The sequence below is a fragment of the Orcinus orca genome, chromosome 20 (assembly GCF_937001465.1).
Source record: "Orcinus orca chromosome 20, mOrcOrc1.1, whole genome shotgun sequence".
Taxonomy (NCBI): Eukaryota; Metazoa; Chordata; class Mammalia; order Artiodactyla; family Delphinidae; genus Orcinus; species Orcinus orca.
The window spans coordinates 14,811,405-14,880,902 of record NC_064578.1 but is presented as its reverse complement, the minus strand read 5'-3'; the positions used below and the strand labels follow the sequence as shown (position 1 = coordinate 14,880,902).

The 69,498-nt window shown below is 43.7% G+C and overlaps 4 protein-coding genes, 2 long non-coding RNA genes and 1 pseudogene across 12 annotated transcripts in view; 3 read left to right on the top strand and 4 right to left on the bottom strand.

Moving 5' to 3' along the window:
* Positions 1-4,367, bottom strand: part of DHX38 (DEAH-box helicase 38) — an 18,182-nt gene extending 13,815 nt beyond the window's left edge. For 2 of the 4 annotated variants that reach the window (XM_033434287.2, XM_049703931.1), the window contains exons 1-4: positions 4,080-4,366; positions 1,703-2,044; positions 1,155-1,342; positions 382-486 (exon numbers count right to left, since the gene is read on the bottom strand). In XM_033434287.2, coding sequence (XP_033290178.1) covers positions 382-486; positions 1,155-1,342; positions 1,703-2,025 — 616 coding nt within the window. In that variant the 5' untranslated portion in view covers positions 2,026-2,044; positions 4,080-4,366. Of the gene's footprint in view, positions 1-381; positions 487-1,154; positions 1,343-1,702; positions 2,045-4,079 lie in introns of all 4 variants that reach the window. The other 2 variants (XM_004273222.3, XM_033434286.2) reach the window with 2 other exon arrangements.
* Positions 4,368-4,512: 145 nt separating this feature from the next.
* On the top strand, positions 4,513-13,453 carry TXNL4B (thioredoxin like 4B). Of its 2 annotated transcripts, none has more exons than XM_004273223.4 (4): positions 4,513-4,748; positions 7,868-8,036; positions 9,871-10,022; positions 11,845-13,453. In XM_004273223.4, exons 2-4 carry the CDS (start codon positions 7,905-7,907, stop codon positions 12,008-12,010), a joined length of 450 nt encoding a protein of 149 aa, XP_004273271.1. In that variant the 5' UTR covers positions 4,513-4,748; positions 7,868-7,904; the 3' UTR covers positions 12,011-13,453. The 2 variants fall into 2 exon arrangements, with proteins under 2 accessions (XP_004273271.1, XP_049559892.1); XM_049703935.1 differs by lacking the exon at positions 4,513-4,748 and adding an exon at positions 4,757-7,574.
* Positions 13,454-15,239: 1,786 nt separating this feature from the next.
* On the bottom strand, positions 15,240-20,258 carry LOC101281414 (haptoglobin). Its single transcript, XM_012534297.3, has 5 exons — positions 20,205-20,258; positions 18,437-18,516; positions 18,034-18,132; positions 17,114-17,188; positions 15,240-16,158 (listed from the first exon to the last, which is right to left on the bottom strand). Exons 1-5 carry the CDS (start codon positions 20,207-20,209, stop codon positions 15,380-15,382), a joined length of 1,038 nt encoding a protein of 345 aa, XP_012389751.1. The 5' UTR covers positions 20,210-20,258; the 3' UTR covers positions 15,240-15,379.
* A 10,427-nt stretch (positions 20,259-30,685) lies between these two features.
* Positions 30,686-31,437, bottom strand: LOC125962772 (uncharacterized). The gene is made up of 2 exons (XR_007474497.1): positions 31,107-31,437; positions 30,686-30,883 (listed from the first exon to the last, which is right to left on the bottom strand). It is a non-coding gene; the product is annotated as an uncharacterized LOC125962772 (long non-coding RNA).
* A 9,512-nt stretch (positions 31,438-40,949) lies between these two features.
* DHODH (dihydroorotate dehydrogenase (quinone)) lies at positions 40,950-54,175 on the bottom strand. 3 transcript variants are annotated; one of them, XM_004273224.3, is made up of 9 exons: positions 54,106-54,152; positions 51,477-51,689; positions 49,374-49,573; positions 46,971-47,053; positions 44,014-44,201; positions 43,292-43,405; positions 42,119-42,272; positions 41,784-41,943; positions 40,950-41,301 (listed from the first exon to the last, which is right to left on the bottom strand). In XM_004273224.3, exons 1-9 carry the CDS (start codon positions 54,124-54,126, stop codon positions 41,247-41,249), a joined length of 1,188 nt encoding a protein of 395 aa, XP_004273272.1. In that variant the 5' UTR covers positions 54,127-54,152; the 3' UTR covers positions 40,950-41,246. The 3 variants fall into 3 exon arrangements, with proteins under 3 accessions (XP_004273272.1, XP_033290181.1, XP_033290182.1); XM_033434291.2 differs by having other exon boundaries at positions 41,161-41,301; positions 42,237-42,272; positions 54,106-54,175; XM_033434290.2 differs by lacking the exon at positions 41,784-41,943 and having other exon boundaries at positions 54,106-54,175.
* LOC125962771 (uncharacterized) lies at positions 41,937-52,215 on the top strand. The gene is made up of 3 exons (XR_007474495.1): positions 41,937-42,123; positions 43,540-51,296; positions 51,458-52,215. It is a non-coding gene; the product is annotated as an uncharacterized LOC125962771 (long non-coding RNA).
* Positions 54,176-68,498: 14,323 nt separating the features above from the next.
* Positions 68,499-68,654, top strand: LOC117202656 (uncharacterized; annotated as a pseudogene).
* Positions 68,655-69,498: the final 844 nt, after the last annotated feature.

Here is a 69,498-nt window from a genome sequence, read left to right as displayed (position 1 = left end):
GTTTTCATCTGTGCTCATAACAACATTTTAAGGAATATCCAATTTATCTCTGCAAGCACATCCCTCTTGAATGTACATATTTCTTTGTATTAAAACTTTCTTCTGCCCCTACTCCACCCACCCCCAGCTCCCTATTCTTTCCTACCATTTGGAAAACTGGCCACTCAGCAAACTGGCAAATCATGTTAAGGGAGCATATCTGTGTCCACAGAGAAGTCCACAGCCTTCCCAACTGAATCAACTGACTCAGAACCAAGTATTCCCAGAAATTCATGGTGAAATCAGGAATTCCAACCCAGTTCCAATGAGGATGAGAGTCACTCACCCTGCCTCTCATACACTTGGCTCTCTCAAACCACCACAAGCAACAGCTCAGACTACCTTTAGGCCGGTGTCGGGGGCTCTCAGGTTCGTTTCTTCTGCCGCTGCGCTCTGACCCTCCATCTCGCTCCGACCTGCTGCTGTGCCTGTTTCTATCCCGCTCATCTGTGAGAAGTCACCGGCAGAGCTTAGAAAACAGGTGTCCCATCCTAACTTCCACCCATCTTCACCCTAGAGAAAGGACAGGCCTCCCCACTCACTCACAGGTGCAACCTCACTGCTCTAATGCGATCCATGGGCTCCTGAAACTCACATATCCCCATTCTTTCAAGGGCAAAAATTAGTTACTGGCTAGAAAGTTTCAAACTCACAGTAAGTTATTTTCCTGCAAGAATTCAAAAAAGAGTAGTTACAAGTCTATAATGAATAGTTATTTAATAGTTACAAGCCTACAAGCTACAGAAATCAAACAACACTGAGGAAAGCCAGTATTGGATTTTACGTCTAGCTTTGATCCACAGCACCGTCCTTTTTCTCTCACCAACACTAGTGTCAACTGATTTCTCAAACATATTACCCATTTTCACCTTTATCACCAATTTTCAGGATAAAATGAGGACCACACACTCAAGCAAAGCAGCTATGTTGCAAGTAACAGCTCTTTTCTTAAACTGCCTGCTAATCCCAATACCAACAGGGTCAAAACCAACCAGGCTGACATGAAAATGGAGTTCCCTAATTAACGGGTGTTATAAAAACTCCCACAACAGGAAAAGGCCGACATGTTAATTCAGGTGCTTATCAGGCACTAGGAACTCTGCTGGGCAGTTTACCTCTGTCTCTCTTGCGGTCACAGTCTCGATCCCTCGACCTCTCCTTCTTCCGATCCTTTTCTTCTTTGGACGAGGCGTAGACACCATGTTCCCGCCACTCCCGCTCTCTCTGCCGACTGCGTTCCCAAAACTCTTCACTCACACCACCAGGATGGGATGGAGTCTCTACCCGAGCAGATCGATAATGTCTGAAACAGGGAGGGCAGCTGGTAAAGGGCTTATCCATGGAAGAAAAACCTGCCCCAAACCTTTGGCCAGGCCAAATATGTGATCTGGCCTTTTACACTTTATCTCCCTGGTACGGCAGGTTTGCATATGGCAACAACCGTAAGTGCTTCTAACCTCCATCATCTACTCTTTAGGTGCCTTTGAATCTTCCCCCAGATCTGAAGAAAATACCAATTCTTATCTAGCCTCAATGTTATAGAATCACAGTAAAATCATAAAGTCCTAAATGTCCAACAAGAAAACTGAGAGATAAACATGAGATGCTATTTTCTGGCCTCCGTTTTCATTCCCTTTGGGGCAGTCCACCCGAAGGCTCTTACCTGTCTTTCCGGCTACTGTGGCCAGCCTGGTCACTGCCCTCCTCCTCAGCATCCTTCTGGTCATCCTTGCTCTCTTCCCAGTCCTTATAGGAAGAGATTCTGGACTTCTTCTTGTCCTCCCCATCATCCTTCTCCTCTCTCTCCCTCCTTTTCAGGGAAGCCAACAAGTCTAGTCCCAGCAATGAAGGGCGGGGAGCAGGGGCCTTGAAGACATGCTGCTCACTAGATGCACTTTTGGTCTTGAAAATAAGACCGCCAACCTGGGAGTCCACATCAGTGCCTTCCAATCGATGGATCGAGGCATCCTCGCTGGTGTCCTCCATGACAGGCTCTGGGATTTCTCTGGAAGGAAAACAAACCATTTGATATCAGACATAAGAAGGGAAAAGGCTTGGCTCTGCTACATCCCAGAATAACCGTAGGTATATGGATCTCTGGGGGGTTGACCTCCCCCTCAAGATCAGAACTCCTTTAGTTACCTCTTACCAAGACCTGTCCATCGAGTCATCGACAATCTCAAAAGATCTTCCTACTTCCACCCCAACTCACGTCAGAAACAGATACACACACACACACACACACACACACACACTCACACACACCAGGATCCAAGAGGGTATCATCCAGGCAAGAACAGACTTCACTAAGGGACACTTACTAGAGCATTATGGCATCTATAAAGGGAGTTTAGGGAAAACACCACTAGATTTTAAATCAGAAACCTCAATTAGAACCCAGGCTCTTGACATTTTCTACCTGCATGATTGTAAGCAAATAACTTAATCTTTGGTTAGGCATAATTTCTACACCTGCAAAATGGAAGTACTTTTTGCTCTATCTAATCCATGGAGTTATTGTGAGAATCAAATATGAAAGTGTATGTGAAAGCACTCTGTAACCATAAAAAGTTACATAAATGTCATCGTTACATTATTTCACTTGCTGTGCTCCAAGGTATTGATTTGGGTCCCTCACCATTTTTTTACACAAGTTCTTCGTCCTCTCCCTTCCTTTAAACTACAGATATAGCAGAGTTGTTGACGTATAAGACTACCATCCATGTGATCCATACTTTAATGAATTGTGTTTTGTAGAAAACACTTCTCTCACAGCAGTCTAAATCTATTTAGCAACATTCAAGTTCACCAAAAAAAAAAAAAAAAATTAATGAGAATCACGAGGCTAGTAAATGGTATTTCTGAAAAGTAGGTAACTGTAGGATTTTCTGGCATTCAACTTATAACAAATTCCTCTTTACCTCCCACTATACACAATCTACTTATTCTGAGTGCTTGAATAATTTCCCTCATTCCAACAAGCCAGTAAAGCAAAGAACTGTCAAGGGATAGGGTACCACCAGAATCCAGAATGTTTCACCCAGCTCTAATTAACATACACAGCTCTATAGAAGAATATTGTTAAACAGACTGAACATATAGTATGAACAACAGTTGCATTTTTAAAAATGCCATCAGGCAGAAGAGAAAAGGGAAAGCTACCTATTGGTGACATCTGTATTCATGTGAGGAAATCTAAACAGGAAGGTAGGATTTGCATGTTCTGCTCAGTAGTCTGAACTAGAAAATATACTTCTAGAATGTCATTTTATGCAGGAGAGAGAACCTTGTCTGTCTTGTTGACTGCTTTGCCCAGTGCCTAGCAAAATAAACGTTTGAGGAATAAATGAATGAATGAGTTTAAACTGATTAAAGGAAACAGGGAGCCAGAAATTTCTAGGGACAACAAAGAAAGATGCCAGCAGCACAGGAAAAGGAGTCTGACAAACAGGACAACTAACAGCTGAGAAAAGTAAATAAGAAGCTAAGTGTTGGCTTGTGAAGAATAATTAGTGGCAAAGAAGCCACAAGAGGTACAAGAAAAATAATGAAGAAAAAACTGGATACATTCATTCAACAATTACTGAGTGCTTTCTGTGAGCCGATCGCTGTTCTGGGCATTAGAGATAAAGAAGAGAACAAATCAGACAAAACTCCCGACCTTTTTGGAGCTGACATTCTAGTAAAAGATATCACCTGGTAGAGATACCACTGTGACAGAGAAGAGGAAGACAAAAGGAGCCCTGCTGGGCTCGGTGTCCGTCTGGGAGTGGACTAATAGGAAGTGAGCAGGGTGACCCCCCGGGCAGCATCCCTGGACTTCTGCGAGGCCAGGCCAGGAAGCTGGATCTGACCTGAGCAAGGAGAAAGGCCGGTCTTGCAGGACCTAGGCAGCATCCCTAAGGTGAGTAACGCAAGTTGGGTGACAGGGACAAGACTTTCCAAACCTGGGCCCGAACCTGAGCGAGGGGCCGATATCCGCCGCTTGGAGCCGCCACGATTGGCGAAGAAAAGGTCGGAAATGAAGAATGGACACTCACCTCACCAAGCCCGACTCCCGGGACCTTCTGTCCCGGATTCTGGGGCGCTGGCGCAGCCACTCCTCGCTCAGACCGCCTCAGAGAGCCAATATCCGCACCTTGAAAGCCGCCATTATTGTCCCATAAGACTTTGCGCGGCCCCCTCTATCCGTCCAAAGATACCATCGAGAGCAGCCCGGAAAACGTCCGTTCCTAGTGCGGGACAGAACGCTTACAAGGCTAGACTGTCTTTCTCTGCGGCTCTGATCAGAGGCACTTCCGAGTCTCCTGACCAATCACGCTTAGTCTAAGAGGCGACGCCCCGCCTCTAGGTGGAATGTGGGAAGGAGAAGTTAAAGAGATCGGTCATATTTATAAGGGCGGAAGTGACCCTAGGGCTTCCGGTCAGGGCCAGGGGAGGTGGGCGGTGACTAGAATAACCTCTTCCGCTTATTTGAGCTGGGCCTAATGCGAGTTCGTCACTGCGCCTGTGTGTCTTTTTCCGTTTCCGTCCCCTTAAAGTGGTCAGCCACAGTTGCTAGGCAGCTCTAGCCCGTGGGTTACTTAGGTTTGGGGTCGCAGCCGCGGTTGGGGGAGGTGGAAAGAGCCTCCCCAGTCGGCTTTTTGGAGAAAGGGTGAGGGTTGCCGACAACCTGAAGTGGAAGAGAGGGAGCTGACGTGTACAAATAAGTAAGTATCGTTTTCTCTGGCAGTTGTGGGCCAGGAGTAGCCCAACCACTGGCATCATTAAAAGTATGTTGGGGCTTCCCTGGTGGCGCAGTGGTTGAGAGTCCGCCTGCCGATGCAGGGTACACGGGTTCGTGCCCCGGTCCGGGAAGATCCCACATCCCACATGCCGCGGAGCGGCTGGGCCCGTGAGCCATGGCCGCTGAGCCTGTGCGTCCGGAGCCCGTGCTCCGCAACGGGAGAGGCCACAACAGTGAGAGGCCCGCGTACCGAAAAAAAAAAAAAAAAGTATGTCGTTCTTCCCTGGTGGCGCAGTGGTTAAGAATCCGCCAGCCAATGCAGGGGACAAGGGTTCAAGCCCTGGTCCGGGAAGATCCCACATGCGCGGAGCAACTAAGCCCGTGCGCCACAACTACTGAGCCTGCGCTCTAGAGCTCGTGCTCCGCAGCAAAAGAAGCCACCACGCCAAGAAGCCCACACACAGCAACGAAGAATAGCCCCTGCGCGCCACAGTTAGAGAAAGCCCGCTCGCAGCAACGAAGACCCAACGCAGCCAAAAATAAAAATTTTTAAAAAGTATGTATGTCGGATATTTGGGGAAAATAAAGACGCGCAGCCCAGTGTAAGTAAAAGTCACTCGTCTGTTCACACGCAGAGATAACATCTCTGATGGTCTTTGGGGATATTCATTTCTAGTTATTTTTCTATGTGAATATGTACATGTGTATTATAGTTAGATTTTGTACAAAAGTGGGATCACACTTTATATACTGTTGTTTTATAACTTTGTTTTCTTTATCACGAGGGTTTTTCAGTTATTCATCTCTAACACGGCATATAATGACAGTGTGCTAGTACGTTGCAGTGGCTATACTATCGTTTATTTCCTCATTCCCCTACTGATGGCTATTCAGGTTGTTTGCAGTTTTTCACCATTATAAATGTACGTTGATCTTTGTGCATATGTCTATTTATTTACTAGGAATAAATTCTCAGAAGTGGAATTGTTGGTCAAAGAGTATTCAGGTTTCTTTCTAGAAAAGTTTTGCTTCTCTGCATTCCAGCAGGGACTCTGAATGCCTGCCCCTTCACTCACACTCTTGCCGTTATCATTTAATCTTTGCCAAATTAATGGATTTGAAAATATATCGTTTAACTTGCTTTCCTTTACTTACTGGTAAAGCTTAACTTTCCCAGTATATTTGTCCATTTTTACCTCTTCTTTTGTGAATTTTCCATTGGTATCCTTTGCTGTGGACATTTTCTTAGGTGTGGTCTCAATTTCCCTCTCCTCTTTCCAACATTTATCCAGTCCCACCCTCTTACAGGTTTATCTCCCCACTCCCCGTTGACAGCTTTGCTCTCCCACCACTTCCTCTTCTTTATCAGTAACTTACAGAAGTTGCTGTTTGTTTGAATTCTAGTGGTGGGACAGATCCATCTTCTTTCTGACTTTCCCTTTCATCAGTAATTTGTTCTGCCACTCCGACTTGAAGAAGTCCCTTCTGGCAATCATCTTCTCTATTTAAAGTATGACCTTTTGGGACTTCGCTGGTGGTGCAGTGGTAACGAATCCACCTGCCAATGCAGAGGACACGGGTTTGAGCCCTGGTCTGGGAGGATTCCACATGCCGCAGAGCAACTAAGCCTGTGCGCCACAACTACTGAGCCTGTGCTCTAGAGCCCGCAAGCCACAACTGCTGGAGCCTGCAAACCTAGAACACGTGCTCCGCAACAAGAGAAGCCACCGCAATGAGAAGCCCGTGCACCACAACGAAGAGTAGCCCCTGCTCGCCTCAACTAGAGAAAGGCCACGTGCAGCAAGTGACCCAACACAGCCAAAAATTAATTAATTAATTTAAAAAAATAAAGTGTGACCTATTACTAGAACAATTTCATCTCCTATGTGAATTTTTAGTAATTCATATCTTAAAATGTGACTTGTCACCAAAAAAAAGAGAGAGAGAAAGAAATCCTCCCTTTTTGTAGCATAAGATACATTTGGGACTGAATTCAGAATATTAAATATCTTAATGGAGTCTCATGGATGGATCAAAAGTAAAGCTCCTTGATCATAGAGTTTCTCAATCATAAAAATAGGACTTGTAGTAGAAGGAACACTGGACTAGAAATTGGATGGCGTGGATTCTAGTTCTTTTTTTTGTAGCTAGAGGTGTAACTATGAGCAAACTAGTCTGAAAATGAGAGGCCCCTTCTATCTCAGTATTTTACTATTTGTTTTGTGTATGTGTGTTTGTGGTTTTTACACACTCTTAATTGATCTGTTTGCCATGTGATGAGGTATACTCAGTAAGACATACACCAAGGATCTTTAAACCAGACTCATGATAATAAAAATGTCCGTCAATAAAAGACTGTTTAAAAAAGGATGGAACGGGCATGAAATAGTGTGGCACTGTGACAAAAAATGTGTGAGTTTTCTACACAGAGATACGTGATGGTCTTCACATGTGAGGTAAAGTGCAAAGTGCAGAAGAGTGGGTAAAGTACGTGTGCTGGACGTCTGTCATTTGCTCCAGCAATCTCAGCCACACAGTTCTGGTAACTACTCCCTCCCATGGCTCCTTCAGGCCTGCGGGCGAGAACAGCGCCCTGTCCCACTGCTACTAGCCCAGGGTCCTGCACTACACCCTGCTGTTTTCCTATACGTTTCCTTAATGAAAGTCTTCAGATTACCAAATTTGAGGAAGTCACCTCTTTCCTGCTGGAACACTGACTGAAAGAATACACTCTCTTTTGAGTAAAAAAGGGAGAAAACTTTGGAACCCGTTTATATTTTCTTGTGAATGCATAACAAAACTCTGGAAGGTATGTGAGAAACTAATGAAGGTTGTTACCTTGTAACTACTTACAGGGCACTGGGAACTAAGCCAGTTGAGGGGAGACAATATACTTTTCTATATTGTTCCTTTTTAACTGGTGGGCTTACTTGCCGCCAGTTTGTGCATTTAGTGTGTTCCTTTTACTTTGTTGTTCCTGTGTTGTGTGAAACCTTTTTTCCTCTGGAAAAAAAATACATACACATTACCTACTACAAAAATTAAAAATGTTTTAAAATTAGGACTCATGCACTTAATGTCTTTAAACATTTCAACTTTCAGGACTGACAGTGAGGATTGATATTTGGATTATTTCAACATGAGCTTCCTGTTACCCAAGCTGAGTAGCAAAAAAGAAGTGGACCAGGCGATAAAAAGTACTGCAGAGAAGGTGCTGGTTCTCAGGTTCGGGAGAGACGAGGATCCTGTCTGTCTGCAACTAGATGATATTGTAAGTGAATTTTTTAAGTAAATCGTTTTTATTAAAAAGCTATACATTCTCACTTCCACATCTGCAAAATGAATGAAAGGGAGCAGGCAGGGCCCGGGGATATAGCTGTTCATTTGTTAGCACACTTTCACTAAGAGCCGATCGTGTGCCTGCCCTGAGCTGAACCCCCAAATCTGTGATTGTGCTGAATCTGCCCTGGATGCCCTTCCTCAGTAGCAGCTGCCGAAGCTCAGTTTCACCAGCAATTCAGTGGAAGACCAGGAACATTATTAACAAGAGTCTATGAACATTGTCTTACTCAGTGCTCACAGCATGGGGATAATTGCTATTACTGTTCCCAAGGGGGGCAGATGAATGCCAGGAAGGTCAGGTGACTTCCCACAGGCACAGCACCACTAAATTGCAGAGCTGGGATTTGAACTTTGTTTTCTCTGCCTGCAAATATGCTTTTCGAGTGTGCTGCCTCCAGTGTGTTCCTGATGATAATCTCTGATTTCACAACACATCTTCACAGTCTGATGAATAGGAAGGGGAGTATGGGACAGAGTAAGTTGATCCTTGTCTCTGTTTATTGTGGAGAGAGACTTACCCAGGACTGAGACCTCACCCACCATTTCTACTGCTGCCACCCTCAGTGTGGATACAGTGTAAGAAACCCCACTTCTGTGGTTAAAAATGAGGGTGTGGGGCTTCCCTGGTGGCGCAGTGGTTGAGAGTCTGCCTGCCGATGCAGGGGACACGGGTTTATGCCCCGGTCCGGGAAGATCTCACATGCCGCGGAGCGGCTAGGTCCGTGAGCCATGGCCGCTGAGCCTGCACGTCCGGAGCCTGTGCTCCGCAACGGGAGAGGCCACAACAGTGAGAGGCCCGCGTACAGCAAAAAAAAAAAAAAAAAAGGGTATGATGTGTTAATCTGGGGGGCAGGGGCCACAGCATTTTACCCTCAACTACAGAGGGTTTGGAATATCACAGAGGTCAAGAGTATAGACTCTGGGGCTTCCCTGGTGGCGCAGTGGTTGAGAGTCCGCCTGCCGATGCAGGGGACGCGGGTTCGTGCCCCGGTCTGGGAGGATCCCACATGCCGCACAGCAGCTGGGCCCGTGAGCCATGGCCGCTGAGTCTGTGCGTCCGGAGCCTGTGCTCCGCGGCGGGAGAGGCCACAACGGTGAGAGGCCCGCGTACCGCAAAAAAAAAAAAAAAAAAGAGTATAGACTCTGAAGCCAAGCTGTCCGAGTTCAAATCCTAACCTTACTGCGTACAGCCATGTGACCAGGGGCACATTACCTGCCCATACCTCGGTTTGCTCATCTGTGAAACGGTGACTGTAGCAGTGCATACCTCATAGGAATGTTGTAAGGATTAAAGGAGCCAACAAGTGTAAAGCACTTAGAACATGTAGCACATAACAAGTGCCATGTAAGTGTTTGCTATTTTTATCATAATTATCATCTATGGGGAGATTGGAAGGAAGAGATGTGGGGGAATTCCATTGTCTGTAGTACATATTTCTGAGTTGTTTTGTTTTTTATTTAAGCGAGTATGGATTTTATAAATCCATAAAAAGTTTATAAAAACTTTACAATCAAAAATAGAAGAAAAAAAAAGAAGCAGAAATATATTCACACAATTTGCCTAGGGCCCTTTCATTACCCTGCCAACAGTGATTCAGACTCTGAATGATAAGGTTACACTGTGTCTAATGTGGAACTCAAACAGGCTAGATTCTTGGCCCGGGAATTTTTTTCAAACAGAAAATTCTCTTCCAGTAAAAAGGTTCACAGAAGAAACGTTGCTGCCCTCAAGTTGTAACCCACATCTCTCTCTTCATTTGTAGCTTTCTAAGACCTCTCCTGACTTAAGTAAAATGGCTGCTATATATCTGGTAGACGTGGACCAAACCCCAGTTTATACACACTATTTTGACATCAGTTATATTCCATCTACCGTGTTTTTCTTCAATGGGCAGCATATGAAAGTGGATTATGGGTAAGTTATATTGACATGAAGTTATTATAGTCTTAAAAGTTTCTTTTATCCAGGCAGTTTCAGTAGCTCACCTATTTGCATGTGATGCGGGCTTTGTGAGTCTTATGCTGGTACTGTTTCCTGAGTTGATGCACTCTCTAATTTTTTTATGTGGAACTTTGGTACAAAATGAGAGTGTTTCCAGTATGAGTGGTGAATTTTAACTTAAGTGTGAGAGAATAGTACAGTTTGTGAAGCACTCGCCATCTTTCAGTGTAGAAATACAGAACAGCTTTTTCAAAAGTTTCCCAGGAATTTTATTTAGAACAAAGTAGGTCATTTGTTCTTAACCTTTTGAAACTCATAGACTGCATCTATAAAAGAAGTAATCCTTCAGCAAATTAAGACATGCTTTTGTCTTGCCAAATTTCCTGTCTTCTCTCACTCAGAGAATTTGAAGTCATTCTTCAACAAAGTCTGTCAAGAATAAGTAACATGAGGGACTGCCCTGGTGGTCCAGTGGTTAAGGCTTCACCTTCCAACACAGGGGGTGCAGGTTCGATCCCTGGTCAGGGAGCTAAGATCCCACATGCCTCGAGGCCAAAAAACCAAAACATAAAACAGAAGCAATATTGTAACAAATTCAGTAAAGACTTTAAAAATGGTCCACATCAAAAAAAAAATCTTAAAAAAAAAAATAACATGAAATCTTTAATGCCTTCCCCTCCATCCAGTCGGCATCCCAATACTTATTAATTTTGAATATATCCGTAATAATCCTATCATTTCTTACTGTGGTCAAGGAGTCCACTTGTCTAGATCTGTGTGCCTGCTTTGTCATCATTTATTTGAAAGTGTATTAAATATAATCTGTTTTAAGTGTTTTATAGCTATTTATTCTCCTAGAATACAGTTGATATATGTATTAGTTTGGTGAATATTTTCAGAGGGTGATTTATGATACTACTTACCACCTTAAAATGTATACAATTTTTAACCCAGCAATTGCATTTCCAGGGATTTATCTGAAGGAAAATAGTCATGAAAGTGGCCAAAATTGGCTACATAGATCTTCATCCATCCCACCATTATTTAGAAGACAAAATACTTAGAAAGAAGCTAGATGTCTACAGAAGCATACTAGAAATTAATTTAATATGGTATGGGAGATGCATGTTTAATGACTTTGAAAGAACTATGTTATATGTTCATTGAAAAAAGCACCTTACAAGATAGTTTACATGATATGATTCTCATGACTCTGAAAAAAAGAAATGCACACACACACACACACACACACACACACACACACACACAAGCTTGAAAAGGTATATACCAAAATGTGGCCTATGGCCTCATTTTTTTTTTCCTAAACTGCTTCTACAGTAAACATACTTGATACTTGAAAAGTAAAAAAAAAAAAAAAAAAGGGTAATATTGCACCTACCACTCAGAAGTATAAGTGACTAGAACTCAGAGACAAGGACAAGTTAATGGACTTTGCACAGTGTCTAGTCAACAACAGCAACAACAAACTAAGCCCATGCTAACACCCAGGGAATACTACTTGATGATGAGTTGAGAAGTGATTAAATAGGTTTTGAAGCAGAAGCTTTGCACCTGGTAGGGCTTACATGCTCTCCCAGCGGCCCACAACACTGGTTTTAGTCGTATATCAAATGGGCCCTGTAATCGCAAAGGGAAAATCAGTGTCAGGCTTTGTGTCTAAAGGCTCCCTGATCAGAAGAAAATAACAGCTGCTATTTATTTTGTTTATCCTGAAGGTCTGACAAGTAATTATGAAAAGTTTTGAGCGAGGTTGTTTCTCTCCTATGCTATTTAGGTCTCCAGATCACACTAAGTTCGTGGGAAGTTTCAAAACCAAACAAGACTTCATAGATTTGATTGAAGTAATTTATCGAGGTGCAATGAGGGGAAAACTTATTGTTCAAAGTCCTATTGATCCCAAGAATATTCCCAAATATGACCTCCTCTATCAAGACATTTAGCACTTTCACTACTGTCAAAGTTGAAGAGACAGGCCCATCGTGACACAGTGCCTGACTCCAGCTGTGCTGTTTCTCTGGGGTCTTTCGGAAATGTGGTCAGCATCCCGGCGGAGAAGAGGTTTGACGTGTATAGAAAATACCGGCCCCCAAGTAGAAGACCACACTGGTGCTGTGACAATTGGGAATGCCCAAGTGTCTACTCCCTGCAGAGCCCAGAGCAGTCAAGTCAGCCGTGGTCAGTTTCCCCAGTGTGGTTATTTTAATTTCTCTTCATATTATAGTTTTCTTTATTCTTTAAGATAATACAGAATCCTTCTAAACCTTGGCTAGTACAATTTGATTTAACTATGTTTATTCGATACACAAGTAAAATAGAAAGTCAATTCCCGTAAGAGCAAAAATACTCCTTTTCTACCCTATGTGTACACACCCACCCCTTCCATCTTCCTCAGCTCGCCACTCCTCCACTCGTGTATTTATCTCGTGCTCGACTATTATCCCAGTTCTTCTGGAATAAGTCATTCTTTACTGAGAGCAGGCAAGTTTGTTTTACCTTCGAGCCTTTCTGGCTCAGACTTCTAAAGGTGTCCTGGCTTGCTCAATTTACCAGCTTTTCTATTATGAAATTGCCCAAGAAGTGAGAACTTGAACCTTCACCATCCAGCACCCAATGTGAGCTAAACAAAGAGTTAACTACCCTTAGTAAGTAGGAGCTGATCTCTCCCAGAGCTCCGTCTCTTCCTGAGGAGAAAACTGTACTTCACGGACTCAAGACTGGAAAGAGATCTCAGAATTGCTAGAAAGAAGTATCCTGTTTATAGGACTTGCCTGTGTTAACAACTTTATGAAGAATTCTCCCAGGGTCCTCTGGCACAGCCTGCCACCACTTGGGCAAGTTCCTGCTCCTCTCAAAACCTCACGGGGCTAAGGGTACTGACTTTCTAGAATAAGAGAATAGATGCAGAGCCAGAGGGCAGTGTGCCAGGCAGCACGTGACCTGCTTGGCAGCTTTTTGCCACCTTGATGACAGAAACCCAGTTCTGTGCAGGGCAGCACTGTCGGTGCAAGTCTGTCCCCCTTTGCCAGGTGCGTCCTGTCCAAGCCTTTTCTGACAAATGTGGCGTAGAAGGAAGGCTGCTGGGTACCTTGTGACCTTCATTGATAAAGGAGAGAGCCACTCCAGGAAGGAGACAACAAAACCCTGTCAGCACCACCTCCGTCTTCTCCTGGCCCCCACTTCCTGCTTTCATGGTGATCGTGGTGCATGGAACTGCTGCAGCTGTCTTAGGACCACGAGGCAACCAGCACGGGGATGAAAAATGAACATGCTGAGAAGACCGGTGAAGAGAGCCTGGGTCCCTGATAACGATACTGAGCTACTGAGTGGACTCTAGACATGCCTCCCTTAAGACTTCTATGAAAGAATAAAATGTCTTCACTGCCTGTCACTGTTAGTTGGATTTTCTGTCCCTCATAGCCTAAGTCACAGAGCATTTGAGATGTGGGAAGTGCTCGGATAAGAGCAAAACCTCGGAACTTTCATGCGTAAGATTCTCATATCTTCTCTCCTACTGAGGGCTTTAGGGAATGTTTCTCTGAAGTCCTGGTTTACATGTTTTTGTTCCCATCTTGGTTGCTGTCCATTCCACAAGTATTTATTAAGTACATACTGTGTGCCCCGTCCTGTGCCAGTTGCTACATAAAAACGAATGACTCCTGGATGGAAGAAAGGCTGCTTAGAAGAGATAGTGCCTGAGCCTTAAAGGAGAGTAGGAGGTACTCATGGAGAAAGGGGAGGGCTTTTCAGGAGAGGGCACCGGGGGAGGAAGGCCCGGGGGCTGGAGACAGCATGCGTGTTGAGAGGGCTCCACGGAGTCCAGTGTCACTGGAACCCGAGGGGGAGGCCAGGCGGGTGAGAGGTGCCGCTGGGAGGAAGGCAGAGGAGATGAGGGAGTTGGGAAAATGCCGAAAGTTTTCTTTTCTGTTCCTCCTGAGGGGTGGGCAGGAGCCACTTAATCAGTCAGATTCCTTTTCAAGAAAACTTAGCGCTGAAGGTACGATCAGAAGACATAGGTGCCTCCTGAGAGGCATCATTTCATGTGTTTGTATTTTTCAGTTTCTAGCGATCGTCTTTTCCACACGCTCTAGAATACAGGTCTAAGTCCTTCATTGGCCTATGAGCTGTAACCTGTTGAAAATTATTGATGGATCTGGAGAGTGCATGTGAGGAGAATGTCACAGGGAAGGGCAGAACCCTAGTGAGGAATAGTGACATTTTAAGCCATGAGCAGGAGAGGCCCTATTTTGGGATGACAGGACGGTATATTGGTGAAGGGCCAGCGTACTGAATAAAGGCCTACTGCTCACTTAGAACTTTTCTTCTTCAGTTAGAAGAGCTTCATGTGCTGGGTTCTAGAACCTTTTTTCTGGGAAACCCTTAGTAACGAGACCGTTCTTTGTGAAATGAAAGACTCAGATGGCTTGCGTGTGACTCCTGGTAAAGGGTAGGTTTCTTCCAAGTGGGAAAAGCAGCCCCTCCTAAGGAAGAGACTTCTAACTTTACCCGGCCCCAGAATGTTATTACTGATGGGCACTTTAGAGATCGTCTGGGTTAAGCCCCTCATAGGAGAGACCTGGGGACTGATGGGCAGGGAGCTTAAGGAACTTGGCAAATTTATCGTCGAGCTGTGATTTGGACCCAGCAAGTCCAGAAATCCTGCCTTTATACCATCTTACTCTGCCACCTGAAGCACTGGTATGTTGGAGCACAAACAACAAAGTACTGTCTGTGTTAAAGCACTTGTTTTCATGCCACTTTGAGCTAGCATCTTCCTCACCAGCCTCCACTCTTTCTCCTCCTTTACTCTGAAGAAGCAAAAGGATGCGGTGAAAAGAGCTCGGGATTTGTATTTAGACAGACCTAGATTAAAGGTTCAGCTTCACTATTTGATAGCTGTGTAACCCTAAGCAAATCACTTAACTTCTCTGAGTCTCTATTTCCTTGTCTGTAAAACAAGGATTACAGTGACCTCTCTGAGGCCTGCCATTGGATAGGCACTCATTCAGTGATCATGAGCGCTGCAGTGGGGCAGTTTGTATCACTTTAGGGATTTCCAGTTGCCCTGGGGGTTTTTCTGCCACACTCCCAGTAAACTCTAGAGCACTTGGCTGCTGCCATACTATAAATGAGAGAATTTAAAAAGGCCCAAGGCCAGAAACAGCACAGAAATGAGTCAAAGGAAGCTCTTTATTGATCGACTCAGCAATGCAGGGCTGGAACCCATCAGCTTCATGCCACGTTTTTGTCCCCTCTGCTACTGTCCAGTTTTCCCTCGGCCTTTCAGGCAAAGGCTTCCAGCCAGCCTTGCGTTAGTTGTCAGCTATGGTTTTCTGAACCCAGTCCAGAATGGAGGACACCTTCACATACACACCATACTCGGCAGTAGCACAGCTCTTGTCAAAGCTCAGGATCCCAGCCGCATACCAGGTGTCATCAGCCTCGTCGTGAATGGCAAAGGCGCTGCCGGCATCGCCATAGCAGGTGTCTTCCTGGTACTTGGACAAGCCAGCACAGAAGGTGTGCTCATTCAGTATCGGCTGCACCCCTACAGGGCTCTTTGGTGTCTTCTTTTCGGGTACTGTGCTGCCTTCGTAGTGCTGTACACACTTGTCTTGGTCAGCCACCGGCAGCATGATGTACTTCAGATGCTCAGTAAAAACTAAGTTGGCATTTCGCCCCCAGCCAGACACGTAACCCACACGCCCCGCTTCCACGTAATCTTTTGAAGGTAGGCAGATGGGCATTACTGTCTCATCAATGGGCACCTTCTCTCTGAGTTTGATGAGCCCAATGTCTACCTCGGAGTAGTCAGGGTGGAGAAGCACCTTCTCAATCTCCACAAGCTGCTTTCTCCCCACATAGAGTCTTAAAGTAGGAGCAATGTCTTTTGCTTTTGTTGTATTGTCATGACCCAAGAAGAGATTTTTGGCTGTGGTCAGCAGCCATTGTTCATTGATCAGCGTGGCCCCCGAGGTGAGATTATTGCGGGAGACCATCTTAGCCTGCCAGGGAAAGCTGCCTTTGGCATCCAGTGAGCCGCCGATGATCCTTTGCACCTGAACCGCTGGATGCTTGGGCTTTCCGCATACTGTTGAGGAGAGTAAGAAGATTATGAGCAGAATGTGACCGTCTCCCAGTCTTTCCCAGGGAAGGATAAAAGGACCGACTCTTGCTGCTGTCTGAACGGTCACTGTTCATTTCTCCAGAGCTGGAAATGTTTGCACACTTTGCCCTTGCCTTCTGCTCCTCTTGTTCCCAGTGTTTATAGTTTAAAATGATTCTTTTTTTTTTCTTTTAATGTTTACGTCACTAAAGAAGAGTTCTATTTCCTGCTTTTCTAACTCACAAAGAAACAAGTAGCCCTGAAGTTTTCAAACTCTGGCCGCTGAACTCTATGTATATTTAAACAGTCTATCACAGCAAGATGTCCATAGCTCCCTTAAATTCATTGTAAGCACAAGGAGCTACCATGATTCATTCTCTCTGAATAAAGAGGGATGCGATATTGCATTTCATAACAGGCAGGTGCAGTTCCGCATCCCTAGTAGCAGAAGACGGTAGGCAAGATCCTCTTGTTCCAAGAGGGAAAAGGAGGGAGCGTCAGCTCTTCCTAGTAACAACAGAGTCCTGACCCATCTCCAGCCTCCTGTGTCATATTCTCACGGATTAAGGTTTTGTTATGCCCTCCCTTGACCTGTTGTTCCTGGAGCTTGCTTTACCCTTGGCCCAGGGCTCTCTAGGTGGGCTCTATGTACACACAGAGTTTCCTGATCCTCTGTGGGCAGTGTAGACAGTGGATTCAGTCAGTGCCCCGCAGGCCAAATGAACAAATCCTTAGTGAACTTCATGGGGAAGTATTACCTGCCTGTGCACTTCTCTGCCCAGCCACCTGTGGTTCTCCCTGGTCCCTCCCCTCGGCTCTTGTGTGCCCAGAGGAAACCACACAGGGAGGATGTTCCTCTAGGACATTTCAATCTCTGCTGGTGCACCGACCCCTCAATACCCACTTTTCCGTCTCCTTCCCAGGACCCATGATTTCCTACCTGCTTCACACTCAGGGAGTTGCTCTCCAAGGTCCTTATTTATCCACTGCTTCTCCGTGTTTAAGGTGTACACTCCTGAAACAAAAAGAAAAAAAATGAGCCAAAAGGGAAATTGTATCTGGACCTAGCGTGGGGAGAGAAGGTATTTAAAGAGCAGAATCAGAGAGGCAGGAAGGGGGAGGGCAGGGGAAGAGGAGGAAGGGAGGAGCGCTGTGCTAGAAGCCAAGTGCGGGGGCCACGGTGCAGCCCAGCAGGGCAGAACAGTGGTCACGGGGACCGTGGCGATCATGGTGATCGTGGCAAGGGAGTACGGGGTCCTGACTCCCTCTTACAGGCTACCTGAACTTGGGCAAATTACTCAACCTTTCTGTGCCTCAGTTTCAGCAGCAGCAAAGTGAGAGTAATAACAGTATCTCTTGGGAATCCCCTGGTGGTCCAGTGGTCAGGACTCCGCACTTCCAATGCAGGGAGCACGGGTTCGATCGCTGGTCGGGGAACTAAGGTCCCACGAGCAGTGCAGGGCGGCCAAAATAAATAATAGTATCTCTGCGGAGGAGTGTTGTGAGGACCTAGTGAGCAAGTCCGTGTGAAGCACTTAGAACAGTTCCAGGAGTGCAGTGCTCACTAGGTAAGGGCTCCCTGTCGTCATCACCGTCACCGTCATTTTGTCCACGTAGATGTCACCCTGAGAGGGTAGGCTACCTGGCGTCACCTCCCTCCCATTAACAAAGGAGAAAACTTGAAGCTGAGAAAAGTTAATTTGCCCAAAAGGCCACAGCTACCGGTGACAAAACCCTTGTTAGAATCTAAATCTCCTGGCTCCAGAGAACACGGGCACTTTCTGGACAGTCACCCTGGCTCCACTCCTTGTGGAAATGGTGGGACAGAGGAGGGCCCGGGGACATTCGTCCCAGCCTTACCATCTCCAGCGCGTAGTTTGTAGTAGGTTTTACACCGATAGCGAACCAAGTGTTCCAGGTAGCCATTGGCAATCTCGGGGGGCTTTAAGCAGCTGTCATCTGCAAAGAAAAACAGGAAGAGAAGGTTCGTAGTCAGAAGCTTCCCCTAGAGACCCAAAAAGTCAGAGGAGAAGCAGCTGCTTTGCACATCAACCTCCCTCCACCCCAAATGGAAGCCCTGGGGAGGGCAATCTCCCCTTATTTCTGGCTGCCTTCCCAATTTTCTTCATGATACTGAAAGACCAGAGATTAAGGTGAGAAGGAGCAATTGGATCTTCCCCAGGAGAGGGTACAGGTCTGAAGGGGCAAAAGTGGATGCAGCAGTGCTGAGAGGTACAGCTCTTGTCCAAACACAGAGTCCTACCTGTGGCAGTTGTGGTTTCGCTGGTTTCCACCGCGAAAAGCTGCCCGCAGAGCAGGAGGGCGACAACAGCTTGCAGGGCACTGCAGAAAAGACGGAAAGGAGCGCGCAGTTCGTCTCCCCGCTTCAACACACACACACACACACACACACACACACACACACACACACACACACACACTCTCTCTCTCTCTCTCTCTCTCTCTCTCTCTCTCTCTCTCTCTCTCTCCTCCCATTAGGCAAAAAATAGATATGGAAGTGCTAGGACCTAGAAGCCCTTCACCCACCCACATGCATAGTTTAGCAGCTTCCCAGTCACCCAGGTTCCATGCTGCTGGGAATTCTACAGAAGCTTCAGAGAAGAACAACCAAGATAGGAAGGCACATGGGGATTGGGCCTCAGTTTCTGGCAGCATTCAGGAAACATTAAATTGTTAATATATGAGCTCTCCAGCAAAGAGAAATCTCACTTGGGCACCCTAAGGTGCTGGGCTACAAGGATACTGCTAATGAAATGTGGATAACTGGAAGATGGGGAAGTGGGAATTTATTATGCTCTTCTCTCTACTTTTTGAAATTTTCCATAATAAGAGGTTTTTTTTAATATATAATTTAAAACACTGATATAGCTTTTTCTATTATTTTATAATTTGACTTCAGGAAATGGTATAGCAAACCCCAGGATTCCAGGTTACCTGGAAGATAACTGGCTCCCTGAAAGGTCGACTGTGCACATGGGCATCAATGCACAGGCTATATTCACCAGTTAACCATCTCCCTGAAGGATGTCAGCTACTCAAATATTGCTTGGTTAAGTTTCTAGTCTCGTTATTTCAACATTTCAAAAAAATTTTTTATTTTTTTTTTAAATCTGAGTGCCTGAATTGTGTCACTCAAATGTGTCACTATTGATCTTTCTTATACATTTTTAAAAAGAAAAATCTGCTAATAGGCATATTCAAAATGCCAGGGGGAATTCCCTGGCGGTCCAGTGGTTAGGACTCAGCACTCTCATTACCAAGGGCACAGGTTCATTCCCTGGTTGGGGGACTAAGATCCCACAAGCCGTGTGGCGTGGCCCAAAAAAGAAAAAAAATGCCAGGAGGCCTACCACAGGAGCTGCTGGCATCCCCCGCGAAAATATCATAACCTCGAGGAAAAAGCTATTCCTTAGGGGCTTCCCTGGTGGCGCAGTGGTTGAGAATCTGCCTGCCAATGCAGGGGACACGGGTTCGAGCCCTGGTCTGGGAAGATCCCACATGCCGCGGAGCAACTAGGCCCGTGAGCCACAACTACCGAGCCTGCGCGTCTGGAGCCTGTGCTCCGCAACAAGAGAGGCCACGATAGTGAGAGGCCCGCGCACCGCAATGAAGAGTGGCCCCCGCTTGCCGCAACTGGAGAAAGCCCTCGCACAGAAACGAAGACCCAACACAGCCAAAAATAAATAAATAAATAATTTAAAATGAATATCTGCTTATAAAAAATATTTGTTAAAAAAAAAAGCTATTCCTTAGAGAAAGTCACGTCTCATGGGAAAGACAGCACCATCTGAAAGAATTACCCTTTATGGATACGGAAAAGCAGAGGATTTAACACAGAAAACACTTTATTCACTATAATTTAGCCCATTTGCCTTATTCCTTTGTTATATTTTTGCATCTCTCCTGTAGGCCTCTCCTGTACCTGGGCTGTCATGTAGATAAAAGATACATACAAAGAAGGATGAAATAATCCAGAGGAAAGGGGGGACAGGGCTGAACTGTGGACTCACCTCATCTTTGGTACGTCTGCCTCTGAAACAGCAGTGCTGTGGGGCACCTTCTGATGCTTTTATGCCTCCGGTATCTCACTCCACCCCCTTCTTGATTTCATAATCCCTGTGTCTACACACTTTGGCCTTGCTAAGGTCACTCGCATTTTCCAGTAACAAAGCCACAAACAACATCTCTGTTAAAGAGTCGAGCTCTTGCTTCACGCTTGAGTTTCCCCTGGTGTTCTTCATGCTTGAGCCAAAGAAACCTGGCCACATCATGACCCCATGTAGCTGCCAAAGTGTTTCCCGAAATCAGCCACTGTGCAGGACTGGGGGAGGAACCGTCAATCTGTGTCTCTTTGTTTTGGACGATTTTCAGCACTGAACAGAGCCTTTTTGGGGTTATTTCAGATCCCTTAGAGACACTCCTGCAACCTGGCTGAGATAGGGCTCTAAAGTCAGCATGTCCTTCTCAGAATCATTTTCCCCACTCTGTGTTGCCATCTCCTTATTGCTGCAAAGCTCTCCAACCTGAAATCAGTAAAATGTATTTATTATGTCTTCTCTGATCTCTTTTTCCAAGAAATCACACAACATTGTTAAAGCTACAGTGTAGACGCAAACTATACTCAATGGCAGTGGTTATCGTGGTTTTATAGTCCAGTAATCAATCCAAATAGGCAGGCGAGAAAAATAGATGTGCTTTAGTCAGATGCCTGCAGCTGTGTATCCCAAGTACTGTTCAACTGAAATTTAATATCAACTCATTTATAAAAAGCCAGTGGTTCTTAAATTAGAGTGTGCAGAAGAATCCCTTTGGGATACTTAAGGTGGCACTGATGTAATAGCAGAATAACTGGAAACAGCACAAATGTCTATCAATAGGAGAATGGCTAAATAATGTTGGTATATTTGTATAACAGGACATTATACAGTCGTGAGAATGAATGAACTATGAAATAACATGGATAGCGTTATAAACATAATTTTTAAAGAGAACTTCAAGTTTCAGGAGATTATATTAAGTAAGAATGATACCGCTTCTATAGAGCTCAAAATCAGGCAAACTCAGTAATGGATTCTAAGATATGACACCAAAATCGCAAGCAACAAAAGGAAAAATGGGTAAATAGAGCTTCATCAAAATTAAAAACTTCTGTGCATCAAAGGATAATATCAAGAAAGTGAAAAGATAATCTATGAATAGGAGAAAATATTTACAAATCATATAGCGGATAAGCATTTAATATCCAGAATAAAGAACTCTTACAGCAACAAAATAAAAAACAAACAAACAATTAAACATGAGCAAATGACATGAATAAGCATTTTTCCAAAGAAGATATACAAAAATGGTCAACAAGTACATGAAAAGATGATGAACATTGCTGGAAAATGTCATTAGGGAAATGCAAGTCAAAACCGCAAGACATCACCTTACACCTACAAGTATGACTACAATCACAAGAAAAACTATATATAATAAGTCTTGGCAAGGATGTGGAGAAATTGGAACTCCCATACATTGCCGGTGGACATGTAAAATGGAGTAGTATCTGCAAAACAGTATGATGGTTCCTCAAAAAGCTAAACTAGAATCGCCATATGACCCAGCAATTCCGCTTCTAGGTATTTAATCCAAAATAATTGAAAAGGGACTCAAACAGATTCTTTTCTTTTTTTAATAAATTTATTTATTTATTTTTGGCTGCGTTGGGTCTTTGTTGCTGCGCGTGCGGGCTTTCTCTAGTTGTGGCGAGCAGGGGCTGCTCTTCGTTGCGGTGCATGGGCTTCTCATTGCAGTGGCTTCTCTTGTTGCAGAGCATGGGCTCAGTAGTTGTGGCGCACAGGCTTAGTTGCTCCACAGCATGTGGGATCTTCCTGGACCAGGGCTCAAACCCGTGTTCCCTGCATTGGCAGGTGGATTCTTAACCACTGTGCCCCCAGGGAAGTCCTCAAACAGATTCTTGTACACCAATGTTCATTGCAGCATTATTCACAATATCCAAAGGTAGAAACAACCCAAATGTCCTTCAACAGATGAGTGGATAAAAATACATACAGTGGAATATTATTCACCTATAAGAAGTTCTGATACATGCTGCAACATGAAACTTTGAAAACATTATGCTAAGTGAAAGAAACCAGAAACAAAGAGACAAATATTATGTGGTTCCACTTGTATGAAATGTCTAGACAGAAAGTAGAATAGAGGCTCCCTGGGGCCGGGGGAAGGGAGGAAAGGGGAGTTATTGCTTAATGGGTACAGAGTTTCTGCTTGGAATGATGAAAAAGTTTTGCAAACAGTGGTGATGGTTGCACAATATTGCAAATATAATTAATGCCACTGAGTTGTATACTTTAAAATTGTTAAAATCAGAAATTTCATGTTATATATATTTTATCACAATAAAAAAATTCAAAAAAAATAAACTTTTTCTTAGCCAAAGAAAACTTTTTAAAAACAACCAAGACTGAACAATATAATGTATAGGCATAGATGCCAAGAAGACAAAAACTTTATTTTAAAAAATTTTAATAGAACGGAAGACACAAAATGTAAAATGTTACCTCTCGTAGGGAGGCAGAAGGAAGGCATAAGAGAGAAGCACATAGGTAAATATAAACATAAATAAATTATTGTTAATGATCCAACTTCTGGGCTGGGTAATAGGTTCATGAAAGTACACTTTATTGTGATTTATTTTTAAAAAGACATCACACATACACATATATGTATATCACATATAATTATAGGTATCAAATAACATTTAAAAATATGGAGGGGGAAATCACGTGATAGACTTATTAAGAAGCAAAGCCCAGGCCCCTCCTTCCAGAAATTTTGATTCGATAGGTCTGTCAGGGTCTACAAATCTGCGTTTTAAATGACCATAACTTCTCCCAGCCCCGTATGCACGCTACTGCGCGACGGTGCAGCTCCATGATCCTGTGAAATGGAGGGGGAGGCTTTCTCTTTGGGCTGCAGCTACCCCTCCTAAGGGATCTAAAATGAAACATTTCTGGGGACATCTCTGGGGGCGCGGTGGTTAAGACTCCACATTCCCAATGCAGGGGGCCAGGGTTCAATCCCTGATCAGGGAACTAGATCCCACATGCATGCTGCAACTAAGAGTTCACATGCCACAACTAAGGAGCCCACAAGCCGCAACTAAGACCCAGCGCAACTAAATAAATAAAAACTTAAAAAAAATAAAAATAAAATAAAATGAAACATAGTGAATACATTTTATAGGGAGAACAGAAAGCAGAAAAGTTTAAAAGATCAATAAGTCAGGACAGCAATTAGTGGAGGAGCTCAAAGGGCAAAGTTTTGACTTTGGAAGAAAAAACTATTTTTAAAAGTTTGTTCTGCCGATATGGAAGTCTTGAAATTTTGTAAGCTACAGAAAAATTAAAATAAGAAAAAGTCCTCCCATTATTTCACCACCCCAAGACCCAAGACAGCCAGTAACTAACCACTATTAACACTTCAGTGTCACTTCCTTCCAGGCTTTTCTCTGTACACATTTTTACATCGTTTTCATAATTCTTTATACAGAATTTTTGCGTGGTCTGCCTTTTTCACCCAATGTTATAGGCATTTTCCATCTTGCAGCAAATCTCTGTGAACCATTTTTAATGCCATATTATATTTCTAACTTAAATATCCCCTCATTGTTGCAAATTTAAGGTGATTCTAATTTGTCGTTTATAAATATCTTATACAAACACAGGGAAGTGAGGTAGGAGGCCAGGGTCACTTTATTCCGTATGGATATACAATTGATTCCGGCATCATTTACTAAAAATCTTAAGTGTTCAGCTTGATGAATCTTCATATAACTCCTGTGTAATCAACACTCAGATCAAGATTTAGAATATTTCCAGCCCCCAAGAAGTCTACTTTGGGTTTCTTCCAGTCAACGCCCAACCCCCCAAAAGTAACCATTGTTCTGACTTCTCTATCTTGATAGAATAAGTTTGCCTGTTCTTGAACTTCATATAAATAAAATCAAATAGTAGTCATTCTTTGTTTCTGGCTTCTTTTGCCTATCATTATGTCTGTGAGAATCATCCATGTTGTCATATTAGTTTACTTCTTTTTTTTTCTTTCATTGCTGAGAAGTATTCCACTGTATGAATAAACCACAACTGATTTATCCATTCTCCTGTTTATGGATGTTTGAATTTATTCCAGTTCAGGGCTATTATAAATAAAGCTGCTTTGAACATTCTTGCATGTCTTTTGGTGGATGCATGCACTCATTTCTCTTGGATAAATACTTTGTTGTGTCAACGGTAGGCGTATATCTAGCTTTGATAGATACTACCAAATGGTTCTCCAATATACAGTCCCAGCAGCAATATGGCAAAGTTCCAGTTGATCCATATCCTCGCCAATGCATTATTATTTTAGCCATTCTGGTGCATATGCAGCAAAATCTAATAATGACTTTAATTTGCATTTCCCAGACATCAAATGATATGTAGAACACTTTTTATATCCTGTTGACCCATTTAGATATTCTCTCTGTGAAATGTCTTTTCCTTGTTGATTTGTTAGGAGCTGGGGTTTTTTGTCTTTTTTTTTAAAGATATTTTGAACACTAATCTTTTGTTAAGTAAATGTATTGTCAACATCTCGCATTTTAAGGCTTGTCTTTCACTCTCTTAATCGTGTATTTTGAACAGATGAACAGAAGTACAGTATTTTTTTTAATTTGTTTATTTTTTAGTTTTGGCTGCGTTGGGTCTTCATTGCTGCGCATGGGCTTTCTCTAGTTGCAGCGAGTGGGGCTACTCTTCGTTGCGGTGCACGGGCTTCTCATTGCCGTTGCTTCACTTGTTGTGGAGCACAGGCTCTAGGCGCACAGGCTTCAGTAGTTGTGGTGCACGGGCCTAGTTGCTCCATGGCATGTGGGATCTTCCTGGACCAGGGCTCGAACCCGTGTCCCCTGCATTGACAGGCTGATTCTTAACCACTGCGCCAGCAGGGGAGCCCTGAATTACAATAGTTCTGAATTTTAATGTCCTAATTTATCAGCTTTTTAAATTTTATGGTTAGTGTTTTTTGTCCTGATTAAGAAATCTTTGCCTATAAGATTATGACAACATTCTCTTAAATTTTATTCTAGAATTCTATCTTCACATTTAGGTCTATGATCCATATGGAATTAATGTTCATGTATGATGTGAGATAAAAGTTCAGGTTCATTTTTTTCCATATAGATAAGCAATTGCTCCAGTATCATTTGCTGTAATGATCATCCTTTGCTCCTAATTTGCAGTGGTATCTTTGTCAGAAGTTAGATGACCATATATGTGTTGGTCTCTTTCTGTATTCTTTATTCTGTTCCATGAATCTATTTGTTTAATCTTAGGCCAATGCCACAGTCTCAATAAGGAGTAGTTAATAGTAAATCTTGCTATCTGGTATTTCAGGTGTTCCAAATATATTCTTCTTCCTCAAGATTGATCTGACTGACTACTCTAGGTCCTTTGCATTTCATCCTCATATTAATTTTATTTTTTAATTAATTTTATTGGAGTATAGTTGATTTACAATGTTATTTTCTGCTGTACAGCAAAGTGAATCAGTTATACACATACATATATCCACTCTTTCTTAGATTCTTTTCCCATATAGGCCATTACAGAGTATTGAGTAGAGTTCCCTGTGCTATACAGTAGGTCCTTATTAGTTATCTATTTTATATATAGTAGTGTGTATATTTCAGTCCCAATCTCCTAATTCATCCCTCCCCCCCCCACCCCCTGGTAACCATAAGTTTGTTTTATACATCTGTAACTCTTTTTGTCTTGTAGGTAAGTTCACTTGTACACTTTTTTTTAGCTTCCACATATAAGCGATATCATACGATATTTGTCTTTCTCTCTCTGGCTTATTTCACTCAGTATGACAATCTTTAGGTCCATCCATGTTGCTGCAAATGGCATTATTTCATTTTTTATGACCGAGTAATATTCCAGTGTGTGTGTGTGTGTGTGTGTGTGTGTGTGTGTGTGTGTGTGTGTGTGTATCTATCTATCTATCTATCTATCTATATATATACCACATCTTCTTTATCCATTTCTCTGTTGATGGACATTTAGGTTGCTTCCATGTCCTGGCTGTTGTAAATAGTGCTGCAATAAACATTGGGGTGCATGTATCTTTTTGAATTATGGTTTTCTCTGGATATATGCCCAGGAGTGAGATTGTTGGATCATATGGTAGCTCTGTTTTCAGTTTTGTAAGGAACCTCTATACTGTACCAACTTACATTCCCACCAACAGTGTAGAAGTGTTCCTTTTTCTCTGCACCCTCTCCAGCATTTATTGTTAATAGATTTTTTGATGATGGCCATTCTGACTGGTGTGAGGTGACACCTCATTGTAGTTGTGATTTGCATTTCTCTAATAATTAGTCATGTTGAACATCTTTTCATGTGCCTCTTGGCCATCTGTATGTCTTCTTTGGAGAAATGTCTATTTAGATCTTCTGCCCATTTATTGATTGGGTTGTTTGTTTTGTTTTGTTTTGTTTTTTTGATATTGAGCTGCATGAGATGTTTGTATATTTTAGAGATTAATCCCTTGTTGGTCTCTTTGTCTGCAAATATTTTCTCCCATTCTGTGGGTTGTCTTTTCATTGTGTTTATATTTTCCTTTGCTGTGCAAAAGTTTTAAGTTTAATTAGATCCCATTTGTTTATGTTTGTTTTTATTTTCACTACTCTAGGAGGTGGATCAAAAAAGATCTTGCTGCGATTTCTTGTACCTCTTTCATTAGATTTATTCCCAAGTATTTGGTTTTTATGCTATTGTAAATTATATTTTAATTTAATGTGCTAATTGTTTATTACTAATATAGGAAAGTACAATTAATTTTCATATATTGACCTTGTATCCAGCAATCTTGGTAAATTCACTAACCAAATCTAATACTTTGATTAATGTTCTACATTTTTAGGTACACAGTCATGCCATTTGCAAATAATGGCTCTTTTACCTCTTCTTTTCCAATCTTTTTTTTTTGCGGTACACGGGCCTCTCACTGTTGTGGCCTCTCCTGTTGCGGAGCACAGGCTCCGGACGCGCAGGCTCAGCAGCCGTGGCTCACGGGCCCAGCCGCTCCGCGGCATGTGAGAACTTCTCGGACCGGGGCACGAACCCGTGTCCCCTGCATCGGCAGGCAGACTCTCAACCACTGCGCCACCAGGGAAGCTCTTCTTTTCCAATCTTTAACCTTTATACCTTATTTCTTTTTCTCACTTTATTGCACTAGCTAGGATTTTCATTACAGTGTTAAATGGAAGTAGGGAGTGGACATCCTTGTCTTGTTCCCAAACTCAAGAAGGCAGAAAACATTCAAAATTTCACTCTTAAGTTAGTTGTAGGTTTGTTTTGTTTTGTGTTGTTTTGAGGTTGTTGTTGTTTTGTTTTGTTTTTAGGTATCCTTTATAAGATTAAGGAAGTTTCTTTCTATTCTTAGTTTGTTGAAGTTTTGTTATTTTTTTAACATAAAGAGATGTCAAATGCTTTTTCTTTATCCACTAAAATTTTCTCTTTATTGTGTTAATGTGGTGAATTACATTGATTGATTTTTGAATGTTAAACCACCCTTGCATTTCTGAAATTAACTTCAATTTCTCATAATGTAGTAGAATTTTTAAATATTGCTGGGTTTCATTTGCTGATTTTTCTAAAGGATTTTTCCATCTGAGTTCATGGTAAATATTGGCCTATGATTTTCCTTTCTTGTAATGTCCTTATCAAGATTTCATATTAAGGTTATGTTGATCTCGTAACACAAGTTGGGGAGTGTTCCTTATTTCTCTGTTCCATGAAAGAGCTTATGTAGGACTGACACTATTTCTTCCTTAATTGTTTGGAGGAGTTTGCCAATGAAGGCCTACAGGCCTATAGTTTCCTGTGGGAAAACTTAAAATTTCAGATTGTTTCTTGAATAGATAAGGGACTGTTCAGAGTTTCTGTTTTTTCTAGTGGTAGGTTGTGTTTGTCTAGAAATTTACTCATCTCAGCAAAGTTGTCAAATTTATTGGCATAAAGCTGTTCCTAACATTACTCTATTATATTTGTAATATCAGTAGGATTAGTAGTGATGCCCTGTCCTGATATTGGTAATTTGTGGGGGATTTTTCCCTTTTTTCTTGAAAAATTTTGCTAAGGATTTATCGATTTTATTAATCTTTTCAAACTTCAAACTTTTGCTTTAGTTGATTTTTTTCTATTGTTTGCCTCTTTTTCTTTCAATGATTCCCACTCTTAACTTTATTATTTCCTCTTTTTTTCTTACTTTAATTTTTTAATTTTCTTTTTTGAACTTCTTAAAGCAGAAACTTTTATCAATTTTAACTTTTCATTTCTAATGCATGTATTTAAAACTATATATTTTCCCCTACATGCTGCTTTACCTATATCCCATAAGTTTTAATAAAATTTTTATCAATCAGTTTAAAATATTTTCTAATTTCCATTTTATGTCTTGTTCATTCCATGATTATTTAAAAGTATGCTGTTTAACTTGCAAACATTTGGAGATTTTAAAATTATTTTTCCTCTGTTCATTTCTAGTTTAATTACACAGTGGTCAGAGAATATACTCCATATGATTTTTTTTAATTTATTTATTTATTATTTATTTTTGGCTGTGTTGGGTCTTTGTTGCTGCACGCCGGCTTTCTCTAGTTGTGGCGAGCGGGGCCTACTCTTCATTGCAGTGTGCAGCTTCTCATTGCTGTGGCTTCTCTTGCTGTGGAGCACAGGTTCTAGGCGCTCGGGCTTCAGTAGTTGTGGCACGTGGGCTCAGTAGTTGTGACACTCGGGCTCAGTAGTTGTGGCTCGCGGGCTCTAGAGCTAATGCTCAGCAGTTGTGGCGCACGGGCTTAGTTGCTCCGCAGCATGTGGGATCTTCCCAGACCAGGGCTCGAACCCATGTCCCCTGCATTGGCAGGTGGATTCTTAACCACTGCACCACCAGGGAAGTCCCCTCCATACGATTTTGATCCTTTGAAATTTATTGAGACTTGCTTTATGGCCTAGCATATGACCTGTTTGGATAAGTGTTCCATGTGTAGTTAAGAAGACAGCAGTTCTTGGGTATAGTGTTCTAAAAGTGTCACTTAGGTCAAGTTTGTTAATTGTGTTGTTCAAGTCTTCTATAGGCTCACTGAGTTGTTTCCTGCTTTTTGTGTTAGTTACTGAAAGAAAGCTTATAAATTTGTCTCTTTTTTCTTTAAGTTCTGTTATTAGGTACATACAAATTTAGGTTTGTTATGTCTTCCTTTTAAGTTGACTCTTTTTTTTTTTGGCTGCACTGGGTCTTAGTTGTGGTACACGGACCCTCTCGTTGAGGTGCATGAGCTCAGTAGTTGTGGCGCGTGGGCTTAGCTGCCCCACAGCATGTGGGAACTAGTTCCCCGACCAGGGATTGAACCCACGTCCCCTGCATTGGAAGGCGGGTTCTTTACCACTTCACCACCAGGGAAGTCCCTAAATTGACTCTTTATCGTTATGAAATGTCCTTGTTTATCTCTAGCAATTTTTCTTGCCATAAAGTCTCTTGATCTGATGTTACTGACTCTTTTGGTTAGTGTTTTCATGGTATATTTTTTCTATCTATATGCCATATAATTGGTATTTGATTTTTTAATCAATTCTGACAATCTTTGCATTTTAATTGGAATGTTTAGTTTATTTACCTTTAATGTAATTAATAGAATTGGTTTCATTTACCATCGTGCTATTTGTTTTATATTTAATCCTTAAGTTCTTTTCTCTTTATTTCTCCTTTCCTGCCTTTCTTTTCTTTGTATTACTCAGTTTTTAAAAATATCCTCTATTAGCATTTTTTGTTATTTATTCTTGTATTATTTTTCTAGTGGTTACCCCAAAGATCTCAAGGTATGCATCCTTGACTTATTATAATCTACTTTAAATTAATGCCTTTACCACTCCCCAAATAATACAAGAACTTTAGAATTTAAGTCTCTTTACCTTCTCCCATTCTTTATGCTACACAGTATAACTCCCATAATCATTTTTTAAAAACAGTTGCTAGCAGGTAGATATGATATAATTTGAAATGTGAGTAAATAGAAGCCAAGAAGACGAATTCACTGTTGTGGAAATTAAAAGGAAGGGATAAAATCAAGAGAATTTTCAGAAAAACAAATTGTAAAACTCAGTGAGTGATCAAATATGGGGAGGGCAAAGGAAAGACAAGGCTTGAAAATGACTCAGGGTTATAACCTTGAGACTCAGGGTCTCAAGTGGATAGATACGGGAAGACTAGGACTGGGATTTCGGGGTGTGTATGGGAAGAGAAAACACTGAGCTCAAGTTTTGAAATGAATGTTATGTAAAATTGGGGTGTGAAAGATGAAGCAGAGGACCAGATTTGGAAACCATCTAAATATATAACAATTTTACTAGAAATCGCATGAGGAATGAGTTTATCAGGACACCAAATATAAAAGGAGGCATATTCATTCATTTATTCATTCATCAAACATTTATCAAGTGTCTACAATGTGCCTACATGTCCTAAGTGCTGAGGACATAACAGAGAACAAATCAAACAAAACCCCTGCCCTCCTGGAGCTGACATTCTAATGGGAATATAATGGATGATTAGTGGTTGGAGTTAAAAATACATCATTAGGGCTTCCCTGGTGGCGCAGTGGTTGAGAGTCCGCCTGCCGATGCAGGGGACACGGGTTCGTGCCCCGGTCCGGGAAGATCCCACATGCCGCCGAGCGGCTGTGCCCGTGAGCCATGGCCGCTGAGCCTACGCGTCCGGAGCCTGTGCTCCGCAATGGGAGAGGCCACAATGGTGAGAGGCCCGCGTACCGCAAAAAAAAAAAAAAAAAAAAATACATCATTAATTGAGACAGAGGAGTATTCAGTATATAAGCAGAATCTGTAAAGATGCTGTCCATGAAACCTAGGAGTTGAAGAAAAGCTTGAATGAGGCAGAAATACTGTACTTCAATGGCTCCCAAACTTTGCTGTACTTTAGAATTTCCTGGGGAGCTTTTAAAAATCCTGATGCCCAGGTCATACCCCATCCCTGTTACATCCGAATGCATGGGGGTAGGTGCCAGGCACGAGCATTTTTTAAAGATAGCCAGGTGATTCCAAATGCAGCGAAGTTTGGGAACCACTGTCATACTTCATCGAATTTAATATGCTATGAATTGTAAGAAAGAGAAAATTCTGCCAATTAAACTCTGACAAAATGCTTAAGATACCATCAATGCAAGATGCACCTCAATTTCAGAGGTGTTATAATGGAACAATAATCAGCATCTCAGAATTGATGAGACTCTCTGGTCACAAGTGCATGGGCAGCCATGGAATGAGACCAATTGGATTTTCCCAGCAGTGCACATGACCTTAGAACAGAATGCCTAGTTGGGTGTTGAATTCAGAACAGCACATGTTGTTCAAAATTTCAGTTCGTCTTGATAAACTAAACAAAGACGTTCCTGCTATTATGCCTCTTTCTAGGTTATCTCCCTTTTCCTCAGGGACCAGGAACTACGAAATCCTAGTATGCCCAGAACATGGACATTGGTTCCCAGAGATACTTCCTTAGTGCCAGCAATTCTCTTTGCAAAGACTGGGCCACTGGCAGACATACAAACAGATATTTTAAGCCTTTTAAAAAGCTTCTTAAACTAGCACCAACCCTGACACTTTATAAATGAGGAACTTCCAAGTTTCAGACTTCTAAATCAAATATTATCCTCAGACCAGCTTCCTATCAGTAAAGACAGCCAACCAGAGATGGTAAACCCACAGTCTGTCAAAACTTCAAACATAATCTGCCTTCCCCAGGATGAAATTGGTCAGAAGTCAGAGCGTAAGGATCTTAGGATAAGTTTAAAAAACTATATTCCAAAGAGTTCATATAAACTTTCCTCAGTTTCTGCAACTGCATTCATAGGACAGAAAGCAAGGACTTCTTCTAGGTCCCAGGAAACAGGTAGGGGCCAGGTTCGCCTTTGTTTTTCACCTTAATCACTACACCCAGCAGTGCCCGACACACACACACACACTCAGTTCAGTTTGCTGAATTGAACGGGTGATAAACAGAGCCTCTGCCCTCAAAGAGTTCAGAGTGGCGGAGAAATGAGTATACAGCATAATTAAACGCTGCCTGTCACATCAGCTTCTATCTGCAGGAACGAGCAGGCCCTCGGGTGTGAAAGCTGTTGGTAGAACCAGCCCTCCAAGTGCCTCAGGAGAGTGGGCACCCACCTCATAACAATAACAGCTAACATTGTCAGAGTCCTTCCTGTGTGCCAGGCACTGCTGGGTGAGCTTTCTGTGTGTTTGTTCATTTAATTCTTCAACAGCACCTAAGCAATAGATCCTTTTATTATCTAATAACCCCATTTTTACAACTGGGTACAGAGAAGAGAAGGAACTTGCTCGAGGCAACACAGCTACCTCGAGGCAGGATTCAAACCTGAGCGGAGCCCTCGGCCACCTTAAGGTACTCCCTCCCCAACACGAGGGACCTTACTGGATTTTCAAGGCCCCTCACATATCCAGCCTTGAGTTCTCACAATTAGAGTCACTTTTAAGGGTCAACTAGGGACAAATCCTGTACTGAATTAAGACATTATTACCTGGAAGGGATAACAAACTTGCTAGCTAACCTCACTAGTCAGGGTAAGGATATCAGTTCTGAGTGGCTATCAAAGCCCATTAAGAACCGTGTGTATCATTAAAACCAGGACCCTGGCAGTGATACCCAGCAGAGGGCAAGGAAGACCCTAAAACACTGGCACCCAAAGCTGGAGAAGCCTGATGCTGCAAAGAAGTGAGCCCCTGTCCAGGCCCTGAGAGCACCACAGCGGGGAAGCAGGAAGAACCACGTGGGCCTTGGCTGCAAGACGCATTAGGAAATAGACCAAGGAAACTGCCTGGCAAGCATTTGGGAACAGTCACCCCTGGGTGCCAGCCACATTCTGGGTGGAGTTGAGCCATCCACCCCAGTCCCAAGACAGATCTCTCTAGATGGAATGGTGTTAAAATGGAGCTCTGCTTTTGAATCAGTGTAAGAAATCAGGAATTTGCTTAATTATGGCTCCAGGAAATAGTATGAAATTAGTCCTGGCCACAGAGAAATCAGCATAGCTGTAACCTGCTAAGCCCCCAGGTGGCCCTCCTCTCTGCTAGGGAAGCCCTGGGCTCCTTCCTCTGTTGTTGGGTGTAACCTAGTGGATTCTGGCCAGTTGTGTTTGTACAGTTGACCCTTGAATAAGGGTTTGAACGGTGTGGGTACACTTATACACAGATTTTTTTCAATAAACACGTACTACAGTACTGCACGATCTGTGTTTGGTCGAATCCAGGGACCATAAAGTTATACACAGATTTTTGACTGCACAGAGGTCACTGCCCCAACCCCTGCGTTGTTCAAGGGTCAACAGAATTTGTGTCTTTGGAGATTTGGAAAGATGGTGGAAAACTCAGCTATCTTCATCCCCAACACATGACACGGCCGCCAGCAGGAAGTAGGATCTCAATAAATGATTCTTGGAAGAATGAGTGAGTGAAAGAACAGATGAATAAGGGTCAGCTGTATTCACACACACATATGTGTATACATACATGTGTGTATATGTGCATATAAATATATATTTGTATGGTTGTGTGTTTGTTTTTTAATGGTTATGTTAGAGTCTCAACTGTAGTTGCAATTCTCATCTAACCAGAGTGAATTTTTTAGGATCCAGGACATGGATTCCACACTTTTTGCTCCGTTGAGGTAGGAAGGTGATCCAGTAACCTTACAAATTTCACATCCAATAAAATGGACGAAGCTCAGCAGGCTAGCCAGCTTCTCGCATAACCAAGGGCTGAAATGGCAGCACCTCAGTTATAGCTTACGCTTGTCTGGGCAGGAAAGGGGTTGTGCTGCCCCAGGAGGCCTTCTGACCCTCCTGGCACAGCTTTGTTCCTGGATCCAACCAGGTCAACCCTAGTGATTAAAGGGGTAGCAGGTGGTGCGGGCAGGTTGCCTTCACGTGCTGTAACTCTTTCTGTTTCCTGTGGGACACTTGCCAACTGTGGCTTTCAACACCCAGGAAACCTCTCCCTGGCTGGCAAGAATGCGGGGAGTTTTCATGGTAATTGCATTTCCTCCCCAAAAGGCCCTGCCCTTCCGAGCCTGGCCCCTGTGTTGCTGCCCAGGTAGTTCACAAACACCCACTGCCTGCCGGTGCTGGGTCATTCTCACCCTGCCCCTGCACACACACCTCTCAGCCCTGCCCACCGGTGTCCTCTTAGCTGTGACAGCCACACTAACTTCATTTCCCACATTTACAACCACAAGTTTCTTAGAAAAAATTTCCCTGACTGCCAAGATTCCACAGGTAACATGACAGTCTGATTCCACAGGTAACATTCTCACACCGTGCTAGCACCAGAGATCTGCACCTGGAGGAAAGAGAAATCTTGACATGGGTCTTAGCCAAGTAGCAAGCAGATAACATATCTTCCAGGTAAGTACAAGATTACAGTAAGTCTCAATCTGGCTTCTTTATTAGCTGGGATTAAATTTGGCTAAATATGAGGGAAAACCCCAATTGACAGTGACTTAAGCACACAAGGTTTTATTTTCTCAAATAAAAGAGGTAGGGAAATAAGCAGACAGAGCTGGCATGAAGCCCTTTCCAGCTTATGCCTCTGGGATGACCTTGATCCTCAGGTCTAAAAAGGCTGCCAAAGCTCCAAACATCATGATCCGGGCAGCGGCAGACTTCCCAGAAGTTGCACACGGTACTTTCATACGTATCTCACTGAGTAGCATTTGGTCATATATCCACATGCAGCTACAGCAGAGATCAAAGGCTGAAGGAAATATAGCCTTTATTCTGGGAATCCAGAATGTAGAACCGTTTATAAGACAACTCGCCTGATGTCTTCAGAGGTGACGGCTTTAGATTTAAAGACTAAAGAAACATACAGGTGAGCCTTGATTGACTCTAGAAGTTATTTTTAGGGCAATGGGAAAACTTGGAATATGGACTAAATGTTAGATGATATTAATAAATCATGGCTGTTTTCTTAGGTAAGATCATAGAGTTATGTTTTCATAGGAACATATCCTTTTTTTTAGCAGATGCAGGCTATGAAGTACTTAGGAGTGAAGTGTCCTGACATCTACCATTTCCTTCAAAATGGTTCATCAAAATACTGTATATAAATAGATTAAAAAGATTGGTAAGAAAAGCATGGAAAAGATAGAAAGAATTAATGAGTCTAGGTGGAGGGGGGTATAGATGTTTGTTACACTATTTCAACTTTTCTTATGTCTAAATGTCTTATAATAAAAATTGGGGGAGAGTAATTCTCTATTTGGTTTGGCTGTTCCACGGTCTTTTTCACATAAGGTTGACTACCTCCTGATGAACAGGAATGCTGTTCCTGTCGGCACTCTGGAGCCAGTCAGTTTAGAGGGTCTGCGGGTAGTGGGTTGAATCCTGAGTCTTAGCCAGGGTGGATCTCAGAGTTTGTGGGTGTGGAGAGAGAAGATGGCATCTTGGCCCTCAACTTCTCCAAGGGTATCCCCTATCACCGAGATTGCAGCACAGCAGCAAGGATCCACAAGTCCCATCACCATCTGAGATAACAGATAGATAGAAAATGAATCCAAGACATCTTGTACAGCAGAGGGCTCAGTGGTATATCAGGATACTACTGGGTAGAGTAGAGCAAGTGCTAGACTTGAAATTAGGAGACTGTGTCCTCCCTCTGCCATTTCTGCCCATATCCTCTTGGGGCAGGCACTTAGCTTCAGTTTCCTCATCTGTAAAGTGCAGGTCATAACCTCTGCCTCACCTACCTCACACAAAGCTGTCTGAAGATCAAAGAAGACAGTGTGTGATTTGCTGTAAATTTACCAATGTACAAGATAATTAGGAAGATGACCTTGCTTGTCTGAGAACTATTTCATCCTATTAGGCTGCCATGCAGTTACCACAGACACCAGGACCAAATGAACTTTTCAAAATTCTGTTCATGGTGGTTTAGAAATATCTCCACAAATTCTTTTGACATTCCTCCCTTCAAAAATGGAAACTAATTTCCCTCCCCTTGTACTGATATGTGTGCTGGATTTAGTGTCTTGCTTCTAACATAGAGTTGCCAGGTAAATTACGTTATGCCCAATTAAATTTGGATTTCAGAAAAACAACAATTTTTTTTTTTTTTTTTTTGCGGTACGCGGGCCTCTCACTGCCGTGGCCTCTCCCGTTGCGGAGCACAGGCTCCGGACGCACAGGCTCAGCGGCCATGGCTCATGGGCCCAGCCGCTCCACGGCATGTGGGATCCTCCCGGACCGGGGCATGAACCCGTGTCCCCTGCATCGGCAGGCGGACTCTCAACCACTGCGCCACCAGGGAAGCCCAACAAGTAAATTTTTGCATAAGCATGTCCCAACTATTGCATGGGATGTACTTATACTTAAAAGCATATCCATTGTTTATCTGGAATTCAAATTTAACTGGGTATCCCGTTGTTTTTGTTTGTTTTACTAAAACTGGCAACTCTATTCTAATGAAGAGAATGAAAGTGACATAAGTAATGGTGTATGACCACCAAGACGAGGTCATAAAAGGCATCGGAGCTTCCACCTTGCTGTAGGTCACTGGCTCTGGGAGAAGCTGGGTGCCCTGGCATGAGGACACTCAGGCAGCCCTTCCTGCCAACAGCCAGCACCAGCTCCCAGGCCATCTTAGAAGTGGATGCCCCAGCCCCAGTGAAGCCTTAGATGACTGCAGCCCTGGCCAACCTCCTGGGAGACCCTGAGCCAGAACCACCAACTAATTTGCTCCTGAATTCCTGAGCCGACACTGTGTGGAACAGTAAATGATTGTTGTTTCAAGCTGCTATGTTTTGGATCCTCAGGCTCAGCCCTGGCTGGCACTGTGGTCCCTACAGAATGTCCCCCACTTCTACGGGACTCTGAGCTTCGATCACTAGATCCCACTTGACCACCTTATTTCAGACCAATCAAGTGCCCAGGGCAAGTATCTATGAAAGCTTTTTTATAAAAAGTAATTGCACACAGGAAGTCTATATGTTAAAAGAAGATGAACTGTTGAGGGAGAAGAGAAGGGAAAAGGGACTAATACTTGTCAGAGGTCCTGTAAGGACCTTTACCTTCATCAGAAGGAGATACTCAGGCCCTGGGGCCCAGTTCCACTGATTCCCAGCTGCCTGGTTTGGGGAGGTTATTTAATCTCTCAAAGCCCTCATTTTATCTGTGAATACAAGCATAGTAATACCTATTTGCAGGACTTTTTTGATGATTAGAAACATTGAAAATATTGTTTATTAAGAGATTAGGATGTGCTGAGCCATATTGCCCTTAGTATTTAATCCTCAGAACAGCCCTTTGAGATGGGTCTGTCCTTCTCCCCATTTTACACATTAGGAGACTGAGGCCCACAAGTTACATGATGCCCACAGCAGGAGGAAAGACATGCAGGGTCGCCTGAAACAACTGAGAATGGGTGAACCCAGGGAAAGCTACACCCCTTCTGTTGCCCTTCCCTGCGTTTTTTTTTTTTTTTTTTTTACATTTATTTATTTATTTATTTGGCTGCGTCGGGTCTTAGTTGCGACACGCGGGATCTAGTTACCTGACCAGGGATCGAACCCGGGCCCCCTGCAGTGGGAGTGCGGAGTCTTAGCCACTGGACCACCAGGGAAGTCCCCCTGTGTCTTATTTGAAATCTCTTCTCTCTCTCTCCCAGATACACAAACACACACACACACACACACACAAATGGATGTGGCAATCACACTGGCTGCAGCCCAAAGTGGCTTGCTAAACCCACGATTCCTTTTTTCTTTTTCCACCAAGGAAGAGACATAATGGAAACTATCTCCAGTGAGAAAGTGGAGAAGGAACAAGTTCATTCCAGGGCAGTACTTGAAAATTCCCGCGTGGAGCAGCCTAAGAGGAAAGGGGCCTCTCTTACAAAGTTGTAGAGAAAGTATGAACTGAACAACCCCCTCTAATGGCAACCTGGCGGTAACTATCAACATTTTCAGTGCACGTAACCTTTGCCTGAGCGATACCATTTCTGGGAATCTATTCCACAGAAATTTTACTGGAAGAGCACAAAGACACATAAACCAAGAGACTCGCTGATGTACTGTTTGTGATGTGAAAAACAAACAGTCTGCACGTCTAGCCATAAGCAAATACTGATATATCTGAGCTGCGGAAAACCAAAGGGCTGTTAGAAAGAGCAAGGTAGATTGAAGGGACGGACACTGAAAGACTCCATGATTATATGGGGAAAAAAAGCAAGTTGTGAAATAAGATTTAACTTACTATTTAACTAATGTGAATTTACTTATTTAACTAATGTGAAATTGGCAGGGGATGCACACAACACAAAATGCAAGAGTCAATAATGTAAATCATATTAGCAATTCTGCACACTAATCCACCCAACAGTCCTGGGCCTCATGGGGCATTGGCAACCTGGGCCTCCTCCCATGTGTCTCCCAGCATTGCGCTTCTCTGGGCTGAGTGTAGTTTCCAGCGTTAAGAAAAACAGGTACTCCTTACACCACAGGGCCCCTGAACGCAAGCCAACTACTTACGCTGGTGCTCAAGAGAAACAGCAGCCCGTTGAAGCTGTGCTAAAAGACAGATTGTCAGTCTCCAACAGAGAATCTTCCAAAGGGCAACTCTTCCCCTTTCCTTCCCCCTTTCCCTGAACAGTTCAGTCATAAAGCCATTAGCTGGCACAGAGCAAGGTAGGTGCCTGCAGTGGCAGCAAAAGAGGAGCAAGGGGCTCAAAGTAGAAAATCAATCAATACCCACACAGGACAAACAGGGCGCCCACAAAGTGTGTGTGTGCGTAAGCATTTGGTGCGGGGCGTCAGAGTCCTAGCTTACAAGGAAAGTGGCCATGCAAGGGGACAGGCCAGCAAAGAAGTCAGAGCCTAAATGAGGTGAGGGGGATGTCTGCCCCCGGGAGCAGCCTGGAGCAGGTATTGGAGCTGTACAAAGTGAGGACAGTGCCCAAGGGGTAAGGGATGGTGAAAGATGTCAGGACCCAAGCAAGGAAAAAGGATGCCAGCACATGGCAGGGGGTGGAAACCAGAGATTACTTACATATGAGAGGACTGATCAAATAAGAAAATAGAGTAAGTATAGAGGTAGTCAGGGTTTCCACAGTCAGAGAAGAGAGTTACAAATATGGGGAGGGAAGAAACTAGAATTAAACTTATGGTTTGGGATTGGAATTGAAGGTATCAGTCTGAACTCATGGTTTTCAATATAGAGAGATATAGAAATATAGATGTATGTGTACATGTATATTCCCTAGCTCTATCCCTGGTCAGGGCACTAAGATCCTGCAAGCCACACGGTGTGGCCAAAAAAAAAAAAAAAATAGTTCTTTGTACCATTCTTGAAACAATTTTATATGTGTGTGTGATAGATTTTTTAAAAAAGACAGAATAGCTATGGGTATGTGCTTGCATATACAAAGAAAACTGGAAAAATCCAGATGGATACAAAAGTTAACTGTGACTACCTCTGATATGTGGGATTGTTTGAGGAGGGAAGGAGGTAGACAACATTTATTTGGGGGCTATACTGTTTAATTCATGAATAGGTATTATTTTCATACTGATTCTTTTTTTTTAAGAGATCATTACCTCTATTTTTTATTATTTATTTATTTTTGGTTGCACCAGGTCTTAGTTGCTGCACGTGGACTCCTTAGTTGCGGCACATGGGCTCCTTAGTTGTGGCATGCAAACTCTTAGTTGCAGCATGCATGTGGAATCTAGTTCCCTGACCAGGGATCGAACCTGGGCCCCCTGCATTGGGAGCACAGAGTCTTATCCACTGCACCACAAAGGAAGTCCCTAAGATTCTTTTTTAAGAAACAGGAAAAAGATCTTTGTAAAAGACAGCAGGAGGCTGACTGTTGGCTTCTTGGCAGAGGCAGTGGGCAGAGGCTGAGGGCCGAGGCCGAGATTCAACGATGAGACAAGGACATATTACCTCTACAGCAGCCACAGCCCTCTCCACAGAGCTACCAAGAAATTTTAAAATCAAACCTGCACTGAGGTGAAGAGAATAAAGGTAATTTCCTGTTGGCTGCGAAGGCATACTGACATCTACAGCACTTCCCAGCCGAGGTTTTCAACCTCCAATCACCATTTGCTTTTCAGTTTTGAAAAGGTTAGCGTTTCTGTTTCTTTAGTTAATGACTAGACCTCTTGAGCCTCTTGTCTAGTGTCTTCAAGCACCTCGAGAAACCTGCCTGCCCAATGGCCCACAAGTCACAGATTTTTAAATAAGGGGGATAACAAGCCCATTTTCTGAACTATGTCTCTCCAAAATTGACATGTTAAAATCCAGACTGGCAGTATCTCAAAATGTGACCTTGTTTGGAGACAGGGCCTTTACAGAAGTAATCAAGTGAAAATGACCAGCATGACCAGTGTCCCTCTGCGCACAGAGGGAAGACCAGGTGCAGACATGGAGAGGATGGCCATCCACAGCCCTATTCTTGCAACTTTTATCTAAGTTTGAAATATTTTCAAAATAGTTAAAATTTTAAATAAAAATAAAGATAGAATGAAAGAGAGTCAAGCTCCTGGGAAGCCCACTACAGATCCCGGGGGAGCAGAGGCCTGGAAGGACCTACAGGATCTGGGCAAGAGGGCTGGGATTTAAATCCAGTTTTTAAATGACTTTATTTTACCGTGATTTTCCCTCCAAATGTCTAATGTCCTTGTAATATTAAAGGATCCTGGGATTTGAATCTAGAAAGAATCATGGATGCAGTTCCTGTCCAACAAGTGGTTGAACAAAGCCTTGCATTGCTTCTGGTGACCCTCATGCTTGGCTTTTACAGTCCAGCCGGTGGAGGGGCCCCTGTGGTTTGGGGATGTGGTCTCCTCTCTCCATCAGCCACAAAGGCTCGCTTGATTTAGCGGGACGGTTCCAGATCAGGCTTCCCACCGACCCATCCTCACCTCCGATGATCTGCTCCAATGGCATCTGTGACTCTGGTAAAACCCTGCTCCCTGGAGAAAGAAAACAAAGCAATTTCAGCAAATGGTAAAGGAAAGGCCTGGCTCTTACTGGAAGCCCACACTCAACCAGGCTCTATCTCGTCCGTAAATGCACCTGCCTCGCTCTCCCAAACGCATGCTCATGCCCTGTACAGTGTCTTCACCCTGGAATCTACCCAGGTCTTCAGGCCAGGGAGGGAATCAATTTTAAGTACCGACTGCTCCTGACATCAAGCCAGTGTTACTGAATGCCACCAGAACTCCTCGGGCCTATAAACACCATTGCCTTGGAAGTTAATCTTGCATTCCTTGGCACTGTTTGACCTTTGTCAAAAGAGCAACAGGGTAAGTTTCCCCTGCGTTTGGGGTGTACCCCTCAAATGCATTTTCAATGAAGAATAAAGACTGATGAATAGCATCCCCTTGATTTGAGTCATTCTGAGTTGATACCACATTAACTTTGCCTGGTTCAAGCCACAGGTGGCCCCACTCACTTCAAAAGGGCCTCCAGCTCCTGCTTGACTCTGCCCACCAGGGGCGGCCCCCAGTAGGTGAGGGCTGTGTACAGCTGCACCAGGGAGGCCCCCGCCCGGATCTTCTCCAGCGCGTCCTGCCCGCTGCTGACACCGCCAACCCCGATGATGGGAACTCTGCCTGCAGAGAAGCACACAGCACACTGTGAGGAAGGCTGGGTGACAGGAGAGCCAGGAGCTGTTTGGCTGCAGCCCCGGCCCGCTGCTGAGTGCAGCAGTTCAGGAACCCCGATACCATCACAGACCCGGCGCCTGAGCCACACGTAGATCTGAAGACAGGGACACCAAATTCTTGCCTTGGGTGAGTGCATACATCTCCCTGATGGTTTGCGTTGATAAATCTCGGAGGGGCTTCCCGCTCAGCCCTCCCATTTCAGAGCGCAGGGCCCCCTGGAGGCTGGCAGGGCGACTCACTGTGGTGTTCGTGACAATCAGTCCATCGATGCCCAACTGCAGTGTGAGACAGAGAAAGAGCCCCTAAGTCAGGGCACGACGGACTTGGAGAAGCTTCCGCGGGGGTCTGAGAGAGCAGCCGGGCCGGGCGCCCACACCTAAGGCCACAGAAGCAAGAGCTAGACCAGGCCTCACTCACTATGCTTTCTGGGCAAGTGTCAGAGTGAGCCCCAACATGATAGTAGCAGCCATCATGTACCAACCACCCGTACAGTTCCCCCAGGACACGGTTTAATCCTTAGAACAACTCAATCTAGAGTGTCCTGTCCAAAGCCTCCAGGTAGTAAGTGGCGGAATCAGGATTTCAACCCCGGACTGCCGGGCTCAGTCTGTGTTTGCGCTACTCCCCTATGACACACAAACCCAGGGTTAGACTGGAGAAAGACAGAACACTGCAGTCTGACCAAGACTGAAGGATGCACAGCCTTAAAGCCCTTGCTGAAGGAAGAGGAGGGAAGAGGAGGGAAGAGGCAGGAGAAAATGACCCATTCAAACATTTATTGAAACATTTACTTTTTATTTCAGGCATACCTCATTTTATTGCACTTCACTTTATTGTGCTTCACAGGTACTGGTTTTTTTTTTTACAAGTTTCTGGCAACCCTGCACTGTCAGATGATGGTGAGCATATTTTCAGCAATAAAGTTTTTTTTTAATCTGGATTATTACACCTCAAATGTTTTAATAAAACAGAAAATAAGAATAAAGTATTTTTTAATTAAGGTATGTACATTTTTTTTAGATGTAATGCTATTGTGCACTGAACAGACTACAGTAGTGTAAACATAACTTTTATATGCGCTGGGAAACCAAAAAGTTCATGTGACTTGCTTTATTGCAGTGGTCTGGAACTGAACCCGCAATATCTCCAAGGTCTGCCTGTATACGATAAATTACATCCTGACAGCCCTCCATATAACAGAAAGGAAACCACAAAGACTGCCGTCTGAGCTAACCCAGCTGGCCAGGTGGCCTCTACAGGCAATGAAGGGCGTCCCCCAGGCACCGACACTCACCTCTCTCACCAAACTGGCAATATCCTCCTTGTCCTGGGCCGTGAGGTCAGGAGCGATCTTCACCAGCACGGCTGGCTTGTGCACTACCTTCAGGGCATCCCTCTCCTGCAGCACCTAGAGCAACATGGGGCCAGAGATGAGGACCCCCAAGACTGCAGTTGACAGTATAACCGTGACCTGCAGCCGCAGATCAGTGTGTTTTCACACTAGCTGTCAGAATAAAGCACCAGCAATTTTCTCCTTTTCAGGAAACGCCGCTCTCAATTATGCAAAAGACCCCATCAAGTCAGAGCTGATTCCACTCTCTTGAACCAAAGGATCCCCAAGAGTGAGTCCCTAATGTCATTGGCATTGGCTAATATATCAAGGTTTATTTAGACTTTTGTTCCTAAAAGAGACAGCAAATACTGTCACAAGCACGGTTTAATGAAAAGTCATTCTGTTCATTCATTCAATGTGCTAGATGCTAGGGACAGGGTGGTAAATGAGAGATGTGGTCCCTGCTCTCACGGACCTTGTGGGTTAACAGCAGGGATACATAACTGAGCAGCTGACTAATACCGAGCACAATCAGTGTTATACAGGGAATCAGAGGGAAGCAAGGGGTCCTAACTGGTCCAGGTCTTAAGGACAACTCCTCGATAGTGGATAGCAACGTTGAAGCTTTGCCCTAGAGGATGAGCAGGTAGGACAGGCTGGTGGAGCGGGATGTAATTGCCCACCTTGGTCAGCAGGCGGCGCAGCTCGGCCTTTCCTTGAAGGCTCCTCAGCCCAGCTGTGTTGGGACTGGACACATTCACTACCAGGTAGTCAGCCAAGGGGCCCAGGACTCGAACCCCCTCTGCGTAGTCCGAGGCAGCGTCCACCGAGGTCTTATTCTTCCCCAGGTTTATTCCCAGTGGCAGCCCATCTGTAAATATCACTGGTCAGGATTTTGTCCCCACTCACCGTTTCCTGTGCAACATTTTGAAGCCATCCTTGACCGAAGAGCCCACGAACAGCCTCACAGGCTTTCCAACCCCAAATGTGACGTTTCCCGCGCCAGCTGACAAACGCTGACCTACACACGGCGCTGTTGCCTGCGGGCCAAGAACCGAGCCCTCCACCTTCATCTGCGCAGCTGGGTTTGGGCAGCTCCTAGGATGTTTTACCGCTTTGTGCCCTTTTTCTTTTTTAAGGTTTAATGGAAAATGGAGAAATTAGGAGCGCAAATACTAGTGTTTAAAAAGGTAGGGCTCATAAATGAAATACGACTGAGAAGAGACAAGTCAGTAGCATGCCACAGGGGCAGCTGTTTACCCTCAAGGGCACTTGTTAGACTTGGGTCACGTGACTGGGTGTGCAGTCATGAAGAAAAAGCAAAATTAAAGGATATGTATAAAATACTGGAAAATATTTTCGATTCTCATGCCTAAAATGTAGAGGCATAACGGTTTTATAATTTCCATTCTCTGAGAAGGGACTCCCCCTTGTAACTAGGGTGACCACACATCCCAGTGCTCCCAGGACAGCCCTGAATACTCCTGTAGCCTGGGCATAATTATTCATGCCTGCATCCCTTCCACTCTCAAAAGTGTTGTCTCAGTTTGCACAGGAAGTAATATGGTCACCTTACTTTAAAATCCAGGGAATTATCACCTGACTTGTGTTTTCGACTTTCAGTGTGTTTCTGAAATGTATTTTTCTATGTGTGAAAGCAAGGGCTTGTCTGTACTTGACTTCTCCTAAGATACTACCTTATCTGCAAAGGCTAAAGTATATCCACGGTACCACCTGCTTTTTCCAGCTAACTGGGACGTCCAGTTAGCTCACAAAATGTATGTCAGGTCAGGGAGGATCAAAGAACAACATCCAGTACTGCTAACTACCTTCTCACACCTTAAATGCAGTCACCTGTTTTATCATCAACTTGAAAGTAAATGAAATTCGTGTCACTCACTTCATGAGTGGAAGGGAGGGGAGGGGTTTAGCATCCAGTTAGACAAATTATATAACAAGGTCTCCAAGCCTCCCAAATCAAGTGAAGATGGTTTGGAAACTGTAATTCTTTTCCACACAGGTAAACCAGCTTAAGAGAGAATATCACTTTCATGTAGCCAGTGGATCTTTCATTAGTAGCCATTTGCCCCAAATGACAAGATTTTGGAGTTAGACAAAAATTGCTGAATTACTCTACCCGCAAAGGGCACCACAGCTCTTAACAACTCACGTTGCTTGGTATGATGCTAGCAATAAGCTGTCTTCAAGGCTTCCAGCTGCCGGTGAACACTATGTGCAGAGCTCTGCTATGGGATTTTGTCTCCAACAAATGTCAGCACCACAGTGGGGGGCGAGGAACGGGCAAGGGAGAATGGGAGAAAAGTGGTATAAGGGGCACCGTGAACAGTTAAAAGAAGGAAAGGGAGACAAGAAGGCAGGAGAGTATCACAAACCATGAAAGTCCTATCATGACCTTCAAAGCCCACAAGTGGCAAGGTCTATCTACAGTATAGCAGGGTCTGGTTCTGCCAAAGCCAGGGAATTCCAAACAAGGTCATTTCCTACTCCCCAAATCAGAGATTGCTAACTGCCTCGGCCCTTTCAATCTCGCGTTCAGAAATGAATCCAGTACCGCAGGTTTTTCTCATCTCACCACCAGGACATCTAATGAGGCTAAACTCCTGGAAGGAGTTCCAGAAAGGCCCACCAAGGAAGATGGCTGCAACCCCATGCAACCCTAGAGGGCACCTGGGAAGGTACAGTGAGGATGGCATGGTGCCAAGACCACTATGTTCACCCCAAGGGACAGCAAGGCAGAGAGCCCCAGGGAATGAGTATCAGCACCTCCAAGGCAGCCTTCAGAAATGCATGGTGTGGGCTTCCCTGGTGGTGCAGTGGTTAAGAATCTGCCTGCTAATGCAGGGGACACCGGTTCGAGCCCTGGTCCAGGAAGATCCCACATGCCGCAGAGCAACTAAGCCCCTGCGCCACGACTACTGAGCCCGCGTGCTGTACCTACTGAAGCCCAGGTGCTAGAGCAGGTGCTCCGCAACAAGAGAAGCCACTTTAATGAGAAACCCATGCAATGCAACGAAGAGTAGCCCCTGCTGGCTGCAACTAGAGAAAGCCCTAGTGCAGCAACAAAGACCCAATGCAGACAAAAATAAATCAATGAATTAAAAAAAAATGCATGGTGTTTCCAAATAAGTCATGAAGGATATTTTCCCCAATGCCGGGAGTAGTTATCTCTGAGTAGGGAAGAGTGTGAGTAATTTTAATGTTCTTCTTTATGCTTCCCTGCATTTACTAACACTTCTATAATTAGCATTCATTATTTATAATGGACAAAAGGACAACAGAGCAGGATGTACAAAGATGGCGCCCAAGCCCTGCTCGCATCAACTGCCTATGTGATCACAGCAGCCACTCTGCACTGCTTACTTCCAAGCTGTCCCAGTTTGACACAGGTTACATAACGAGGCAGGAACTAAGTGTATCTTTGCTCAGTTGCGAAATTCAGTTAAGAGCTTGGAGGGTGTGATGGAGCCAGGAATATTCCTCTAGCAGAGGAGCCCTGAGTTCCATACTGTTTTTTCCTATTGTTCAATCATGTTCACTTCACTAGGAATGTTCCTGACATTCTCCCACAAGTTTCCTTCCAACAACTGAAGAACAGCTCTCTTAGGCAGGCCCCCTTTACCTTCTGTGAGCCTGGCCTGCGTCTGCTGTCTGGCCCGTAACCTGTGTTCCACCACTGAGAGTCCATGACTGTTGAATCCGTATCTGTAGCACAGAAGAGCGTTAGGGAGGAGATAAGGTTAGAGCCCTCAGGCAGAAAGCAAAGACTCTGGAGGGATGGCTCCATGGCCATTTTCAACATATATTTATGATGTAAAAACCAAAGAAAAAAATCAGAGTCAGTTCTTAGACTTCTAAAGTCTAAACACCCCTGGAAGTCCTAGAGAACTTGCCAGAACACCATCAAATACAAAGGGAAAGATTAAAATTTGCCAACAAGCCACTTAGCCAACTAGCACTGTAAACAGCCCAGACCTGTCTGGACCTAGCCCACTCCTGCTTCCCACCCAACGGGGCCCTCACCACTCTGATGACCCATCTTCCCACCTCCTGCCTGTGCCCCACGAACACGCTTCCTGGAACCCATCCTGCCGCTCCATTCCCCCATCCTTTCTACCTATTAAATCTCCCTCTTCCTGGCCCAAGTCAAATGCACCCTCTCCTCCTTGCATAAAGCTCCGAGCCACAAATGATCCCTCACCTCCTGGCATTCATGGAGTGCTTTGTACCTATCTTTCTCCTAGCTTGGGATGTACGTATATGCTTCAGTTCCCCTACTGGGTTCCAGTCTCCTCGAGGACAAGGGACACATCTCCTCCCTCACCTGCCACTAGACACTCCGCAAAGGCTGGGCCTCGCCCCTCTTGATCATCTCTACGTCCCCAGCCCCACTGTGGGTTGTTGGCCTAATGGCCATCCCCACTCCCTTCCTCCTTGCCTGTGGAACCCAGCTCCCCTGACATGGGGTGAAAATGCCAATGGCTCCTTTCCCAGCCTCGCTGGCAACTCAAGCATGAACTTGAGATGGGGCTTGGTCACTGAGACACAAGGTGATGCCTACCAGGGAGCTTCTGGGAAAATATCTCCCCCCATATCCATACTTCCTTTCCCTTTCTGCTCTCTGATGTCCTCATGCGAGGACGTATGCTTGCAGCTGGGGTAGGCATCTTACAAACGAGAAGGGAAGGCCCAGAGGTTGGACCAGAGTACTGACGCCACCCTGCCGCTCAACCAACCCTAAAACTGCCTACTTCACCCGTAACGAGAAGAAAATAATAACAAAAGCCTATTGTTTAAGCCACTTTGCCACTTGCAGCCAAAAACACCTAACAGATACATGTAGTTGTTGACTCATGTTCATTCAGCACCCACCCTGTGCGAGGCAGAGCAGGGAGCCTGGGCACACAAGTGCTTGGAGCTCAGGCCCGGCCCTCTTGTGCCACTTCTCACCCGCGGGACTCTGCCAGGCACTGTCTTCCTGGTACCTGCAGTTATTTGTGGCAGCCGAATCATCAACAAATATTTTTTGCCCGAACGTTCTGAAGATATTGATCCCAGCCTACACGGGAAAGGTCAATAACTCGATGTCTAATGCTGGAAATTTTCCCCTAAACAAGCACGATGATGCAGGACGTGCAGCCAAATAAACCACGTCAGTCTCCCAGGAGGCCCTTCATGATCCCAAAGGTGCCTACCAGCGCCCCCAACGAGGCTCTCAAAACTCTGTTACCGAAAAGAAGGAACTTCTTCACTCTCTGGGTTAACTGTAGTGAAAACTGCCCAGGGCTTACAAAGAGAAGGGCTTTACACGGTCTAGAAGGACCTCTCTTCCTAAAAGCAGCCGTCTATGTTGATTATTAAATTTCCCAGTTACTAAAGGCTGGAGCTGTGCTGTCAGGTGCAAGAGCCACTAGCCATGTGTGGCCACTGAGAGCGAAGCCTGGCCAGTCCAAAGCAAGAGTGCTGTAAGGAAAACATACTGGATTTCGAAGACTTGGTACAAGTGAAAGAAGGGAAACAGCCAGTCATTTTTATATTGCTTAATATTAAAATTATGATAGAGTATATTAAGTATTTCTAATTAAGTAGTATAATGAATAACTGTTACAAATAACAATTAAATAGAATATATTATTAAAGTTAATTGCACCTGTTTCTTTTTGCTATTTTATTGTGGCTACTAGAATATTTTAAATTACATATAGGGCTCATGATATTTCTACTGGACAGAGCTGGGCAAGGACACTGGAGTAACAATGTGGAAAAAGCACAAACTCTAAAGTCAGATAAGCCAACATCCGTTCCCAGGTTCTCCCGCTTCTGATCTCGTGACTGTAGCTAAGTCGTGTAGCTCTCTTAACCTCATCGTGTATACACGTTAAACGGAAATCATAAAACCTGCTTTTACGCCCGCACAGAGTAGATGCTCAACATCCAGAACATTCCAAATGACAGAAAAATGTCCACACTGTATGGCAGAAAAAACACCCCGAGTGTCCTGCTGGGGAGAAGGCTGCTCACCTACCTGTTAATGACGGCTTGGTCCTCAGGGAGGCGGAAGACCCTGGGCCTGGGGTTTCCTTCCTGAGGTTTTGGTGTAACACTGCCTATCTCAACAAAACCAAAGCCCATCTTGTAAAGTCCATCCACAGCTTCCCCGTGCTTGTCAAATCCTGCAGCGATTCCTACTGGATTTCGGAATTTATGGCCCAGGACTCTCACTTCCTAGGGAGAAGGGGACAAAGTCACAGGCACACAAGGCCACGTTGGTGTTTCTCAAAGCGTGGTCCACGGCACGCCTACATCAGAATCACCTGCTTGTTAAACAGCAGATCCCAGGGCCCATCCCCGGACTAAGGAATCAGAATCTCTGGGGGAGGGTGGGGAAGAATGGAACTCTGAGGGAACTTGTTTTTAACAGTGCTCTCCAGGTGATTCTGACGCCAGCCAGAGTTTGAGAACCATCGGGCTTTATCATCACTGAGGAGAAAAACAGTGTTTCCACCATGGGTTGAGCGGGAGACAGGTGCTGCCTTTTCCAATTACGGTGAAGAACTGTACCTTCTTATCCACTATTTAGCCCCTAGATGGTGCTATTCTGAAACAGTCAGGCAGCAAAATCCTTTAATCTTAGTAAGTCAGCCCCCGCTGTGTCCCTCCTCAGCTAGGTGATGCCACGGCCCAGCTGTGTCCTCACGACTCCAGTGCTCGACCCAGCAGCACTGATTGCTGGGCCCCAGAACCAGGCTGGGCTGGAAGCAGGTTCTTTCCTGGTAAACATGGGGCGGATTCCTGATTGTTCTCTATGATGAAAGTGACTGGGGCCTAATTACTGTCAGGTCTAGCCTAACTCCTGAGGGACTTAGTATTCACACCCTGATCTAGCCAACAAATCTAGAAGCAAGATAAATACGTTAAAATGTGGGAAAGGAATCGGGATATCGTAAAGTCAGCAGTTGCCAACAGCATCGTCACTGTCAGCTGATATGGCAGGAAAGCCTGTGCCAGGACTAGCAAGGACCTCCAAGGGTGGTACCATCTGGCCTTGGAAGCAGGAGGAAGCAAGGCTGCCCCAAGGAGGGGAAGAAGAGATGGCAGTGAGTGTGTGCGTGCGGTGCCTCGGGGACTGGGAGGCTGGGAGGGTGGCCACACTGGGGGCCCTGGGGGCCGTGCTCCAGGACGGGTCTCTCGGCCCCGGCTGCTCAACAGGCTCCCTGGGCAGCCTTCAGTCCTCAGGCCCAGAGATGACGGTCAAATGGGGCTGGCACCAAACCAGAGCATCTGCGTACAGGTCTCCCCCACCTTTCCGAAGTTCTCTTTATGCCACTTTGCTTTTACGAAAGACCTACATTTGTACCTGTTTCTCTAACCAACAGGAATCCAAAGAGGATTTTCACTTTTACAGAAAAAGGTGCCACGTGTGCTCAAAACTGCAGGATGGGAAGTGAAAGGGATTCTAAGACAAAAAGGGAAAATGTAGAGAAGGCCCCTTTGATTGCTAACAGTGACCCTTCCCCAAAGAGGTCTGAGTGTGTCTTCTTCATGTTCACGTCATTCTAATGTTCCCCATTTGGTGAGAAGTCTCCTGAATGGAAACCGTCTGGGCTTGCACGAGGATGTAGATTCTAGGACGTGGATTCTTGCACTTTGTTCGCTGCAGAAACCCCAGCACACAGAAGAGTAAGGGGATACGGTGGGGCCCCTGTGTTGAATGCAGGACAGAATGAGGCTGGGACAGGAGTCGTATGCTTTCCTCAAAGGGCTTGGCTAGACATGCCTACATCACATTAGATGTTAGTGATGCTGGCATGCTTCCCTTTTCAGCAGAGGTGAACACTGAGCTACCCGAGACCTCCGCGAGGCAGGATGGCGGCTAACGGACGGATGCTGAGCCAGACTCCATGGGTTTGATTCCTGGCTCAGCCACTTCCTAGCTGTGTGCATTTGGGTAAGTCACTTAACTACTCTGCACTTCAGCGTTCCTGATCTGTAGATGGGGATGACGGTTTGGGGTGGGGGGCTAATTTGGGACTCTGGTTTTCAAAAGGATCAGCCCCAGCTAAATAAATTAGGGAACTTTGACCTTGACCCTCGTGTCTATCGCACAAGGTGTTACAGGAGTACCTACCAGCATGTCAGAGTCTTGAAACGTGGCACGAGGAAGGAGCCCCAGGGAGGTGACGTGAACAGCCAGCCTGTGGGCTGCCTCGGGGTTCAGCAGCCCCTGCAGAGCCGGCATCAAGTGGTCCGCGTAGAAACGTTCATCCCCCGTGGCCGTCAGGTAGGAGGCGAAGAGAAGTCCTCCGCCCCCCAGGATCACCATGGCATCCTGGGCCCGCTTCTGGAAAAAAGAGCCAATGGGGCCCCCTCAAGGCTAGGCTGTAGCACCTTCTCTGAACCCTTTACACGACTCACACACACACAGAGGACATAACATGCAGTGATGTCCGTGGCCTTCTGCTAACGCTGGTCTCTTTGGGTTCTTGCTCACGTATTGCCTCTACAGTCAGAGTCTGTATCTGCACTTCTGCTGACAGGCAATCCTCTAGCCCTGAAGGACTCCAGGCCAGGGATTTCAAGAGGGGCAAGGCTTCCCTGGTGGCGCAGTGGTTAAGAATCCACCTGCCAATACAGGGGACATGGGTTCAATCCCTGGTGCGGGAAGATCCCACATGTCGCGGAGCAACTAAGCCCGTGCGCCACAACTACTGAAGCCCGCACGCCTAGAGCCCGTGCCCTGCAACAAGAAGCCACCGCAATGAGAAGCCCGCACACCGCAACGAAGAGTAGCCCCCACTTGCCGCAACTAGAGAAAACCCGTGTGCAGCAACGAAGACCCAACGCAGCCAAAAATAAATAAATTAAATATTAAAATTTTTAAAAAAATCTTTAAGAGAGGCAGTATTGCCCCCTAGGGACATGTGGTGGGCACCCGGAGGAGAATGTTAATAGATTTAGTGAGCAGGAAGTCAGTAAAGTCAGAACGGTCCCTATCGTGTGTGACTTTTGAACATCCTACTGACATTCACTAGGTAAAAATATCTGTTCATATTATCTGAGCCTAGAAATGCAAACTCTATTTCCCCACATAAACACAATCTCCTGTGTGGTTTTCATCTGTATTGACTTTCCAGGAATGCAATTACCTTGTAGATTGAGGGATGACTATACTGTTTTGCACAGAACATTACCAAGAATCACTCACCGTTTCAGAAAATCCATGTGGAATGGTTCAGTGCTTTGCTTAGATGTTTGACAATAAAACATTCCTGTGGCACTAGAATTTCTAAGTAGAGGCTTAAACACCTGACTCACTACCTAGGTGACTCATGCCCTAATATTTATGGGCTGAAATACATATTATTTTATTATAAATTTACTTCTCCTTTATATTCCAGTTAGGACATTATGTTGACTTTTTAAAATTATATATAGAAAGATTACATTATACATAAATTCCACTTCAGGATAATAAAGAGGGTTGCAAAAAAAAATTTTTTTAAAGGAGTATCAGGTCTTTTTTTAAAATTTTATTAAAGTATCATTGATTTACAATGTTGTGTTAATTTCTCCTGTACAGCAAAATGATTCAGTTATACGTGTATATATTCTTTTTCATATTCTTTTCCATTATGGTTTATCACAGGATATTGAATATAGTTCCCTGTGCTATACGGCAGGACCTTGCTGTCTATCCATTCTATATATAATAGTTTGCATCTGCTAGTCCCAAACTCCCAATCTTTCCCTCCCCCACCCCCCTCCCCCTTGGCAACCACAGGTCTGTTCTCTAGAGAGCATCAGGTCTTCTTGGATCAAGCTCAAACATCGCTCATAATACTTTTCTCTAATTATCACTGCCCAATGCTGAGTTCCTCACTCATTCATTCATTCAATCATTCAGCACATAGTGACTGTGCACTCAAGGATGGGCTACAGACCGAGTCCCTGCCTTTACAAGGAGTACAACCTCAGAAGGAGACAGAAATCAATGATCATGCAAACATATAACTGTGACAAAGCTATGAAGAAAAAAGTGAGAGAAGAACCTAACAATCAAAGAGGTAGAGAAAGGCTTCCTTGACCAAGTGCCTTAAAGCTGATATTCAAAGGATAAATAGAAGTTAATTAGGCGGCAGGGCGGGGCGGTGTAAATGCTCTCTCCACTCTTGGCGGCAGAGGAGAATGAGATGCACCCAGGTGATTTGAGTTTCGTTCCCTGAACAAGGAAGTGACCTGATCGGATTTGCCTTCAGGGTCACTCCTAGCCGTCAACATAGATCTAGTATTCATTTTTCTCGCTTCTCCTCCAGGAGACTGTAGGAACGCCCCTTATGTTGATCAACAGATTTCTGAGCGCCGTTACAAAGACCCTGCCCTAAACTTTTATCTAAAAGGGTTGGCACCATGTTTTACTGTAATTTCATTCCAGGTTGGATGCTGCACACACTGCTAGGCGATCCTGTGTTCACTAAGCGCCCTGTGCCTGGCTCAATAAAGGCCCACGTGCGCTGACACAGGTCGGCATCTACTCCGTTTACACGTCCGTTTACACAGTGACCACGTACATGTGTAAATGCACACGCATGATCATTTGCAGCTGTCCCCAAAGACACAAACGTGCCAAAGAGGCCCACCCTCTCGGAGCCGCCTCCCGTCCACACCTCGCCCAGGCTAGCCCTCCCTCCATCCTCCCCCCGCCTGCCTTCCCGCAAGTTCTCTCCTCGCCGCTGCAGGGCCGCACCAGCTGAACTCACTTTGAGCTGTCTCCACGCCATGCTCCTTCCGCCACTGGGCCCGCCTCTGTCTCGTTTCCATTGGAGCAGATGGCGGTGACTCCTCTAGTCTCCGCCCCTCCAGCTGCCGACTCGCCAATCGCTGGGCAAGAGGGTGGGGCGGGGCCCCCTCCGCGGAGGGAAAAGCCCCGCTCAGCTCCCAGAGTCTGGTTGGGCGCTCACGCGCGGGCGCAATCCCCGCGTTCCCGCCCGCCTTCTGGCGTCTTCGCTGCGCTTTGCGGAGGCTCAGCCGAATCTGGTTGGGTTGCTTCGCAGAGCTTTCCTGCATCCTGCAATCTGGAGAGAAGACTAACTGTATGTTGTTTCTTCGATTCTAAGCCACACTCACCAGTTTTTTTGTCATTTAAGTTAAACATGCTATTGATAGTGTTTGTACTTTAGATAAAGCATGGATTGAGTATATACCGGGCACTAAAAAGGGTTGAAATGATTTACAGTGCTGTGTAAGATACCTGAGTTGACTTTAAAAGAAGATTTCTTGAGCATCAGGTTTCACTTTTTTAAAATGCCTAAAACGTATGTATGTTTGTAAGGATATTGGGAAATTAAGACTGTGAACTTCGAAAAGTGAAAGTGTCCTGCACCCAAACTGTTCCATTGCAGCCCAGACTTGGACTCCTCTGCTCAGAAATCTTCCCCCCAAATTGCAAACTCTTATTTTCTTGGCGTTTGAAACAATTCAGTTTTCTAGTTGCAGTTCCCACTACTGTCCCTCTACCCCCCCGCCCCCACAAAGAGAGCATTATTTCTTTCTCTGTATAAATGCCTTCCACCGTCTCACCTCCATGCATTTACTCTCGTGGACGCTTCTGCCAAGATGCCTGTTCTATCTTCCTAGACATGGACACCCTTATATGTTCAAGTGCTGGAAATACATCTTCATCTGAACCTTCACAGATTTAAGCTATACCTCTGTAGTGGAACTTTATTAACTACACGTGTTATGTCTTTTCTCCCCTAATTAGACTGTAAACTGTTTGAAAGTAGGGACGATACTATATTTCATCGTACCAGTCGTTTGATTATTGCATTGGTTTTCAAACTGAGGGATGTGTTCTTGGGGTTTACACTTCAGAGAATTTTTGATTTTGGTGTCCACTTCCACAGTGATTTTTTAAAGTAATGTAAGCATCATTTGGACCATTTGGGTAACCAACTGAACCCTGAAAGCTGCCAGGCAATTTCACTGCCCACATTTATTTGTATTTGTGATCTCATTTTGGTGCCAAGAAAGAGAACTGGCTAAAATACATAGATGATGGATGTGCTACAGGTGAAGATCAAATGACATGCTCTATGAACAAAGGTTATTTATTTATTTATTTTATTTATTTTTGGCTACGTTTGGTCTTCGTTGCTGCATGCGGGCTTTCTCTAGTTGCCGTGAGCGGGGGCTACTCTTCGTTGTGGTGCACGGTCTTCTCATTGCGGTGGCTTCTCTTGTTGCGGAGCACGAACTCTAGGCGCGCAGGTTTCAGTAGTTGTGGCTCGTGAGCTCTAGAGCGCAGCCTCAGTAGTTGTGGTGCACGGGCTTAGTTGCTCCGCGGCATGTGGGTTATTCCCGGACCAAGGCTCGAACCCATTTCCCCTACACTGGCAGGCGGATTCTTAACCACTGCGCCACCAGGGAAGCCCTGGACAAAAGTTTTTCAGCAAATTGAAGAAAAGTGGTGAGAGAATTGATTCTTCCCTACAGTACGAAGTAGCGTGAATGACAAAATCAAAAGAACCTGTGCAGTCGTAGGCCAGAGCTGTGTTTATCTGCTAAGTGGCTATTTAGTTTGGCAAAATTTGAATTGCATTGGTTTTCAGTTTTGTTTATATTTAATTTCTATTCATTCTTTCATCAAATATTGATTCTTTGGCTTTTATGATTATGTAAGAGCTTTAGGAGAGAGATTACGCCTAGTTTTGTGTATAAATATATGTAAGAAACAACACAATAATTTAAATCCATCGTAGGGGTCTGCAAGAATGGTTTTCTTTAAAAAAAATAATTACTAAATTTTTAGCAACACTGACTTAGATATTCATCGTCCTCTATCCCCTTACAGCTTAGACTTAGCAAATAAAGATCTATTATAAAGTTAAAGGTATAGCCGGTTGTGTAGACACAGGTGGTGCTGCCCTAGCTATGAAGGCCCATTGCTTTATTGATCTCTGGCATTTGTTTTCAGCTTATAGGAGCTCCACCTGGGTCCTTAAAACCTTTTGTCTCCTTGACAAATTATTACCAATTTCTAAAAGAATAATAGTAATAAGATAAACCCACCAAGAATGTATTTAAAGGACCAGGCAGCTGCTGAGCCCCAACACGTTTTTTTAAATTTATTTTATTTATTTTTTATTTTTGGCTGCGTTGGGTCTTCGTTGCTGCGCGTGGGCTTTCTCTAGTTGCGGCGAGCAGGGGCTACTCTTCTTTGCGGTGCGCGGGTTTCTTATTGCAGCGGCTTCTCTCGCGGAGCACGGGCTCTAGGCGCGTGGGCTTCAGTAGCTGTGTGAGCCTCTACACTTTTCATGTGCACAGTGCACAGAGAAAATGTTCTTCAAAGGAAGAACCTGGCTTTGGTTATATATCACAACACGTATCGTTCTAGGAAATGAGCTGGATAGCCCAGAGCAACATGGAGAACATAATTGTTATCAGCTTAACAGGTTTCATTGCAGCTTTCAGGAAGCAGAAGATTACTGTCGTGCTCAGAGAGGACACCCTGCTTGCACTTGGAACCAGGAGGTTCAAGACCTCCTCCAGGACTTTCTGGAAGAAGGAAAGAAGTGGTAGGTTGGGGAAAATTTAACGCTGCTGGGAAAACATCAAGAAAAAAACAACCCAGGTAAGGCTCTGAGGTTTAGTGTTTATGAAGGAAACTTCCTTACTTTTACTCTGAGACAAGAGAAGGAAAAAAAATTAAATCTTTCCCCTTTTGTATACAGAAAAAGCAATCACTTTACTTTGTTACCATCATTCCTCTGAAGTATCTCCACTTTTGTGCTCCAGCCTTGGTTTGTCTGTGTCAGAAAAATGATGAGATTTTTCTCAGAGCCTCTCTAAAGTTAACTTACCTGCTATTTCACTAAAAGTGTCACGCGAGATTCTGAAATGGGAATCCTTTTACGGTCACTTTTTTTTCCTGGTAAATATCTCTTTATCATTCTCTGCCCCACGTTTCCTAACAGAACCCTGGAGAGAAATTATTTGCCTCTTGGCTTTCTTACACAGATATTTTCAAAATTATGCACCATAATCCTGTGGTCTTAGAGAAAAATCCAAGGCATTATTATATCATCATCATCATCTTCATTGAAGTCTAGGTAAATTAATACTAAGCCTTGTGATAATGCATAATATGAAAAAATAAACAATCTCTAATTTGTTGGGGGGGCAATCCTAAATTTCCATCTATTGGAAGCTAGCAGGATTTGGTCTTCATAGTTATATTTTTCTAAATGTTCAACTTTTGAGTATGAGCCTCATCTGGGTCTGGTCTCCCTGCAGCAGATGTCACAGCCCACTGGGCCCCCACGCCCACCTGCGTTTACCTGTTCCGAAACCCCAGTCGGATCTCGTCAAAAGTGGACTTGTGCTCACTGGGGCATTAGTTCATTTGCCAGGCTGTTAAATGATGAGACCACATGCTGCCAAAGACCTAATTGTCACAAACGGATTGTAAACAAGGAGAATGTGTGAGAGCAGTAGGTAAAGAGTCTGTGAGTGATGGACGGGAGAGGCTTCCTCCTGCAGCCCCTCTGGTAGTTGGGCAGAGCCATTCCTTGACGTTCCCTTCACTTCCTGACTTGGTGGGCTGTGGGAGAAAGTGTACTGACAAACCCCATTAACCACATGTACCCCTCCAGTCCTTTTAGCATTTGGGCTTTGGGGGGAAGAACAGGAAACAAAGGAGGAACACAATACAGTGGAATATAGGGGAGCTTGTTATCATTTAGAGGTTTGCTTCTTCAGAGGTAGGAGGTGAGAATTAAGCAGGGGGTGTGTAGTTGGGGTTTTTTTTTCAATTAACGTACTTCATGCAGTAGTCACAAAGCATTTGTTCATAGCTCAGTGAATTGACAGAATTCTGAGAATTCTCAATGATGTCTCAGACTGTTTAGGTAAAAATTTTGTTGCACTTTTTTTAAAAAAAATCACAAATACATTCTTATTAAAATACACAGCAGCTCTGGATGCTTCATAAAACAGAATACATTGCAATATTTCTCTATTACAAGAAAAAAAAAGATCACCTTCCTCAAATACTGGCTATTGAAAGGACCCAGTATTGCGAAGTAATATATTTCTAGCTTCAGACCTCTCCTTCGTCACCCTTTCGAGCTCTTTGTGATATCTTTGTCCCTTTTGCCATGATAACGTGCATGCTATTTTTAAAAATTGATTTGTATCGGAGTATAGTGGCTTTACAAAGTTGTGTTAGTTTCTCCTGTAAGCATGCTATTGTTAATGAGGCCAAGGCTGTGAGCATAATCTCTGCACAAGTCAAGTGCCCGAGTGTTTCGTTCTTACAAACTGCATCCCTAGAACTGGCAGCCATCTTACAACTGTGCGCTTTTCTCATCACAGGAGTTTATTTCGCCAGACCCATCTCCAGGATTGGAAAAACAACCCCTAATGTAGTCTAAATAGTGTTGATTGTCCATCCATTTTTCACTCTCCAAGAGTTGAGCTTTTAGACTTTCTCAGTTACTCTTGGTTTTGGAGTGAAGATGCGTTTCCCAGTATTATTTTTCACGTACTGGCAAGAGATTTCTGCTGTAGAACATAGAAAGTTTGTGCAGAAGAAAATCTTGGACAAAAAGAATTCTGTTCAGTTTACTCAAGCCAGTTCTGTAAATTCTGAGTCTATGTTCCGATAATGAGAGGAAGTAGGTCACTGCAGTGAAGAGCTGGAGCTGTGGAGTCGGGCTTCCTGGGTTCCCATCTTGTTTCTGCGACCCTGGGCAAGCAGCTTAACCTCCATGCAGCCCAGTGTCCTTCCAAGGATGGTTATGAGGATTAATTAAGACAATACAAATAAGGTATTAGAACAATTCACGGCATACTATAGCAATTATTACTGTTAACGTTATTGTGCAGTTTCAATTTTTTGTTCAAAGTTTACCTTCTAGATAACTTCACATTCATGTCAAAGGTGAAAACACATTTGGAGATCCAATATTGGTATTAACCATTATTATCAGAGTGTTTATACATCTTATTATGAATTTAAGAAATGCCTCTTCCAAAACAGCATGCCGGTAGGAGAAGTATTTGTAAATGTTCAGATACTTAACGTTCAAAAAAGAAGTCTGATGCTTCATATTATTGTACAATATTACTTCAGATACTTACTGACTTTTTCAACATTTGAATAGTTGAACTCATTTTTCATTTACTTTAAAAATAAAAACACTTAAAGCTCACATGTAAGAGCATTAAGAAATTGGAACAGTAAACAAGTTGGAATAAAAAGTAACAGTTTGTGTTAAAAGTGGTGTTGTAATAGGGTTAATATTCCTCTTGTAAGTGCCAAGACAGCTGTACTGGTTGTGAAAGCTTTGAAATACTTCCATGCCATTGGTAAAGTAAAGTAATATTATAAACTCATTACTTCAAACTAACGATCATAGGATGATATGGCAGCCATTGATAAATGGAGATCTATCCTAGGGACAAATGAAAAATATTTTTAGACCTATCTGCCATTCTGGCTAAGGTCGCAGTGTTGCACATCCTTTGAAACACTCTGTGCTTTAGGAGAAGCACCAGCATATCATTAGCTCAAATTACATACTTGCTACTACTTCTGAATAATGTAGCTTTGACTTTGGTTTTGTTGTTAGTGTGTTATAGCTCTCATTTAAGTAGTACACGCGTGATGTTTTGATATTTATAAATTCAGTAGTTTGTAATAAAATATGAAACACAAGTTCCCACAATCCCTAATGAAAAAATGGATCTAGGGAATAGTCACCAATGGCTGCTAGACTAATAGTTATTAGTTATCACACAGACATTATGGGACTCCTGATGGAAGTACTTGACACCACCTACTAAGCATTCTTATAGAAAGTAGAACTTGAATCTGATTAAGCCTCTAGAGCCAACCAGTTTATAAAAAGTCAGAACTGAGAGCATGTGAGATGGCACCATGGGAATACAGTCATCAAAATCCAGAACTGGGAAGCTTTACAGGATAAACAACTCAGGTTTTACAATAAAGACATGGCAAGATTGAGGGGAGAGAATGAGGAGGAAGTGGGAAAGGGCCACCCAGGAGAGTGGAAGTGAGAATAGACTAGGGAAATACTTCGATTACCAGGCAGGGTGAACGCAGGCCCCTCGTGGTTCATGATCCTGAATTTAAGCTGAGACGTAATCAACGGGGTTGTATGATTTCTCCAGCCACGTTCAGCAGCGTGGTAAGAAACAGCAAATATACACAGAGAGGCACATTCAAGAATGCTGTTGCCCACCTTCTGAACTCTTTAATCTCTACCAATAAGGATTATCAAATACAAAGGAGAATCTTATGCTTAGAATGTAATTTCCTAAAGTAAACTTAATTCTCTGTCTTCTCACTGTTGACCCAATTGGTGGACCTAATTTTGAGATGTTGTGACTGTGCTCCAGAGCAGAAGACCTACTTCAGAATTCCTACATTGTTGTTCTTTTTCAAAACAACTGGATAGTTATCTTTAATTTGTTTAACATGTGTTTTAATTATCACATGTGCATGTACTGATTATTTTATAGACTTCCACCTAGCGTTTTATCCTATAAGTTAACTTTTGCATTTGCCTCCAAATAGATGCCTTTTCAGACCAAGATGCCAGTTATGAAAGAAATGGGAATAATTCTCATTCACATAGGAAACCCAAAAGGACGAAAAGAGAAGTCACAATACCGAGAAACAAAATGACCTCAGGTAATGTGTAGTGAAATCAATTCCACCCTTAAGGGATGCACAAGACTTAATTAATGCCGAAATGTGTCCACATCACGGGTACTCAGTAAATATTCTTTACATTCTATTTTGTCTGATCTGAATATTGCAGTGTTTGCTTTCATTTTTTTAAATTTATTTATTTTTATTTTTGGCTGTGTTGGGTCATCGTGCTGTGCGTGGGCTTTCTCTAGTTGTGACGAGCGGGGGCTATTCTTTGTTGCAGTGTACGGGCTTCTCATTGCGGTGGCTTCCCTTATTGCAGAGCATAGGCTCTAGGCGCACGGGCTTCAGTAGTTGTGGCACGTGGGCTCAGTAGTTGTGGCTCGCAGCCTGTAGAGTGCAGGCTCAGTAGTTGTGGAGCCTGGGCTTAGTTGCTCCGCAGCATGTGGGATCTTCCTGGACCAGGGCTCGAACCCATGTCCCCTGCAGTGGCAGGCAGATTCTTAACCACTGTTCCACCAGGGAAGCCCTAAGAAAAGTTTTTTTCCCACAAACGTTTCCATCAAAAAAGAGTCGTGTTAAAGCCCTTGCAAAGTCTTTCATATTGTGGTATTCTCACTTTTTTAAAAAACAATTTTGAAAAACAAATACTATTTGGGGAAAATGCATGAGTATGAAATGACCTCAGTCAATATCAATGTTGGCTAATTATAGAGATCACCTGACAGAATGGGTGAAAAAAGAGACAAATTTAAAGTGGATCTAGGGCTTCCCTGGTGGCGCAGTGGTTGAGAATCCACCTGCCAGTGCAGGGGACACGGGTTCAAGCCCTGGTCCAGGAAGATCCCACATGCTGTGGAGCAACTAAGCCCACGCGCCACAACTACTGAGCCTGTGCTCTAGAGCCCGCAAACCACAACTACTGACCCCACGTGCCACAACTACTGAGCCCACGCACCTAGAGCCCGTGCTCCGCAACAGGAGAAGCCACGGCAATGAGAAGCCCGCGTACCGCAACGAAGAGTACCCCCCGCTCGCCGAAACTAAAGAAAAGCCCTCACGCAGCAACGAAGACCCAACGCAGCCAAAAATAAATAAAATAAAATTTTTTAAAACTCTTTAAAAAAATAAAAATAATAAAAATAAAGTGGATCTAGTGATATTCTTAGGGGTGGCAGCGCACAACTTCAAGGGTTGGGTGTCCTTGTCAACAAGCCCCTTAAGTATCCTTTAAAAGAGCAATTTAGAAAGTGTGATTGTTGCAGAGACATTCTCTCATCTAGAGAGAATATGTATCTAAAGAACAAATGTAAAAATCAGCTTTTCTGAACACTTCGTAAATGAGTACTTGTGGGTTGGGAAAAAAGATAGTGATAGAATCAGACGGAAGTAAAGATGAGATATTTTGGAAAACCTAAATAATTCTGAAATTTCTTCTGGTTATAATGAAAGCAGTGATGTTGAAGATGCATTTGAAAAGTTTGAATAAAGCTATGTCATGAAATTGAGTTTCAGAAGAGCAAAGCTTCTAAATTAATATGCTACTTTGTATAACGTGATTTTAATTATGCCTTTGTAAAACTAAATTACTGAATTAAATAAGTAGACGTTTGTTTCACATACATCCTTCAAGTTTATATAGTCAAATTTGCTCAAAAATAACTTTTAAAAAATCTCATTGAGAAAGGAGGTCACCTTATATTTATGTATGTGGGGTCCTTTAAAAAATTTTGTCACTATGCTTTAGGTGTGTGCCTACTAAATTTCATGTAAATGCATCTAATTATTTCACTCACTGAGAATATTTTTATAGTAGAGTTTATCATATTCAACTTTATTTTAATAACATGTCATTCCTTGCCTTGTTCTGTGCTTTCTGGTTCTAACGCTTCCTTGCTTTTGTCTTTTGTTGAAATTTTGTTCTTCAGTAGTCTTGTGTTAATTATTTACCTTCAAGAAGTTTTTTAAACACCTTTTTTTTTTTTTTTTTGCGGTACACTGGCCTCTCACTGCTGTGGCCTCTCCCGTTGCGGAGCACAGACTCCGGATGCGCAGGCTCAGCGGCCGTGGCTCACGGGCCCAGCCGCTCCGCAGCATGTGGGATCTTCCCGGACCGGGGCACGAACCCGCGTCCCCTGCATCGGCAGGCGGACTCTCAACAACTGCGCCACCAGGGAAGCCAAGAAGAGCTTTTTACCTCCCTCTTAATTGCCAAAAAGTAATTAGATAGAGAGCCTGTACCAGGAAGAGAGCTATTACCAAAGATAACTCTTCTTGCATTAGAAACGCATCTCTGCATGGTGTGGCAAACAGTTGTTTACCAGACCTTTCCTCTTCTCATCTTCTGTGAAATGTCTTCCTCCCCTTTGATGTCCCAGACCCCTACCCCCTTCTCCTTAGCTCAGGATGGCAGCTAAACCTCAACAGCCTGTCTTTGAGTCTCCCATCTTTGGGACTCCCATACATACGTAATTAAATTTGTTTTTCTCTTGTTAATCTGTCTTATGTCAACTTAAAAATTATTAGACCAGCCAAAGGACCTGGAAGGGAAGAAGGGAAAAGTATTCCTCCCCTAACAAACAAGTCTATATCCCAATTAAAAGCAAAAACTAAACAAGTCCATGAAAATATTCCACAATGGGTTTTATACCCATTTCAGGATTTAATGTCTTCTTTTTTTTAATTTTATTTATTTTTTTATACAGCAGGTCCTTATTAGTCATCAATTTTATACACATCAGTGTATACATGTCAATCCCAATTGCCCAATTCATCACACCACCACCACCACCACCACCACCACCACCACCACCACCCCGTGGCTTTCCCCCCTGGTGTCCATACGTTTGTTCTCTACATCTGTGTCTCAGTTTCTGCCCTGCAAATCCGTTCATCTGTACCATTTTTCTAGGTTCCACATGTATGCATTAACATACGATGTTTGTTTTTCTCTTTCTGACTTAGTTCACTCTGTATGATAGTCTCTGGATCCATCCACATCTCTACAAATGACCCAATTTTGTTCCTTTTTATGGCTGAGTAATATTCCATTGTATGTATGTACCACATCTTCTTTATCCATTTGTCTGTCGATGGGCATTTAGGTTGCTTCCATGACCTGGCTATTGTAAATAGTGCTGCAGTGAACATTGCGGTGCATGTGTCTGTTTGAATTATGGTTTTCTCTGGGTATATGCCTAGTAGTGGGATTGCTGGGTCATATGGTAATTCTATTTTTAGTTTTTTAAGGAACCTCCATACTGTTCTCCATAGTGGCAGAATCAACTGACATTTCAACCAAGAGGGCAAGAGGGTTCCCTTTTCTCCACACCCTCTCCAGCATTTGTTGTTTGTAGATTTCCTGATGATGCCCATTCTAACTGGTGTGAGGTGATATCTCATTGTAGTTTTGATTTGCATTTCTCTAACAATTAGTGATGTTGAGCAGCTTTTCATGTGCTTCTTGGCCATGTGTATGTCTTCTTTGGAGAAATGTCTATTTAGGTCTTCTGCCCATTTTTGGATTGGGTTGTTTGTTTTTTAAATATTGAGTTGCATGAGCTGTTTAGATATTTTGGAGGTTAATCCTTTGTCCATTGAGTCATTTGCAAATATTTTCCCCCGTTCTGAGGGTTGTCTTTTCGTCTTGTTTATGGTTTCCTTTGCTGTGCAAAAGCTTTGAAGTTTCTTTAGGTCCCATTTGTTTATTTTTGTTTTTATTTCCATTACTCTAGGAGGTGGATCAAAAAAGATCTTGCTGTGATTTTTGTCAAAGAGTGTTCTTCCTGTTTTCCTCTAAGAGTTTTATAGTGTCCGATCTTACATTTAGGTCTCGAATCCATTTTGAGTTTATTTTTGTGTATGGTGTTAGGGAGGGTTCTAATTTCATTCTTTTACATGTAGCTGTCCAGTTTTCCCAGCACCACTTATTGAAGACACTGTCTTTTCTCCATTGTATATCCTTGCCTCCTTTGTCATAGATTAGTTTACCATAGGTGCATGGGTTTATCTCTGGTCTTTTTATCTTGTTCCATTGATCTGTTTCTCTTTTTGTGCCAGTACCATATTGTCTTGATTACTGTACCTTTGTAGTATAGTCTGAAGTCAGGGAGTCTGATTCCTCCAGCTCCGTTTTTTTCCCTCAAGACTGCTTTGACTATGCGGGGTCTTTTGTGTCTTGATAAAAATTTTAAGATTTTTTGTTCTAGTTCCGTAAAAAATGCTATTGGTAATTTGATAGGGATTGCATTGAACCTGTAGATTGCTTTGGGTAGTATAGTCATTTTCACAATATTGATTATTCCAATCCAAGAACATGGTATATCTCTCCATCTGTTGGTATCATCTTTAATTTCTTTCATCAGTGTCTTATAGTTTTCTGCATACATGTCTTTTGTCTCCCTAGGAAGGTTTATTCCTAGGTACTTGATTCTTTTTGTTGCAGTGGTAAATGGGAGTGTGTCCTTAATTTCTCTTTCAGATATTTCACCATTAGTGTATAGGAATGCAAGAGATTTCTGTGCATTAATTTTGTATCCTGCAACTTTACCAAATTCATTGATTAGCTCTAGTAGTTTTCTGGTGGCATCTTTAGGATTCTCTATGTATACTATCATGTCATCTGCAAATAGTGACAGTTTTACTTCTTCTTTTCCAATTTGTATTCCTTTTATTTCTTTTTCTCTGATTGCCATGGCTAGGACTTCCAAAACTATGTTGAATAACAGTAGTGAGAGTGGACATCCTTGTCTTGTTTCTGATCGTAGAGGAAATGCTTTCAGTTTTTCACCATAGAGAATGATGTTTGCTGTGGGTTTCTTGTATATGGCCTTTATTATGTTGAGGTAGCTTCCCTCTATGCCCACTTTCTGGAGAGTTTTTATCATAAATAGGTGTTGAATTTTGTCAAAAGCTTTTTCTGCCTCTATTGAGATGATCGTATGGTTTTTATTCTTCAATTTGTTAATATGGTGTATCACACTGATTGATTTGCATATATTGAAGAATCCTTGCATCCCTGAGATAAATCCCACTTGATCATGGTGTATGATCCTTTTAATGTGTTGTTGGATTCTGTTTGCTAGTATTTTGTTGAGGATTTTTGCATCTATATTCAGTGATATTGGTCTGTAATTTTCTTTTTTTATAGTGTCTTTGTCTGGTTTTGGTATCAGGGTGATGGTGGCGTCATAGAATGAGTTTGGGAGTGTTCCTTCCTCCACAATTTTTTGGAAGAGTTTGAGAAGGATTGGTGTTAGCTCTTCTCTAAATATTTGGTAGAGTTCACCTGTGAAGCCATCTGGTCCTGGACTTTTGTTTGTTGGAAGATTTTGTTTTTTTTTCTTTTGCGGTACGTGGGCCTCTCACTGTTGTGGCCTCTCCCGTTGCGGAGCACAGGCTCCAGACGCGCAGGCTCAGCGGCCATGGCTCACGGGCCCAGCCACTCTGCGGCATGTGGGATCTTCCCGGACCGGGGCACGAACCCGCGTCCCCTGCATCGGCAGGCAGACTCAACCACTGCGCCACCAGGGAAGCCCCTTTGTTCCTGATCTTAGAAGAAATGGATTCAGTCTTTCACCATTGAGAATGATGTTGGCTGTGGGTTTGTCGTATATGGCCTTTATTATGTTGAGGTAGGGTCCCTCTGTGCCTACTTTCTGGAGAGTTTTTATCATAAATGGGTGTTGAATTTTGTCAAAAGTTTTTTCTGCATCTATTGACATTATCATACGGTTTTTATCCTTCAATTTGTTAATATGGTGTAGTACATTGATTGATTTGCATATATTGAAGAATCCTTGCATCCCTGGGATAAATCCCACTTGATCATGGTGTATGATCCTTTTAATGTGCTGTTGGATTCTATTTGCTAGTATTTTGTTGAGGATTTTTGCATCTGTGTTTATCAGGGATATCGGCCTGTAGTTTTCTTTTTTTGTGACATCTTCATCTGGTTTTGGTATCAGGATGATGGTGGCCTCGTAGAATGAGTTTGGGAGTGTTCCTCCCTTTGCTATATTTTGGAAGAGTTTGAGAAGGATAGGTGTTAGCGCTTCTCTAAATGTTTGATAGAATTCACCTGTGAAGCCATCTGGTCCTGGGCTTTTGTTTGTTTCAATTTCAGTGCTTGTGATTGGTCTGTTTATATTTTCTATTTCTTCCTGGTTCAGTCTCGGAAGTCTGTGTATTTCTAAGAATTTGTCCATTTCTTCCAGGTTGTCTGTTTTATTGACACATAGTTGCTTGTAGTAATCTCTCATGATCTTTTGAATTTCTGCAGTGTTGTTACTTCTCCGTTTTCATTTCTAATTCTGTTGATTTGAGTCTTCTCCCTTTTTTTCTTGATGAGTTTGTCTAATGGTTTATCAATTTTGTCTTCTCAAAGAACAAGCTTTTAGTTTTATTGATCTTTGCTATTGTTTCCTTCATTTCTTTTTCATTTATTTCTGATCTGATCTTTTTTTTTGTTATTTTTGCGGTGTGGCCTCTCCTGTTGCGGAGCACAGGCTCCAGACGTGCAGGCTCAGCGGCCGTGGCTCACAGTCCCAGCCGCTCCGCGGCATGTGGAATCTTCCCAGACCGGGGCACGAACCCATGTCCCCTGCATCGGCAGGCGGACTCTCAACCACTGCGCCACCAGGGAAGCCCTAGCTACTCATTTTGATGTGTGATTATTTTGTTTTTCTAAAACTCATAATACATTCTAATTCATTAGCTCTAAGTCTTAATTTATCAAAAGCATATGATTTTTTTTTATTGGAACAGGAGTCATCCAAAGTCCCAGACTATATCACCGGTCATTTTCTTTAAAACCACATGTGATTCTAGGCTTATCATTTCCCCATTTGTAAAATAAAATAATGATAATAATAGACCCTTCTGAAGAAAGGTTCTAATGGTATTTTTACACCCTTTGAAAGGCAGCTAAGTACTCTTGTTTGTTCTCAGATGAGCAATATACACGGGTGCTGACTCCAGAGAGCCTGCAGTATGGGGTTGGCACCTACTACATAACAGCCCTGTTGAACAGAAGCAAGGAGGGTGCCCAGCAGACGCCCGCCCTCTTTCCGATGGTCACTGCCATCACCCAGTGTTATTTCTGGGACACGTGGAGGAGCAGCGGATGCCAGGTCAGAAGCTGCCCACTTGTGCCGCTCTCCCACCTCGGCTGGCAGTAAACTCAGTGCTCTGTCATCTCATTTGGGGCGGCCCAGAAAGCAAAAGCGTTGGAAGGGAAATAAATCAGCCTGGTTAAAAGTAGGAGGCGTGTGTGGTGGGCTGAGAGAACGTGTCTCTTTGGGGCAGGCTTCTGCTTTAGATTTGTCATTTTTTCCCCAAACATTAGTCCAGGGTGAATCTGACAATCTACATAAAGTAAGACAAATGGTATATGGAAGCTGATCAATTCTACAAGTACTAAATATGCGGGGGGTAAAATGAGGCCGACTTTCTGCTGCATAAAAGAGAACTTTTATTGCTTCTTGGCCTTTTGGCTAAGATCAAGTGTATCTATATCAATTTAATATCTGATACAGCCTCTATTCAAGGACAATATAGCAACTGGATTTTTGGAGCAGGGAGTTGGAATAGGAGCTTGCTCCGTTCACTCCAAAAAAAAAGAGAACTCTTATACTGAAAAATAAGCTAACAGATTCCTGTATACTCTAAGCCAGGTGGGGACAGACTGTCACTTCTGCAATTACTGCCTCGTTCCAGGTGTCTGACCGCTTTAAAAGGGTGCTGTACATTTTCACACTAGTGGTCCTGTGAGATCCTGTCTGGTTTCATGTGCACAAAGAATGGGCTGTAAGCGTCTGGAAATCCTGAGGCAGCTCTTCCTAAAAGATCTGATAGGGCTTCCCTGGTGGCACAGTGGTTAAGAATCTGCCTCCCAATGCAGGGGATACGGGTTTGATCCCTGGCTGGGGAAGATCCCACATGCCACCCAGCAGCTAAGCCTGTGCACCACAACTACTAAGCCTGTGCTCTAGAGCCCACGAGCCACAACTACTGAAGCCCGTGTGCCTAGAGCCCGTGCTCCGCAACAAGAGAAGCCACTGCAATGAGAAGCCCGCGCACCACAACAAAGAGTAGCCCCGGCTCGCCACAACTAGAGAAAGCCCACACGCAGCAATGAAGACCAAACACAGCCAAAAATAAAAACAAATTTTTTTTTTTTAATGTGAGAGTGTTATCCAGATTGAGAATACAAGGAACGAGGATTCCTTGGAAGGCTTCCGCACCATTCATGCAACCCCTCAGACTGGGAGCTTGTTAAAATGCAGAGTCTGTCGCAGTAAGTTGGGGCGGGCCGGAGAGTCTGCCTTCTGACGAGTGTCCAGTGCGACTCGGCAGGGAAACCCCATGGAGTAGCGAGGTGGGGGAGATTTTCTTCTCTCCCAGCAGTGGCCACCTACTGCAAAAGGCATCAGGACATTTCCTGCCTCCTTGAAGCCTTTGTTATTTGGACTCC

Excerpts from the sequence above, each read along its gene's own strand:
- TXNL4B (XM_004273223.4), top strand. The coding sequence starts at position 7,905 with ATGAGCTTCCTGTTACCCAAGCTGAGTAGCAAAAAAGAAGTGGACCAG. Across the intron at positions 8,037-9,870 it reads GTCTGCAACTAGATGATATT|CTTTCTAAGACCTCTCCTGA; the intron begins GTAAGTGAATTT and ends CTTCATTTGTAG. Across the intron at positions 10,023-11,844 it reads CATATGAAAGTGGATTATGG|GTCTCCAGATCACACTAAGT; the intron begins GTAAGTTATATT and ends TATGCTATTTAG.
- LOC101281414 (XM_012534297.3), bottom strand. Across the intron at positions 18,133-18,436 it reads CGAAACCACAACTGCCACAG|ATGACAGCTGCTTAAAGCCC; the intron begins GTAGGACTCTGT and ends TTTTCTTTGCAG. Across the intron at positions 17,189-18,033 it reads CAAACTACGCGCTGGAGATG|GAGTGTACACCTTAAACACG; the intron begins GTAAGGCTGGGA and ends TTTTTGTTTCAG.
- DHODH (XM_004273224.3), bottom strand. The coding sequence starts at position 54,126 with ATGGCGTGGAGACAGCTCAAA. Across the intron at positions 51,690-54,105 it reads TGGCGTGGAGACAGCTCAAA|AAGCGGGCCCAGGATGCCAT; the intron begins GTGAGTTCAGCT and ends TCTTTTTTCCAG. Across the intron at positions 49,574-51,476 it reads TTCAAGACTCTGACATGCTG|GAAGTGAGAGTCCTGGGCCA; the intron begins GTAGGTACTCCT and ends CCTTCTCCCTAG.